We start from the raw sequence: 72,089 nt of genomic DNA, 5'->3' as shown, positions 1-72,089 counted from the left end.
AATGATCGTTTAAGGGCATATAGGATGGTTTCACCGACCCAATCTGACTCTCGGAGGATATTAGGGACCATGGTAAACATCTCGACAATTTTTATTTCCGGGCGAAAAAAGGTAAAAAAATTACAAAATTAAAGGCTATAATCCACGACTTTTTAGGAAATTTTGAGTTTTCATGGCCCGATGGCGAAAAGACTTAAAACCCTAAGGGATATATCTCCGGGTTATATAATGTTTTTTGAAACCATATATGATCATTATATGTTGTCATTAATGCTCGTGGTAAGTTTGAGTTTACGAAATAGCTATAAATTGTGAACGGGTAAAATAACCGTTTAAGGGCATATAGGATGGTTCCACTGATCTAATTTGACTCCCGGAGGATATTAGGGACCATGGAAAACATCTCGGTAATTTTTTTTGAGGGAGAAAAAAGATCAAAAAATTACAAAATTGAAGGCTATATTCCACGCTTTTTGAGGAATTTTGAGGTTTCGGGTCTTAGTGGCGAAAAGCCTTGAGACCCTAAGGTATACATCTCAGGGTCATATGATGCCGTTTGAAATCATATATGATCATTATATGTTGTCATAAACGTATACGGTAGGATAGAATTTACGAAATCACTACAAGTTATGAACAGGTAAAATGACCGTTTAAGGACATATTGTATGGTTCCACCGATCCAATTAGACTCTCGGAGGATATTAGGAACAATGGTAAACATCTTGGTTATTTTTATTTCTGGGCGAATTAATATTAAAAAATTATAAAATTGTAGGCTATAATCCACGTTTTTTTTAGGAAATTTTGAGGTTTAGGGGCCTGTGGCGAAAAGCTTTGAGACCCTAAGGGATACATCTCGTGGTCATATACTGTCGTTTGAAACCATATATGATCATTATATTTTGTCATAAACATCTGTGGTAGGCTTGAGTTTCCAAAATCACTACAAGTTGCGAACGCGTAAAATGACCGTTTAAGGGCATATTGGTTGGTTCCACCAACCCAATTGGACTCTTGGAGGGTATTTAGGACCATGGTAAACATCTCAACAATTTTTATTTCCCGGTGAAAAAAGGTCAAAAAATTACAATATTGAAGGCTATAATCCACGCCTTTTTAGGAAATTTTGAGGTTTTGAGGCCTGTGTCGCAAAGCCTTGAGACCCTAAGAGATATATTTAGGGGTCATAAATTGCCGTTTGAAACCAGATATGATCATTAAATGTTGTCATAAACATCCGTGGTCGGCTTGAGTTTAAGAAATCACTACAAGTTGTGAATGGGTAAAATGACCGTTTATACGCATATTGGATGGTTCCACCAACTAAATTTGACTCTCGGAGGATATTAGGGACTATTGTAAACACCTCGGAAATGTTTATTTCCGGGGGAAAAAGGTCTAAAAATACAAAATTGAAGGCTTTTTGAAGAATTTTAAGGTTTCGTGTCCTTGTGGCAAAAAGCCTTGAGACCCTAAGGGATACATCTTAGTGTCATATAATGCCATTTAAAATCACATATGATCATTATATGTTGTCATAAACGTCCGCGGTAGGCTTGAGTTTGAGAAATCGCTGCAAATTGTGAACGGGTAAAATGACCGTTTCAGGACATATTATATGGTTTCACCGACCCAATTAGACTCTCGGAGGATATTAGGAATAATGGTAAACATCTTGGTAATTTTTATTTCCGGGCGAAAAAATGTTAAAAAATTATAAAATTAAAGGCTATAATTCACGCTTTTTTAGGAAATTTTGAGGTTTAGGGGCCTGTAGAGAAAATCCTTGAGACCCTAAGGGATTTATTTCGGGTTCATATAATGCCGTTGGAAACACATATGATCATTATATGTTGTCATAAACGTCCGTGGTAGGCTTGAGTTTCCAAAATCACTACAAGTTGCGAACGCGTAAAATGACCGTTTAAGGGCATATTGGTTGTTTCCACCGACCAATTGGACTCTAGGAGGGTATTAGGGACCATGGTAAACATCTCAGCAATTTTTATTCCCGGGCGAAAAAAGTTAAAAAAATTACAATATTGAAGGTTATATATCCACGCTTTTTTAGGAAATTTTGAGGTTTCAAGGGCCTGTGGCGTAAAGCCTTGAGACCCTAAGGGATATATTCGGGGTCATATAATGGCGTTTGAAACTATATATGATCATTATATGTTGACATAAACGTCTATGGTAGGCTTAAGTTTACGAAATCACTACAAGTTTTGAACGAGTAAAATGACCGTTTAAGGGCATATTATTGGTTCCACCGACCAAATTTGACTCTCGGAGGATATTATGGACTATGGAAAGCATCTCGGAAATTTTTATTTTTGGGCGAAAAAAAGGTCTAAAAAATACAAAATTGAAGGTTATAATCCACGCTTTTTGAGGAATTTTGAGGTTTCGGGTCCCGGTGGCGAACAACCTTGAGACCTTAAGGCATAAAACTCAGGGTCATATAATGTCGTTTGAAACCACATATGATCTTAATATGTTGTCATAAACGTCTGCGGTAGGCTTGAGTTTACGAAATCACTGCAAGTTGTGAACGGGTAAAATGACCGTTTAAGGGCATATTGTATGGTTCCACCAACCCAATCGGACTCTCGGAGGATATTGGGAACAATGGTAAACATCTTGGTAATTTTATTTCCATTCGAAAAAATGTTAAAAAATTAAAAAATTGAAGGGTGTAATCCACGCTTTTTTTAAGAAATTTTGAGGTTTAAGGGGCCTGTGGCGAAAAGCGTTGAGACCCTAAGGGATACATCTCGGGGTCATATAATGCTGTTTGAAACCATATATGATCATTATATGTTGTCATAAACGTCCATGGTAGGCTTGAGCTTCCAAAATCACTGCAAGTTGCGAACGCGTTAAATGACTATTTAAGGGCATATTGATTGGATCTACTGACTCATTTGGACTCATAACAGGTATTATGGACCATGGTAAACATCTAAGCAATTTTTATTTCCAGGCGAAAAAAAGCAAAAAAATTACAACATTGAAGGCTATAATCCACGTTTTTTTTTAGGAAATTTTAAGGTTTAAGGGTCCGGTGACGAAAAGTGCTGAGAACCTAGGGAATATATCTCGGTGTCATATAATGCTGTCTGAAACCATATGTGGTCATTATATGTTGTCATAAACGTACGTGATACGCATGAGTTTACGAAATCACTTCAAGTTGTGAACGGATAAAATGATCGTTTAAGGGCATATTGGATGGTTCCATCGACCCAATTTGACTCCTGGAGGATATTAAGAACCATGGTAAGAATCTCGGCAATTTTTATTTCTGGGCAAAAAAATGTTAAAAAATTACAAAATTAAAGGCTATAATCCACGCTTTTTGAGGAATTTTGAGGTTTCGGGCTATCTACCCAATTTGACTCCTGGAGGATATTAAGAACCATGGTAAGAATCTCGGCAATTTTTATTTCCGGGCAAAAAATGTTAAAAAATTACAAAATTAAAGGCTATAATCCATGCTTTTTGAGGAATTTTGAGGTTTCGGGTCTTGGTGACGAAAACCCTTGAGATCCTATTTAGGAATACATCTCAGGGTCATATGATGTCATTTGAAACAACATATGATCATTATATGTTGTCATAAACGTACGCGATAGACTTAAATTTTCGAAATCACTGCAAGTTGTGAACGGGTAAAATGACCGTTTAAGGACATACTGTATGGTTCCACCGACCCAATTGGACTCTCAGAGGATATTGGGAACAACAGTAAACATCTTGGTAATTTTTATTTCCGGGCAAAAAAATGTTAAAAAATTATAAAATTGAAGGCTGTAATCCACGTTTTTTTACAAAATTTTGAGGTTTAGGGCCTGTGGCAAAAAGCCTTGAGACCCCAAAAGATACATCTCTTGGGGTCATATAATGCCTTTTGAAACCATATATGATCATTATATGTTGTCTAAAAACCCGTGGTAGGCTTGAGTTTCCAAAATCAGTGCAAGTTGCGAACGCGTAAAATAACCGTTTAAGGGTATATTGGTTGGTTCCACCGACCCAATTGGATTGTTAGAAGGTATTAGGGACCATGGTATACATATCAACAATTTTTATTTTCGACGAAAAAAGGTCAAAAAATTAAAAAATTGAAGGCTATAATCCACGCTTTTTGAGTAATTTTGAGGTTTCGCGGTCCGGTGGCGAAAAGCCTTGAGTTCCTAAGGGATACATCTCGGGGTTATATAATGCCGTTTGAAATCATATATGTTCATTATATGTTGTCATAAATGTTTGTGGTCGGCTTGAAATCACTACAAGTTGTGAATGGGTAAAATGACCGTTTAAGGGCATATTGATTGGTTCCACCGACCAAATTTGACTGTCGGAGGATATTAGGGACTATGGTAAACATCTCTGCAATTTTTATTTTCGGGCGAAAAAAGGTCTAAAAAATACAAAATTGAAGGCTATAATCCACGCTTTTTAAGGAATTTTGGGGTTTCGTGTCCCGGTGGCGAAAATCCTTGAAACCCTAACAAAAAGATGATAATGTATGTGATGAACTCTAAAAAAAGTGAATTTATAAATTTTTCTTGGATAGAGAAAGATGATAATGTATGTGATGAGGATATTGATAGAGATGAATGACATTTTAAAAAGAATAGGAAACTTTTGTTGTACATAATTTGGGGTAATAATTTTTAGTAAATATGTCAATTAACATGAAATGTAATCAATAATGCAGTAAAAAAAATAATGGATTAGTATGGCGAGGGGCAATTTCACAAAGTCGCCTGAATGAGTTGGGGGCGACCATAAAGAGTTTAGTCAAATGAAAACTCCTAGGGGTTTTTGGTTCGCAAACTAATATGAGGTTAGAATTAGGAATGAAATCATAGTGGTATGAGCTTGGAATTGATTTTTAATTAATTACTACCATATGTTTGGTTTAATATGATTGATTAGTATGGCGAGGGGCAATTTCACAAAGTCGCTCGAATGAGTTGGGGACGACCATAAAGAGTTTAGTCTAATGAAAACTCCTAGGGGTTTTTGGTTCGCAAACTAATATGAGGTTATAATTAGGAATGAAATCATAGTGGTATGAGCTTAGAATTGATTTTTAATTAATTACTACCATATGTTTGGTTTAATATGATTACGAAATGCAGTTTTTTTTAAAAATATTTTATTTTATACCTAAAAGTATTGGCCTGGTATGAGCCAAACCCACCCTCCTCTTAGATTTCTAAACCCTCTCATACCTTAGAAGTTGGAGGTATGAGTTTATTTGAAACTCTTACAATCACAAAGCAAACAAAAAACCCTAGGCAACTAGCTAGGGATGGAGATGAATGTTGATGCCATGCCGTAACAAGGATGGGGATGAAAATGTTAGGCGAGGATGAGGATTGCTTTGGAAGTCCAACATCAGCTCCACTCCGCCCCGCCACATGGACATCCCTAGGAGACAGTGTGTGTGTGTGTTTTCAACATTATTCATCATTGGACAAGTTATTATTCTAGCGCAGATTAATGATTTCCCTCATATTTCTTGCTTAGCTTTCCAAATAAAATTCATTGGACAACTGAAATTCCTTGTTCATAATGAGGATTGATAATTTTCCTCTTTGCTTTTTTGTGTTTCCAAATAAAATTCATTTGTCTCTTGCTTCTTTGTTGTTTGTTTTATTGTATTGTTTTGTTATTGTTTGTTGGATTGGATGCAATAATTTATTTCATAATTTCTTTTATTTGGTTGATATTCATTTCATGCTTTGTGCTTCTCATTTAGTCATTTGATGTGTAAATCACATTAATAGACCAATACTGTCAAATGAATACATAAAATAAACACACTACCTCACAATGAAATATATATAGCCATATAGGTACATCTTTATGAAACTAATGAATGGATTAGTAATGTAGCAACTATAATAGGACAAATATAACAGAATACCATACCATACAAATAAAAGATTACTATATCACTCCAAAAGAGTGAGATCAGGGATGTGCTGTATGAGATGATAGTCCATACCACCCGTCTTCTGACATCTTTTAAACAACATTGGACATTGTTGGATCTTAAGCTGCTTTAGAGAATGTAGGTGGGAAAAAGAATTGGGAATTTGTTTGAGAAGTGGGCAACATTGAATCTCAAGGTGTTGTAAGAAAGACGAGTCACCAAGTGATTCAGGTAGTGTAATTAAGTAAGGACAATTTCTAATGAAGAGGCGGTAAAGCTGGGTGAGTTTCCCAACCCACTCCGGGAGGGTTTTCACTTCATAAAATGAATAAAGAGAAAGTTCCTCAAGGCTTTTAAGGGCCATCAGACTGTTTTCGAGGGACTCTAGGTTGGAGATACCTATGAGATTTAAGGAATGGAGGCTTTAAGGACCTTCCCATGCTTCTCTCATGTTGTCGTCCCCCAAGTTCAACTTTTCACAAAGCTTGATTTTCAATTTTTGTAGGGCTAGCTGAAAGGTGAAGTGCGCTAGTGAAATCTGGTAGCCCATTGCAATCATGAATCACAAGTTGTTGGAGCAAATTCATGTCAAGTTTGAAGTCTAATTTTGTTGAGCCCACGAACAACCCACATGTGAGCATTCTCTTGTCCCACACTAAAAGACTAAAGAGGGAGTGTAGTGGTAATGAAATCTCACATTGAAAGAATTCAAGAGTTACCACCATTATATAAGGCTAAGTACTACTCCCCTCATTGCCATATGATTTTGGGATGAAACCTCCTTGGACTTGTGAAGTGGACTCCATCTTGATTTGCGGGTGCGGTCCAAACCCGTATTTAACATGGTATCAGAGCCAGATTCATGATCTCATGATTGGGGCCTTAATGGCTAAAGTATACAGGGCCAAAAATTATAGACAACTCACATGTGAGAGGGGATGTTTAGCACACGAACAACTCACATGTGAGCATTCTCTTGTCTCACACTAAAAAGTAAAAGAGGAGTGTAATGGTAATGAATTCCTAGTTTCCCACATTGAAAGAATTAAAGAGTTACCACCACTACATAAAGTAAGTGATGGACTTACACTCTTTCGTCACGAGTGCGGCCCAAACCTGTATTTAACAAATTTTTACAATTTAGGACATCGCTCGCATATTGTGCTTTTGATCAATATACGATTCTTACTAAAAATTTCACATCTCATTTGCAGGTACCAGTAATATTTCAATGGATCATATTTCCAATCAAAATCTTTGAAAAATAAACTCTATTGGGCCCGTATTCTGCAAGCCCACACTAGAGGGCAGCGGTATCCAGAAAACACCTAGCAGCTGATCACATGAGGAAAGAAGCAAGAAAGGCAAAATAATATATTCAAAGAATTACTTAAGGAAAGCCGAATGAAATCGTAGAAATGCAATCAAGTCAAGAATGAACCTGAATAATATGATTGATCTGAATAATATGATTATTGAATTGTACGTACAACTAGTTCATAGCCTCATTCATACACACTTGCTATCAACAATACTTTAATACGGTGCTTAATCTGTGTGGTCGGTCACACAGTGTGGATAAAGTTAAGCATTCAAGGGTTACTTATACATGGTTTTACTAACTGCAACTCCCAGGTAAGGTGTTTAGAGTTTCATCGTAATTTTAATCTTCGTTTTGTTAATGGTGTGATTGAGAATGAAGGTGAATTTGAGGATTAGTTAACTAATGGAGAAGGTAATTTTTGATGAAATTTTGTATTTATTTTTCATTGATTATGTGAGTTTAGATTTTAAATAGAATATTTTGCATTATTATCATAAAATTCATCATAGTTTATTTTCAATTTTGATATTTGATGAATATGGATTTTTAATTTGAGATCAATGTGACAAAGGTTGAAAATGATCTTTATAAAATAGTGTTATGTTCGTTATTATTAATAGTTTTAAAATCAATGTTGATTTTTAATTTAATTCACATGTTCAGTTTAAATATTAGTTATGTTATTTATGAATGTCTCTTATGTTCTTTTGTTTTTTTATCTTGTTTGGACCCCCTGTGGGCCCACGTTCATTAAATACATAAATTACCAAAATGCCCTTAGTTAAACCCTAAACAGGAAAATTCGATCATCATGCACAGCACGCATCCCGAGAAACCCTAATATAGCCTAACAGGGCCTAACACGACCCAAAACGGTCAGAAACCCTAATCCTAACCCTAATCAAGTTAGTTAATCCTCTCCTATAAATGCTAATCTTCACAGATTAGCGAGGTAATTAATTCTTTCTCCACACATTCTCTCTCTACAAATTCTCTCTCTAAACACAGTTTACTGACTTAACCGTCGGAAGGGCTTTCTCGGGAGCACCCCCCGAGGTAGTTGACTTTCATTGTTTTGCAGGACTCGGTTTGACCGGACGAGCAGGCTCCCCTTCAACTTCGATCCGAAATTCCTTTGCAGAAACAATTGGCGCCGTCTGTGGGGACTCGTCAAACAAAAAGTTATGGTTACCACTCGTCGAACCGATCCTTCCCAAAAACGCTGGTGGGCAGAATCAAACTCAAGGTCAGTCACGCCCACCTCGTCATCCGCGGAACAACCCGCAATCAAACCGTGAAGATGAAGGTGACAACATGGAGGTTGAACAACCCGTTGATCAAGGAAATCAACAACCTGTGACTAGGCAAGATCTAGAAAAGCTGACCGAGCAGTTCAACACAACTCTCCAGGACACCCTCAGACAACTGACCGAAGCTATGAAAAACAACCAAGCTGGTCCCTCCCGCCGGCCACCGCAAGACCAGGGACGCCAAGCGTCGCGGAACAGTCAAAGGGCACAGCCCCACAATGTTCCCCGACGAAGCGGTGGACAAAGCCGTAGGGCACAACCCGTCGGTACTACTAGGTCCGCCCTAAGTAGGTCTGGAAACCGTCGTCGATCTCCTCATGATCGGCCTGTCATATCACCGGTCTACATAGAATCCAGTCGGCACTCTACTGCAAGCCGGCGCCGGAGGGAGGGTGAACCGGCAAACCGGGTTAGAGACCCAGATGCTAGACGACTCATTGATGAGATGCGCTTACAACGGCACGAGATGGACGCCCGAGAACTCATTAACAGACGCAGGGTAATCGAGCAACGCCAAGCACGTGATAACGATGAGAATAGGGCACGGAGTCGTAGGCAAAGTCAGAGTCCGAGATCGCCTGATCAGCGATCACCTTCTCGTCGGGAGGATGTAGGAGAATCAGAAGATCCTCCAAGGCAGGACAGATATGAGCGAAATCCCATATCTCGTCATACAAGCCATAGACCTCGGGAAGAAGAAAGAGCTCGAAACCAAGATAAGCAGCCATCACGGTTGCCATCACATTTGTCTACGCCGCTGACTCCATTGAGCCAGGAGCTAATGAATGCCCCAAAAGTAGACAAGGTCAAGATGCCTACCATAGAGCCTTTCGCTGGAACTACTGATCCTGATGAGCACTTAGCCGCATATGCCGCGCAAATGAGTGTGTAAACAAGTTGCGAGGCCACATGGTGTAAGTATTTCCTTACTACTTTAAAGGGACAAGCCTTGTTGTGGTTCCAAAAGTGTGTGCCTAAAGGTAGTATCCATAGCTACCAAGACTTGGAACGTGTGTTCGTTAGTCGTTTTAAGCACGCAGCAAGACAGAAAAAAACAAGTGTCAATCTGATGGCTGTAACACAAGGGAAGACGGAGACCTTGCAGAACTACATACGAAGATTCAATCAAGAATCTTTGAAAATCCAAAACTTACCAGATGAAACAGCCCTAACTGCCTTTTTGGCCGGGCTGAGTTCCACAGATTTCAAATTTAAGCTGATCGAGTCAGGGGTTCAACCCTCACTGAAGCCATGGAGCGGGCACATAAGAATATACAAGCCTCAGAAGTTTGTGGCACTAGCCGTGAGAATAATCCACCAGAGAAAAAGAGGAAACATGAGGATGAACCTTCAAGGAGCCAACCATCCAAACGATCCAACCTGATCACAGATCATGGTAACGACCCTCGGTACAACCGTAATCGTCGAGAGATCTATTTGGACATTAAAGAGAAAAACATGTTGCCAAGGCCTCCTGTAGTTCGGACCCCCGAGGAGAAGAGGGACAAGAGACTCTAGTGCGAGTATCATCGCGAATGCGGGCATACCACAAAGAACTATAGGGAGTTAAAGAAAGCCCTTGATCAACTTGCTGACGAAGGAAAACTTAACAGATACCTCAAAGAATCCGACCGCTCGAACAAGGAGAAGGAAAAGGCAAGAGATACTCGCAGCGATGACACCGGTGGACATGTCGCCGTCATTGCCGGTGGCTTAGCACTCGGAGGATCGATGAACAAAGCAAAGGACAACCTAAGAACCTTGCAACATCAAGTGCTCAAGGTCACACCCGTTTCAGCGCCCTCTTCGCCTATCATGACGTTCGGTGGAAAGTTAGAACGCCCTTTACAAGTCCCTCACGATGACCCCTTGGTCATTGAGATGAAAATTGCCAACTTCAGATTTAGTTGAGTGCTCGTCGATAGCGGGTCATCAGCAGACCTCATCACCCTTGATTGCTTGAGGTGTTTGAAATACAACGAAGAAGATCTAACACCCGTAGACAGACCCGTAATCGGCTTTGGAGGACAGTCCGTCTTTCCCAAAGGGACAATCCGTTTACTAGTTCGACTTGGTCCCAAAGGGAAGGGTAGATCAGTGATTACCCACTTTTTGGTGGTGGACACACCCTTGCCCTACAATGTCATACTCGGACGACCGTTATTGAACAAGGTAAAGGTAGCCATATCAGTCTATCAGCTGCTCATGCAATTCGAGCTTGAAGATGGAACAGTTGGAAAAGTATATGGAGACCAAGGATCCGCTAGAGAATGCTACGTCAATAGCTTGAAGCGAGCATCCGAAGCACCCGCTAAACCATCGAAGAAGAACAAGGTAACCGACCTTCCGTCATTTTCACTGAAGAATCTAGGGGGGGTAGACAAACCCCAGCCCATAGAAGAAGATAAGGAAGAAGTCATTGGCAGCACTGAAGAAACGGTACGGGTCGGAACAAATATCGACGCTGCATTGCGCACTCAAATAATCAATGTGCTTAAGGCACATCGTGATGTCTTTGCCTACTCAGTAGGCGAGATGCCCGGCATAGACCCTGCCATTATGACTCATCGCTTGAACATCAAGCCATGCTACAAGCCTGTTAAACAAAAGTTGAGGCATCAAGGCCCCGAGCGCACCGCAGCAGCTGCAGCAGAAGTAAAGAAGCTACTCGAAGCAGGGTTCATTAAAGAATTTCAGTATACGGATTGGCTTGCGAATGTTGTGTTGGTCAAGAAACCTCTAGGGCATGGAGGATGTGAGTCGACTTCACTGAATTAAACAAGGCGTGCCCCAAGGATGACCATCCTCTCCCTAAGATAGACAAGCTTGTGGATTCAACGGCTGGACATGCTCTATTCAGCTTCATGGATGCAAACGCGGGATATCATCAAATCCCCATGGCAGAAGAGGACCAGCCGCACACTAGTAGAAAAAAAGCATTAGGCACCCCCCATATGGCACCGGTTCAGGCCAAACCGGAGCCAAAAATTGGCCCAAAATTGGGCGTGTTTTTAAACAAAGGCAAAAGGCACCGGTTTGCGTTGAACCGGTGCCAAAAATAAAATAGGCACCGGTTTGAACCGGTGCCAATTGAACCGGGTCTTTTTTCAAAACTAAAAAAACGCGGCCTCCTACTTCCTTTCTTCTCCTTCCTCGCTCTCTTTCTCTTTCAATTCATTCCTTTCTAACCTGACTTCTTTCATTAGAGACGAATAGAAGAACAACGAACCTCCCCCTTTTCCCTCCACCACAGCCGCCACCTTCACCGGCCACCGGCCTCCAGCCACCAGCGTTGTTTGAATTGAAACACCGCCCTTATTTCTCCCCTTCCCTTGTACGAATTGTCGAATTGAAACACCGGCCTTGTACGAATTGAGACACCACCAGCATTGTACGAATTGTCGAAAACCACCGGCCTTATTTCTCCCCTGTCGTTGTCTTTTCCCTCCCCTGCCCTTCTCTGTCTTTCACCGGCCTCCAGCCACCAGCATTGGTCGAATTGAAACAGCAGCGCACCGCCTCCACCTCAACGTTGTTCCCTCCACCAGCGCGCACCGCCTCCACCTCCGCGCTGCCTCCACTAGCGCGAGGGTCGTCCTCAATCTCTCATCCCCTTAGCTTCTTCCACCTCCAACTAATTTAGGGTAAGTGTTTATTTTTTTTGTTAAAAATTGAACAATTATTTTGAAATTGAACAACAAAGTATTGATGTGCTTCCGTCGCAGGATATAATTGAAATGTACTAGGTCCTGATCCTTGATCTGTTTCTTGGTAAATCAAGCATTAAGCCCCTACAACTTTTTCTACCTCAGGTTTGCTGCTTTTGCTGTTCTTAACTTGGTGCTTGCATTGTTTTAATGGTCAGCCTACTATTAGGATAGGAGTTTACATTTAGTTGATGTTTTGTAAAACTTTTCACATGTTAACTGCTATATAAAAGAATTTAGCACCGAGTATAAGTTTTACTTAAGACACTTGTATGAGAACCTGATTTAATATAAGTTTAGTTTTTTTCGCTTCGATAGGCAGTTTTTGATCCGTTTGACCATTAAGTTAGCAACCCCTTTATTTGTTACTTGCACATTTGATTTAGATAAAGAACCCAGCTTTTGTTTGTCCGATTAATTAATATAATTTATACTAAGTTTAAATGCAACCTAAGGGCAACAAAATTCATATTCAAATCTTTAAAGAACTGTGTATAAAAGCACAATGTTAATTATGCTACAAGTCTGAGAGTGGGATTTTTGGGATTTCCTTTCTGCATGATTCCAAATTTCAATCACTTTATATCTGCTATCAATCCTTTCAAACAATGCGTCAACTTGTGGGATTAAATTAGAGAATTGTGAATACATTAGAGATTTGTGAATATATTAGAGAATTAGTGACGTTGCTAATTTTTGTTTTGGTAATATATAGATTCATATGTGAATTGAAGCACGAGTTTAATTAGCTTGAGGACTACATATTGAGCTCAAGTGGGTAGTTGCTATATTGGTATGACTTATAAACTTTACTTAGCTATATTTCTTTCTATTCATCCATTTAATAAAAGTTGATTCATGAAATTGCAACTTGTGTATTGTTTAATTGCAAATAAATACAACAATATATAGAATACTTGAATTGCATCATCATATGCCTAGATACCCGTTTAAGGCTTTCTCATTAGGAGAAAGTCTTGAATAGTCCCCGGTTGGGACTGTTCTTGAATGTGTACTCTCACTTAGGTGGTGAATGTATGTTTTCTTTTCGATTTTAAGGAACATCTCGGCTTACCATTTCCTCACTATGTTCTCTGGGTACATATGTGGGTAATTAATTATCTACATCGTGTACTTGGAGAACTAGGGGGAAATGCTGCCGGATTTTCCTTAAAATTGGAAAGTTGACATACATTCACTAGTGAGAGTAGACATTCAAGGATGGGTTAGGTTGGAGTGATAAGGACCCTTTGGAAACATGCATTTTTTCACTATATGAATGGTATATTCACGTTTTGTACTTGAATTTGATTTACATAAAATATGTAGCACTTACACATTATAATTATATGGTGCTATATATATGTTTAGAGACAATTTACTAAATGGAGAAGGATCGTGGTTGGATGTATGGTAGACGCGATACATTGGAATTTTGGAATGGGGTTCAAGAGTTTTGCGAGAGGGCTTTAGCTTATCAACGCACACTGGGAGGCAAAGGCCTTTATTGTCCTTGTGTTGATTGTAATTGTGTGAATGTGGTAGATAGTGTTGAAATCATTAGAGATCATGTATTATGTCGTGGGTTTAGGCAATTTTACCATGTGTGGATTTGGCACGGAGAAAGTGGAGAGTACAGTGGGGATCTTGATCGGAATGATGTGCGTGTTAGAAGCAATGAGATTCATGTGGACGAGGAATACGAGAATGATGAGTATATTGTTGATAATGGTGAGGATGGAGCCGATGAAGATCAGGCGGATGAGGTCGAGGATGAACAAGTGGATGAGATGTTGCAAGGTGTTGAAGGTGAAGTGTTTGAATTATTATCGGAGGCTTCCAAAAAGCCTTTGTATCCCGGGTGCAAAAAATACTCCAAACTATCGGCCGTGCTAACACTTTTCAACATTAAGTCGAAGCATGGGTGGACGGACATCAGTTTTACTTCTTTGTTGACCGCATTAAGTGATATGTTGCCTGATGGGAATGAAATTCCTAAGTCTTATTATTACGCAAAGAAGCTCATGTGTCCCTTTGGTTTGGAGTATAAGAAGATACATGCATGTCCTAATGACTGTATTTTGTATCGAAATGAGTATGAAAAACTGCAGGAGTGTCCACGATGCAAGCGGTCGCGGTACAAGCGCATGAGTTGCAATCCTGGCACGGAGGGACCTCCTGCTAAGGTGTTGTGGTATATTCCCATTATTCCAAGGTTTAAGCGTCTGTTCTCAATACCAAAAGACGCTAAAAACTTGAGGTGGCATGCAGAGGGAAGAAAGAAAAACAGAATGCTGAAGCATCCAGCTGACTCTCCACAGTGGAAGAACATTGATTTGAAGTTTGAGGAATTTGGTAATGAAGTCAGAAATTTAAGGCTTGGGTTGTGCACGACGGGATGAATCCATTTGGCACTCTTAGTACCCAACACAGCACATGGCCGGTACTTTTAGTGATTTATAATTTGCCTCCTTGGCTGTGCATGAAACGTAAGTATGTAATGCTTTCATTGCTAATAACTGGTCCTAAGCAACCTGGAAACGACATAGATGTTTACCTTGCGCCGCTTATTGACGACTTGAGAAAGATGTGGGACGAAGGGGTTTCCGTTTTCGATGCTCATCAGAACGAGATGTTCACATTGCGTGCAGCCCTTATGTGGACCATGAATGACTTCCCTACATATGGCAACTTGTGTGGGTACAAGGTCAAAGGGAAAAAAGCATGCCCCATATGTATTGAAGACACATCAAGCGTATACCTGACTCATTCTCACAAAGATGTGTACCTACGGACTCGAAGGTTCCTTAGGCGTGATCACCCGTACCGTAGGCAGAAAAAGGCTTTCTTTGGAACCGTGGAAGAGGATACTGCGCCTAGACCATTGACTGGTGCTGAGATTAGTGCTCGGGTGAAAGGGATACAAACGGTGTTTGGAAAATCAGAAAAAACTGTGGTCTCAGCTGCTTTGTTTAAGAAAGAATCAATCTTTTGGAAGCTGCCGTACTGGAGAGAACATGACGTTAGGCATTGTCTTGATGTGATGCATATAGAGAAGAATGTGTGTGATGCTCTTTTGGGGACGCTTATGAATATCCCAGGCAAAACAAAGGACGGAAAGGGTGCACGGTTAGATTTGCAAGAGATGGGGATTCGTCCAGAATTGTGGCCTCAAGAAAAGGTCAGAAAGGGAAAGGAGCCGAGAATAGAAGATGAAAGTGTTTCGAAAAAAGGGAAGGAGAAGAGCAAGGGAAAGGGAAAGGCCAAAGATGCGTCAAAGAAGAAAGTTAAGGGTAAAGGGAAGGATGAAAAGAATTATTTACCCCCGGCTTGCTATACATTGTCAAGGGTAGAGAAGCGTATGTTTTGTGCATGTTTGTACGACATTAAGGTTCCATCAGGGTACTCATCTAACATGAAAAGATTTGTAACCTTAAATGGAGAATTGAAGCTGACAAGTATGAAATCCCATGATTGTCACATTATGATGCAAGTATTCCTACCGATTGCAATCCGTGGTATTCTACCGAAACACTTGAGGGAAACGATTACAAGCCTTTGTTCGTATTTTAATACAATTTGTAGCAAAGTTCTTGATCCTTGTACACTAGATGCTTTGCAAGTTGATGTGGTTGTGACTTTGTGCAAATTTGAGATGTATTTCCCACCCTCATTTTTTGACATAATGGTTCATCTGGTTCTTCATTTGGTGCGTGAGATTAAGTTGTGCGGTCCAGTGTTCATGAGGTGGTGCTACCCTTTTGAAAGACACATGGGTACATTACAAGATAAAGTACGGAACCGAGCCCAACCTGAAGGAAGTATAATGCAAGGGACAGTGGGTCCCATGGTCTTGGATTATGACAACAAAGGCCAACCCGGGCCCAAATGGCGTCGACAATATGCTAATCAAGTTGGCTTATGTTCGCGGAAAATCCCCATTACACTTGTAATGCGGCAAGTACCTTCGGGTTTGATTCAAGCATTTTTGGATGATACAAGGGTAAGTGTGTTTTTGGCACATTTAGACAATTTAAGATACCTTAACCTTATGATTGTTTTTAAATAGAAACTAATAATCGGTTTTAATTTGTGCTTGCAGAGGCAGTTTTCTATTCCTAATGATCCCGAGAAGAAAAGGGTGTTTGTCTCTTTATTAGGGGAAAGATTCAGAGGCTTTAAGACCAAGTTGACTAATTGGTGGATCCATAATAAGAAGAAGGTGCAAACAAAGAAGAAGAATGCCAAAGAGGATAACCGTCTCCCGTGGCAAATATGGCCGACCGTGTCAAAAGATGATTGGGAAGAGTTCGTTAGAATGAAGAGTCAAAAGAAAGCCATTGTAAGTTTGTGTAAATCTGAGGTCAATTGAATAATAGCTTGACACTTTTTGTATTAATGAGACTAACATTTTTTGTTTTGTAGGAACTTCGAGAGCAAAATCAAGCGAATGCAGAAAAGAAGGAATACGTCCATCGTATGGGTCCTAAGACTTTTGCTGAAAAGAGACCTGAGTGGGCCGCTTCGGGTTTATACCCTAAAGCGCTTCTAGTGGCATCGAAGGAACCCTCTAGTTCCACGATCACTACATTGGTGAGTCGTGCCGGTGATTTCTTTTGTTCTCTCCATTCGTTTGATAAGAAAACCGGAAAATGGTTCATCAAGGGTCCGGAAGCCAAAAAACTGGCGGATAAGCTAGTAAGTTACCTATGAATTGTTGAAATTAAGTCACTTTTGCATCTAATCACTGTACAAACCATTAACTATTTTACTGACCTCATTTTTCCTTATGCTATAGCTTGAGCACACTCAAGAGATGGTGGAGGGCAAATTTGAACCAAGTGTGGAGAATGACCCTTTCACCATGGCTTTGGGAAGGCCATACCATCCAGGACGAGTAGTAGGTTCGGGAGGGTCATTGCTTGGATGGAATAAGGTGATGGGTCCCGAATACACAAAATCGGGTAGATCTCGAGCCAGTGTTAACTCACCGGGGGAGTTGGATGCCAAGGTGGCATCAATTAAGGAACAAGTACGCAACGAGTTAGTTGGTGAATTGAATGCTTGGGCGAAGATGATGAACTTACCGACTTTTCCATTCCTCACTCGTACCCCGGTCGACTCATGTTCTGAACCAAAAGGACAAGGAGAAGGTGATAGACATGGAGGAGATGAGATACGTGGTGAAGATGTGCCACCTCAGGTAAAATCAATTGGGTTATTAAAAGTTTTAAAATACCGAGTTAATTGAGATTTTAGGTGCAATGATTGATGTACTGTTGCAGGTTCCTACTCCTACACATGCGGACTCGAGGGAGCTTGAAAATCCAACACCGCATGAATTTCCAGAGTTACAGGTGATTTGTAACCCTCTACCTTAATGAATTTTGTTATATCTATGCTGTTGTAAAAGTCCTATTTAACTATCTTCTTTTTATATATATACTTGTGTAGGAAGACACCCGGTGTGCACTTCTAGCTCCGGGGCATGCAAATAGTACCGTGTTGAGTTTGGTGGCGTATGGTAGTGCCCAACCGACGACGGGTGCTACGGCGGGGCCACATCATTACTCGGTTGGGATCGATTCAGTGGTTGCGGGGTTTGAAGACATCCCACTACCCGTACCGATAGAGGAGGTTGAGATAACAGCGCTTTGGCAAGCTGTAGGTAGCTTCGTTGATTGGCCACGTGCATGGGTGAAGTTGATTAATAAGGAGGTAAATTAGCTACTCACTTGACTATTTTCTTCATTTCTCAACTTATAAACTCCTTGCATCTCAAAACAACTCATAATCACATATTTATAAGTGTTTGTCATTTGGAATTACATAAAAATCGCCAAGTTCTAAGTTTTTGGGTCAAATTCATCAAAAATAGCCATTTTGACCCGAAATGGCTACTTACTTGCCTATTTTCTTCATGTCTCAACTTATAAACTCCTTGCATCTCAAAAAAACTCATAATCACATATTTATAAGTGTTTTTCATTTAAAATTACATAAAAACCGCCAAGTTCTAAGTTTTTGGGTCAAATTCATCAAAAATAGCCATTTTGACCCGAAATGGCTACTTACTTGCCTATTTTCTTCATTTCTCAACTTAAAAACTCCTTGCATCTCAAAACAACTCATAATCACATATTTATAAGTGTTTGTAATTTGAAATTACATAAAAATCGCCAAGTTCTAAGTTTTTGGGTCAAATTCATCAAAAATAGCCATTTTGATCCGAAAAGGCTACTCACATGACTATTTTCTTCATTTCTAAACTTATAAACTCCTTGCATCTCAAAACAACTCATAATTACATATTTATAAGTGTTTGTCATTTCAAATTACATAAAAATCGCCAAGTTCTAAGTTTTTGGGTCAAATTCATCAAAAATAGCCATTTTGACCCGAAATGGCTACTTACTTGCCTATTTTCTTCATGTCTCAACTTATAAACTCCTTGCATCTCAAAACAACTCATAATCACATATTTATAAGTGTTTGTCATTTAAAATTACATAAAAATCTCCAAGTTCTAAGTTTTTGGGTCAAATTCATCAAAAATAGCCATTTTGACCCGAAATGGCTACTTACTTGCCTATTTTCTTCATTTCTCAACTTATAAACTCCTTGCATCTCAAAACAACTCATAATCACATATTTATAAGTGTTTGTCATTTGAAATTACATAAAAATCGCCAAGTTCTAAGTTTTTGGGTCAAATTCATCAAAAATAGCCATTTTGACCCGAAATGGCTACTTACTTGCCTATTTTCTTCATTTCTCAACTTATAAACTCCTTGCATCTCAAAACAACTCATAATCACATATTTATAAGTGTTTGTAATTTGAAATTACAAAAAAACCCCCAAGTTCTTAGTTTTTGGGTCCAATTCATCAAAAATAACCATTTTGACCCGAAATGGCTACTCACTTGGCTATTATAAGTGATTGTGAGTTGAAACTTATTATTTCTCAAACTATTTCAGATTTCCAATGGAAGCAAAACTTCAAAGAGAAAGAGGGTGGAGAAGCATAAAAGAATTGATCAACCTAAGAAGAAGCTAAGTGAACAACAGTCCAAGAGTTCACAAGCGTCGAAGTTGCACTCTTCGAAAGGTTCACCCATGCCACCTACTCCACTTGTTGAAGACATTGTTCTTCAATCGCTCTCTACTGACATGACCTTTCTTCACAACCGTGCTTGTCATTTGGTCGATCCCATGGAAGTTGCACTTCCTAAGGCAATGTTCCACTATGATGAGGATGCAATTGCATGGATCAACAAAGAAGATGTGAAGGAATTTCTACGTGGTGCAAAGCTTAACATTTCCCTCATTCAAACATTCATGAGGTACTTCAATGCCCACATAATCTATACTCTTTTTTCAAGTTATTCAAATTGATGGTGATTATCCTACATCTGATAAATTAATCAATGTTCATGCACGCAGAGCACTACAGGAGCACTTAACTGACACTGATTCTCCTTGTAAAGTTGGGTGGTTATGCCCCGAGCAGTTATCCACTACTAAAATCATAGGCAACCCCCATGATGTGTTGTACTATTTTGAACAGAGTATAAGGGAATCAACGCGTGCGGGAGACAAGTTCATATTCGCCCCATGTTATAGAGAGTAAGTCTAACCATGTCAAATTCAATCGATTTGGCCTCATTATATGTTGACTCCTAAATATTAATTACCTTGTCTATTGTGAACTTATGTAGGGAGCATTGGAGCCTCATGGTGATTTGTAATTCCACTAACACAATTTATCACCTTGATTCAGCTCGATCATCGGAGAAGTGGCTCGTGAAGTCTATATTGCAAAAGTAAATATATATAGCAACCTATAGTGATGATTATTGCTAATAATAACTAATTTAGTAATCATACGACTAATCAAATTTGATTGGATTTTTTTATACTACAGTGTTATGAAGAAGCTACATTGTCGTGCTCCAAAGGGTCCAACATGGAAGACACCGTTGGTAATTTACATGATATTATTGTGATTATCTTGAAAATCTATGGTAGTAAATATTTGCTCACTTCCTTTGCATGTTTCACTGATGTGATTTGTTTGTCATATGCTAGTGCGCACAACAAGAGAATGGACTTGATTGTGCTTTGTATGTGATGAGATTCATGCTTGACATTGTGACTCATTGTACGGACACTCAACAGCTTGATGAGGTAAGTCCTAAAACTTCTTGAAATGCTATATTGATGTGATTTCTAGCCTTAAACACCTAATATTATCCAACAATGACATGTTATGAGAAACAAAAAGGCTATTTCACAAGAAAGGTAGAAAATGGGTTGAATAGAAGTCATATGGGCCATATTAGGGCCATTTTGTGTTAATATGCTCTTTTGATGTGATTTCTTTCCTTATACACCTATAACTAGATAATATTGACATGTTATGAGATAAATAAAGTTCATTTAATAAGAAATGTAGGAAATGGGCAAAGTAAGGTCATATAGGCCATATTCGGGCCATTTTGAGTAAAAAGCGTCGTAAACCTTAATAAAATGCTCTCCTATACAATTTTAGGGCTTACACACATACAACTATCCAATATTGACATGTTATGAGAAAGAAATAGTTCATTTGATACGTAATGTAGAAAATGGGCTACATAGAAGTCATATAAGCCCTATTTGGGCCATGTTGAGTAAAATGCGTTGTTAAACTTCTTAAAATGCTATATTGATGTGATTTCTAGCCTTAGACACCTAATATTATCCAACAATGACATGTTATGAGAAATAAAAAGGCTATTTCACAAGAAAGGTAGAAAATGGGTTGAATAGAAGTCATATGGGCCATATTAGGGCCATTTTGTGTTAATATGCTCTTTTGATGTGATTTCTTTCCTTATACACCTATAACTAGATAATATTGACATGTTATGAGATAAATAAAGTTCATTTAATAAGAAATGTAGGAAATGGGCAAAGTAAGGTCATATAGGCCATATTCGGGCCATTTTGAGTAAAAAGCATCATAAACCTTAACAAAATGCTCTCCTATACAATTTTAGGGCTTACACACATACGACTACCCAACATTGACATGTTATGAGAAAGAAATAGTTCATTTGATAAGTAATGTAGTAAATGGGCTATATAGAAGTCGTATAGGTAATATTTGATAAAAATACATATTTTTTGCCTAATTAATTATTTTTAAAATAATGTTTTTGTATTTCAAGTTTTGCAAGGTCCAAAAGGATGGTCCGTTGACAATCAAGGAGCTTAATGAAGTTCGTGACATGTTGGCGTCTTTCATCACCTTCAACATGTAAATGGCATGCATTGTAATTGTAAATTATTTATGTTAACTTTTGAACTATATATAACTTATTATTCATTATATATGTGTACTTACTATTATTTGTATATGTAATCAACTTTTTTTTTTGTATTGCGTTTGGGAATATTTATATCTATATATATATATAATTGAATTCTTGTATCTAATATTATTTTTGTATATAATAATTAATAATATTATTATTAGTTATTATAATAATAAAATTATTAATTATTATATTTAATATAATTGCTGGAATTACAGGTTATTATTATTGCAGGTTTTTTTAAAAAAATATTATTGCACGATGGAAAAAAAAAAACGAAAAAAAAAAAAAATTATACAAAAGGCACCGGTTAGGCAGGAACCGGTGCCTAAACTATCTACCACCCAAAAAAAAATGGCGGGAGAGCAGTATTAGGCACCGGTTAACCGGTGCCTATTCTACCCTATGGCACCGGTTAACCGGTGCCTATTAAACCCTATGGCACCGGTTTTGAACCGGTGCCAAAAAGTAGGTTTTTGGCACCCCTCAAATAGGCAGCGGTTCAAACCGGTGCCTTAGACCGGGTTTGAACCGCTGCCTAATCCGTTTTTTCTACTAGTGGCATACCGCGTTCATCACTAACCAAGGAGTATATTGTTACAAGGCCATGCCTTTTGGCCTCAAAAATGCTAGAGCCACATACCAGAGGTTCATCAACAAAATCTTCGAAGGGCAATTAGGGAGAAACGTCGAAGCCTACGTTAATGACATGATAGTAAAGAGTCGTCATGAGAAGAACCATGTCACATACTTGGTCGAAACGCTTGCGACATTGAGAAAATATGGGATGAAGTTAAATCCCAGAAAGTGTGCGTTTGGAGTCAAGGGAGGCAAATGCCTTGGCTTCCTTGTTGATGAAAGGGGCATTGAAGCTAACCCCGACAAAATCAGAGCCATCCTAGATATGCAGACCCCTAGAAGTGTAAAGGAGGTGCAGAGGCTGACCGGATGCATAGCCGCCTTGGGCAGGTTTCTTTTAAAGTCGGCAGACAAGAACTTATCCTTTTTCAACACACTCAAGAGAAAAGTATTCCAATGAGACGCGGCAGCCGAGATCGCCTTCCAACAGCTAAAAGAACACTTGGCCTCTCTTCCCAAGTTGGTTTCTCCTCTGCCAGGGGAGATATTGTTCTTATATTTGGCTATATCAGAGTACTCGTCTAGCGCAGTGTTGGTTGCCGAGAGGGATAGATCACAACACCCGGTATATTTCTTCAGCCATGCTTACAGAGGAGCAGAGTCAAAATATTCCCAAATTGAGAAGTTGGTGTTCGCCCTAGTCATGGCAAGCCGAAAGCTGAAGCCATACTTCCAGTCTCACCCCATAAAAGTTTTGACTAGCTATCCTATAAAGAAGGCAATCGAAGGGAGAAACCACTCAAATAGAATCACAGATTAGGCAGACCAGCTTGTAGATTTTGGCCTTGAGTATGAGCCTAGAAGGGCAATAAAAGCACAAGCTCTAGCAGACTTCATCGCCGAATGCACTCATCGCCCTAATGATGATGGATCCAAACCATGGCAGTTATATGTAGATGGCTCCTCCTCCAAGGCAGGAAGCGGGGCCGGCATTTTAATCATGTCACCGAACAACGAGAAGTTTGAGTATGCAGTCAAGTTCGACTTCAACGCCTCAAACAATGAGGATAAATATGAAGCCCTCATCTTAGGGCTAGAGTTGTGCCAGGTGGCGGGAGCCATGGCAGTTCATGCCTTTTCTGACTCCCAATTAATCGTGAGCCAAGTCCAAGGGGAATTCGAAGCCAAGGAAGATAGCATGCGCATGTATCTCAACAAGGTCAAAGAAACTGCTTCGCCATTGTCTGAATTTCAGATCAAGCATCTTCCAAGGGCAGATAACCAACAGGCTGATGCCCTTGCACGAATGGCTAGTTCCGCCCAGGGGATCGGCCCTCGCTCTATAATATGGGAAGTTCTCAAATAGCCAAGCATCAATGCGCCTGCAGTTCACTACTTGGACCGATCAGATACTTGGATGGATCAAATAGTGCACTACATGCGAGACAACAAACTCCCAGAAGATCCTAAAGAGGCCGACGCAATTAAGAAACGAGCAGAATGGTTTTTTTGGCACGAAGGAAACCTATACAAAAAGTCGTACACTCATCCCCTCCTCAAGTGCATCACCCCAGAAGATGGAGATTATGTGCTACGAGAAATACACCAAGGAGCTTGTGGAAGTCATCAAGGGGCTCAATGCATAGCAGGCAAAGCACTAAGGGCAGGGTTTTATTGGCCTACCCTAAGGGAGGATGCGACCAAATTAGTACAAAAATGCGACAAGTGTCAGAAGTTCGCCAATGTGCAAAGGCTCCCCTCGAGCCCGCTACAAACAATCATCGCCACCCTACCATTTGACAAGTGCGGCATGGATTTGCTTGGACCATTCCCAGCAGCTTCAGGGCAGAGAAGATTCCTCATGGTTGCCATAGACTACTTCACTAAGTGGATCGAGGCCGAACCCCTAGCCTCAATCACTAATTAGCAAATTCAAAAGTTCATATGGCGCAACATCATCACAAGGTTTGGCGTACCCAGAAGTCTCGTGTCAGACAATGGGAGACAATTCTATAGTCGACCAACTGTTGAGTATTGCGAGAGGTTTGGAATACACACAAACTTTAGTGTTGTATCTCACCCTCAAGCGAATGGCCTAGCTGAGGCTGCAAACAAAATCATACTCCACTGCCTACAAACTATGTTGGAAGGGGCCAAGGGGTCATGGGTTGATGACCTACCAGGTGTTCTATGGTCAGCTAGAACAACTCCGAAAGATGCAACGGGCCATACCCCGTTCGCCCTTGTTTATGGCAGCGAGGCTGTGCTACCAGTCAAAATAGGGATTTCATCGCCCAGGATCACATTGTACGATTATAGGAGGAATGAAGAAAACAAAAGCATGGATTTAGATCTATTGCCTGAAATAAGGGGTAACGCCCTACTCAGGGCTATCGCACAAAAACAGAAAATGACCCGTCACTTCAATAGGAGGGTCAAGGAGAAGTAGATCGGAGTAGGAGATTGGGTGCTACGCAATATAGAGGCCACAGGCCGCAAGCCCGAGCTAGGAAAGTTATCACTCAATTGGGAAGGCCCTTATAAGGTCACAGAACAAGTTGCAAAAGGGACCTTTCGCCTAGAAACTCCCGAAGGCAGAGCCTTAGAAAGGCCATGGAACGCAGAGAACCTCAGAAGGTTTTATGTTTAAATTCATGTTTTTTCAGTATTCATTTTAGTTTATTTTCAACGCTTACACGATGAAATGGGGGCATGGGTACTACAAGTAAAGGCTATGTGAACATTTCATCATTGTAAGACGTTGGGTGATAGAATAAGTGCATTTGTTGCCACAATAGTAATCAATTTCCATTAATAGCAAACTTAATATTTTCCATTCGCAATTTTCGTCTCCATTTTACCACAAAGTTACATGTTTACCATTACCGCCCATCCATAGGGCTCATTAACCCCACGGGGCACTAAACACATTGCCGCCTATCCAAGGGGCTTATAATCCCTAAGGGGCGTCAGACACATTACCGCCCATCCATGGGGCTCATTAACCCCACGGGGCACCAAACACATTGCCGCCCATCCAAGGGGCTCATAAGCCCTAAGGAGCGTCAGACACATTACTGCCCATCCATGGGGCTCATTAACCCCACGGGGCACTAAACACATTGCCGCCCATCCAAGGGGCTCATAAGCCCTAAGGGGTGTCAGACACATTACCGCCCATCCATGGGGCTCATTAACCCCACGGGGCACTAGACATATTATCGCCCATCCAAGGGGCTCATTAGCCCCAAGGGGCACCAAAAGACATCAAACGTAATAAATACAAGTAAACATAAGTGAGCCAGAACAATCTGTTATTTCATTGAAGTTGCCTTAAATACAAGTCTGCTTGAAAATAAAGGGATACAAGAACAAGGAAAAACAATAAAAAGGAAACTAGTCTTGATGAGAATGAGTGCTAGAAACATCATCCTCGGAAGCATCACCCTTGGAACCACACTTTTTTAGCACATGATATTGATGATTGCCCACGGGGCATTGATCAACGGTTGGTTGATGCTCGTAGGCTTGACTACCTTGGCCCTCACCATAGAGCGAAAAATTCTTCATCATCTCATCAAGCTCGCTCTTGAGGATTTCTTGGTACTTGCCATAGAGAGGCTCGAACTGAAGGTCAGGGTGAACAAGTTCAAAGGCAGCCTGTAGGCGACGGACTCCCGTTTCTTGCCCTAGCTTGTTAGCTTCGACGCACTCTTCTTCAACATAGGCCTTGCCGTCTTGTGTTTCGAGCCAAGCCTTCGCCACCTCTTGTTGAGTAGCACCAGCCGCCCTCAACTGCTCCTCAACACTTGCCAACTTTTCCTTTGCGGACTCCAACTCCTCTAGAGCCATCTTCAACTGTTCCTTGATCTGATTCTTTTCTTTTCTAAGCTGGAGCTTCTTCATGATAGCAGTTTTCTTAAGGCTCGTCATCTCTTCGAGCTGCGATTGTAGGTTGGCAACCTGCTCCTTAAGCGAATTCACTTCTTGTACGAGTGCATAATTCTCCTTAGCTAGGCCAGCGACCATAAGCCCTTGCTGTGCTAACGCGGCGGCCCGTACCGAATACTAAATATGACGAATAATGCATGTTAATCACGGTACAACAGTAAAAGTAACGATAAGAAGAAAGAGGGTCACAAACCTCAGCCCATGATTGCTGCATAATCCTAAACTCTTCCTCATGATCCAAGCCTTTAAAGTGGTCCGCATCAACAGTTGAGTAAAGGTGACCTAAAGCCGACTCAGCACGGACCTCTTTTCCCGAGCCATCAAGGTCCCAAAACGAGGCCCTACTAGATGAGCCACTCCCGTCATCGCGCCTACTCCTTTTAGGACTTGGCGGACGCCGAGGAGATGGCACCATTTGTCGAGGGGATGGCACTGTCAGGTCATGGCTTTCTAGCATTGTTGAGGGCAGAGTTGGGTAATCTTCAGGAGCCGTACTAGAGCTTTGCCCTGGTATCTCCACCGGAGCCAAGGTAACTTTCCCCTGGGTCCTTTACAAAATGACAGATCAGTGAGATTAAAACCATTAAAATGCATTCAAAGTCAACAAAGATAACTTACCAAGGGTGGGGGAGGCATCTCCCTGGAACCGCTCTTTAGTAGCTTCCTCACCGCAGCAGCTTGCAAGGCAAGGGCCTTCCGAGTTTTCAAAGTTTCTGAATCCATGAATCCTGCACAGAATTAGGAAGAAGTTAGAACAACACAAAGATACCTATAATCAAAATGCGTGTGGAAGACCCCCCCCTCCTCTAGCATACCCTCTGAGCGGAAGCCAAGGCCAATTGTACAAAGATTCTTTTCATCCTCTAGAAAGGCTCGGTTAGGTATCCAATTCATGGGTAATTGAACAGCGTCGCCATTGACCACGAGACCCTTAGTTTCCAACAAAAGGGAAACTACAGCTTCCTTCCTATTCATGGGTGGAACGTCGAAATTTAAACTCAAATTGGGTTCCCCTAAATTTGGGATCAATGGGATGTCCCAAGTACGACAGTAAACAAACATAAACTGGCCACGCCAGTTTTTGACATTTGATTGTTGGTCGTGCACCACTTTGTAGCCATTGCGGATGTGAAAGGCCCACCAGCCATGACCGAAATTTGAATCCTTAGAGGGTATCAATTTGAACAAGTTTCTCCAAAGCCTTAAAGTTGGAGTGTGCCCTATCATGGTACAAACCACCAAAAAAGAGTACACTTTCAGCCAAGAGTTAGGTGTCAAATTGCAAATGGCTAAGTTGTACTCCCGCAACAAAGTCCTGACAAAAGGGTGAAGGGGAAAGCGCATCCCTTGTTTTAGTAAACCCTAATATACAGCAGTACACCCTGGAGGTGGAGTCATGGGAGTGTCTCCATCTTCAGGGGCATACCCCACGTATTGGCCGGTTACACCATATTGCTCAATCATGGACCGTGAGATTTGGCCTAGGCGGATTCTTTCTTGAAACACCGCCCTCAACCCATAGGCTTGCAGGCCTCCCCCGAGTGGCTGCACGTTGCCCTGGTAATTGCGTTCTTCATTGTCCTGGCCTTCAGCATCCCCCATCACTTCAACTACACCATTCACAAGGTGCTTATTAAATAAACCATCTCCCTCCGAGAAGGCCACAGTCACCTCACCCGGACCATAGTCCTCCTCATAGGATGAGTACGGATACCCGCCAGGGAAATCCGGCAACACATCGGCATAAGGGATACTGGAGGTAGCAGAACAATCTTGTGCTACTTCCACGGCGGGTTCACCTTTTTCAACCCACCATGGTTGTCTAATGCTAGAAGAACTTGACGATGATGCCATTAAAGAAAGAAAAGCATAAAAGAACAAAGGCGTACCTTAAAGTGTAGTGTCTTACAACTAAATGAAGCTCCGGCTGATGCTAAACCACGATCACCGCCTCGACTACCTCCGAACAAGAGTGCACAAGCTCCCTTCCGCCAAAAAGTGTTGCAAACACTTTCTCTCACTAAATATTATCACTGCTTTCTCTCACTAGAAATCTTTTGAGAATGAAGTTATGAATGAGAAATATGTGTTTATGTGGATATATAAAGAGAAACATTTGCTTCGTAAAATGAGCCAAAGGACACTTGTTACTCATGCGAAGGAAGGGTGTCACAGACACTTGTTACTCATACGAAGGAAAGGTGTCACAGACACTTGTTACTCATGCAAGGGAAGGTTGTCACAGACACTTGTTACTCATGCAGAAGAGTATGTATGCTTATCATCGCCCACCCAAGGGGCTCTTAGAAAGCATCAATTATATCATCGTCCACCCAAGGGGCTCTTAGAAAGCATCAATTATATCATCGCCCACCCAAGGGGCTCTTAGAAAGCATCAATTATATCATCGCCCACCCAAGGGGCTCTTAGAAAGCATCAATTATATCATCGCCCACCCAAGGGGCTCTTAGAAAGCATCAATTATACCATCGCCCACCCAAGGGGCTCTTAGAAAGCATCAATAATATCATCGCTCGTCATAGGGGCTCGTTATGGGGTGGTCCAAGATAGGCCTAAAAGTGAGACCGTAATCAGAAAAATGGCATTTTCACCATGCTAGAGGCCTTTTTTCGCAATTCCAGTGGGCCAATTCTCCTTCGTAAATTCGGCATCACGTAGAGCTCGAAAAAATACACAAGTTGAAAAAAAAATTTCCTCGATTCGGACACCCGGGGACCAAGTTATGGCCTCCCGAAGTATTCGTCAAAATTTACTAAGTAACGGACAACATAGCTCCCCGTGGGTGACGAGATGGGTCATTTTAAGCATTCTTAAAAATAATATATGGTTCCCAAGACACTCCATCACCCACATGACACCCCGAGCGCCAAAACAATCTCTTTTATAAGTTGGAAAGACGTGTAAACGCGATCGAAAAAGTCCGAAACTATTGGCCGAGGGTTGAATCATTGCCCATAAAGATAAGGGGTTAAAATGCCCAAGAAGATCATCGCCCACCATGGGTTGACCTAAGTCAAAATGGTCGCCCCTCCAAGCTCCCAACAAGCATGTTAGGCATCAGCGCCCAACTGCTGGTGCGTGATGGTGCCCAGCAAGCTCACCAAGCATCAGCGCCTAGCAAGCCTACCAGGCAGCAGCGCCCAGCACTAGCGCTCAGCAGCAGCTAGCTGCGTGCCAGGCAGCATCAGCGCCCAGCAGCAGCAAGCTGCGTGCCAGGCAGCATCAGCGCCTAGCTGCAGCAGCTAGCTGCGTGGCAGGCAGCATTAGCGCCCAGCAGCAGCTAGCTGCGTGCCAGGAAGCATCAGCGCCCAGCAACAGCTAGCTGCATGCTAGGCAGCATCAGCACCCAGCAGCAGCTAGCTGCGTTCCAGGCAGCATCAGCGCCCAGCAGCAGTAGCTAGCTACGTGCCAGGCAGCAGCAGCAGCTAGCTGCGTGCCAGGAAGCATCAGCTAGCTACGTGCCAGGCAGCATCAGCGCCCAGCAGCAGCAGCTAGCTGCGTGCCAGGCAGCATCAGCGCCCTGCAGCAGCAGCTAGCTGCGTGCCAGGCAGCATCAGCGCCCAGCATTCGCAGGCTGCCTGCTAGGCAGCATCGACGCCCACCAGGAGCTCGACCAAAAAAAAAATGAAATGATGTCGGGTCGATTGATTTCATTTGATCAATATTTTTCTAACAAACTCACAAACCGTAGAGTGCGCTTTACGACTTTGTCGTGGGGCTAATGTTTGGACCCCCTGTGGGCCCACGCTCATTAAATACATAAATTACCAAAATGGCCTTAGTTAAACCCTAAACAGGAAAATTCGATCATCATGCACATCACGCATCCCGAGAAACCCTAATATAGCCCAACAGGGCCTAACACGGCCCAAAACGGCCAGAAACCCTAATCCTAACCCTAATCAAGTTAGTTAATCCTCTCCTATAAATGCTAATCTTCACAGATTAGCGAGGTAATTAATTCTTTCTCCACACATTCTCTCTCTACAAATTCTCTCTCTAAACACAGTTTACTGACTTAACCGTCGAAGGGGCTTTCTCGGGAGCACCCCCCGAGGTAGTTGACTTTCGTTGTTTTGCAGGACTCGGTTTGACCGGACGAGCAGGCTCCCCTTCAACTTCGATCCGAAATTCCTTTGCAGAAACATATCTCTTATAGTCTTATGTGCTTCTTCTAACCTTTTGTTTTTCACTTTTCTTAATCTTTATGTATTTTAGCGCTAATATTCTTTGAGTTTATGCCAATATTCTTTGAATTTATATCATTATTCTTGTATGTGTTTTAGCGTCAATGTTCTTTGAGGTATTGAGTGAAACATAATTTATTATTTAACATATATTTTTTTTTGGAAAATTTAGAAAAAATAATCCCAACTTTCATCAATTTTCATAGAATAATCCCAACTTTGGATTATACTAGAATAATCCGAACTTTGGGGGTAGTTCTTTTTCTTCAATCCCAAATACTGGTTACCGGTTCAATGGGTTTTTTCTTTTTTTTTTTCTTTAAATAAAATGACACATGTCGTACAGCAATTGGATAAAAAAAAAATTAAAAAAAAAACAAAAAAAAAAATACCCAGCTTGCGAAAACCCCAACCACCCTGAGAACAACTCCGGCAACCGGCCACCACCATAGCCCAGCCACCCAGTTTCCGAACCTTCGTCCCTCCCCCACCACTAGACTCGCCGCTCCGGCGCTTCCCCTTAGCCACAGTCCCCTCCCCGAATCCCCACGCAACCAACTATAAAAACCCTTGAAAACTTCCATCCAATTCGCTTTGAGGGTGTTTCGAATGGTTGGAGGGGGTTTTCGACGGTGAGGAGGTGGTTGTTGGGGGTTTTCGGGAGTGGGGGAGGGGTTTTGAGGGTGTTTCGAATGGATGGAGGGGGTTTAAAGAGATTTCCGGTTATGGAGGGCCGAAAATCAAATCGGGAAAGGAGGGGATTGGGGGTGGAGGTGGGTCACGACACCGGCACCTGGGTTTGGGGTGAAAGAGGCGCACGGTTGGGGCAGGGGAAGGGAGAGGTTGATGCGGTCGACGGTGGCAGGTGGTGGTGGTGGTGGTGGTGGTGGTTGTGGTGGTGGTTACGGGGGTCAGGAAGGGGGGATAAGGGTTTGCTGGTTTTTTAATTTTTTTTTATTTTTCTTTTTTTGGACCAATTGCATTTTGACACGTGGCATATAACCTGTAATATCAGGTCATTGACTTTGGTTGACCGGTTTAGGATTGAAGAAAAAGAACTACCCCTAAAGTTCGGATTATTCCAGTATAATCCAAAGTTGGGATTATTCTATGAAAATTGATGAAAGTTGGGATTATTTTTTCTAATTTTTCCTTTTTTTTTTTTTTGTGCAAATTAAAACAAGGGGAAGGCCCCAAGAAAAAACAACACAAATAAACTAGGAATGAACAAACCGTGGCATAGCCACTCCTACGACATCGTTATGTAAAATACGACCCAAAGCTAGGGGGTGGGGGGGGGGGACTTGAAACAAATGAAATTTGTTGTTCTGATTTACGCCTTGATTAGCAAGCCAATCTGCTGCTTGATTCCCTTCTCTATAAATGTGCTTGACTTCTACTTCCCATCTTGATTCTGCTAAAAGCTTCTGACAGTGAGCAATGTTGTGATAGCACTCCCCTGCTGTAGGCCTGTAGCATATGTGTTCTTAAGGCTTATAACCACAGCTTGATTATCAATCTGGATCTGCAACCTAGTAATACCAAGTCTTTTTGCCAGTTCAAGACCATTTATTTAACATATGTACGTTATTCTTAAATTTGTTTTATTCAACGGGTTTACAATATATTGTCTGTATGAGGAATAATAACGGGTTTACAATAACACAAATTTTATGTATGCAGATCGAGCAAAAAGTTCATGAGGTTGAGTAATTCTACCTGAACACCAGTAAAAAGCAAGCAAACAGCTCTAAAGGTGGATCAGCATCTAAGGACAACAATAAAAATAAAGTGAGGCATGTTGTTGTAGCCAAAAGGCAGCATCAGGATGCAACAAGCAAGGAAACGGCTGCCTCTTAGAGAATGCAGGAGCTGATACGTTAATTTGGCAAAATATTAAATCAAGTAAACTTTGTTATATTTCTGCTTTTTGTTTGTTCTTTTCCCAATTATTATGAACACTAGATGTATTCACTTGATTGAAGTCGAGAACTATTTGCATATTCTTTACTTGTCTTGAATATGTATTGTCATGAAACGTGAGTTATTAATTTGTATTCTTGTGGTAATTTTGTAGCATGATGACTCTAAATTAGCTGAATATGGACATGTTTAGATGAGAAATATAGGACTTCAAAGCTCTTTTTTTGAATGTTTGGGCGTTGGGGAGGGTTTCTCCTCACATTAAGTCATCTGTGAATAGGAGTGATTGTTTTGTTAGTGGTTAAGTAGGAGAGTAGGTCCTCTGGATAAGGTGAGAGAGGATTTAATTGTTCTAAAATTCGTAATTGAAATTGAAGGGAGACATTAAATTAGGGTAATGTTTGGATTCAAGTATTTAATTTCAAATCTGGAATTTGAAATCTGTAATTTCAATTACTTAATACATTTAATTCCAAATTATCTGTTTGGGAAAACTTGGAATTTCAAATAAATCATTTCAAATTTACTTGGTATGACCATCTCCACTTAATTACCAAGAGTCCAAGACTAGCTATTATCTATTTTCTCACTCCTCTCTTATATTTCCCCTTCCCATTCTCTCTCCTCTACTATTCATCCTAAATCTTCAAATTATCAACCAAAAATATGGAAAAATTAGGTCCCTAGATCTGCATGTCTTTTGATTTCTTCTTTTGTTAAACTCAATTTTTTCCTTAGTTTATCAATTTTGAGATTATGCTGCCATTGTTGGAAGGTGAAGGTGGCATCTATGAAAGTTGCCGATGCGATGGAGGTTGTTTATAGTGGATAAGAGAGAGAAAGTTAGCCATTATTAATGGTGACTAAAGATCGAGTAGTCGGCAACCGTTTTACAATAATTAGGGAAAATCATAATGAGGAAGATAAGTAGAATGGTTCAAAGAATTTGAAATGCCATCAATTGATATTATATTGAATTTCAAATTCTATAAACTGAACTTGATTATTGAAGGCTAGAATTTCAGTCAAATCCAAATGCAAATTCTCATGATTCCCAAACAGGTTATTTGGGACAAATCCATCATTTGAAATAAAATGATGGTTTCCACAAAAGCCATTAACTCATTTCATTCAATTTGGGGGGGGGGGGGGGGGGGGGGTTGGCAAAATTGAAGAGAAGAGGTGAAATTTCGGTAATCATTAGACCATTCTTTGTGTGAGCACAGCTGTTAGCTATTTGTTACATACTACCTCCTTTTTTTTATTAGCTGACACGTTTTGACTTTAGCACTATTTACACACTTTTTTTTTTTTTTTTTTAATTGTGTTTTATGATTTATATGTAATAAAATTTATAGTGATATGAGATCTTGTTAGAATCATCACGACATATATTTTCTAAATATCAACTTTTTATAATTTTTATTTTTCAAAAATAAAGATATTAACGGTTGAATTTATTCATTGACAAACGTGACTAAAAGAACGTGTCAACTAAAAAGAAATGGAGGAAGTATGAGTTTTGTCATATTTTATTTGGACTTGATATCTTCAAAGGTAATCATAGTTGTATCCAATTTATTTGTTTATTTTTCCTTTCTTTTGATCATATATGGCATTTTGACAACTTTTTCTTTAGTAATTCCACATTGCTTTTCTACAATTTGGTTCATTTTTGAATGGTTGGTTTGATTTTCTACAATGTAAACTCCTGGTTGCATCTCATAGATTTGCTTTATTACGTTTACACCAAAAAAATAGATGGACTCTTATATGCTGAGAAATGTCGAAGTATACATGATAACTTAAGGTTTTAATGAATCTATTATGTTAGCAAGCTACTTGAGGTCATGCCATTGAGAATTCAGTTAAAGCTCGGCTCTAAACTCAGCTGAAATCATGCTAGTAGACACTGTGTAGGTTCAAAGGTATTAGTCAACACAAAATCTTATATGTGGTTGGTCATACAGTATGACCAACAATAATAAGGGTTGCTTCATTAGTGTTATAGGGGTTACTTAGTCATTAGGTTTAGGGGTTACTTCGTGTGTGCTATAAGGATTACTTTACCAAAGTTTTTTTTAAATAAAAAAAGTTATTTTACCGGTATCATAAGGGTTACTTTGTCAATGCTATAAGGACTACTTTACCAAAGTTTTTTTTTAAGTAAAAAAAAAATACTTTACCAGTGTCATAGGGGTTAATTAGTCAGTGCTACAAGGATTACACGATTAATGTTTTAGGGGTTATTTTGTTCTTTTACAAGCGGCTACATGATGTGGTTAGCTGCACACAAGACACTCTAACCAGTGAAATGATAATAAAAAAAGTGATTTGTGGTCATGTGATCGAATAATAATGCAAAGTATATAGGTCAGACAGGTGGAATTTTTCTGAGTTGTATGTTTAAACTGATTATAGGTCATCAATATATCATAGGTGGAAAAAAACAATCTGAGTATGAAGTTTCAGAATTAAAAATGAATTTGACTTGGTTTGAGTTAAACAAAGTACCCAAATCTCTAGCTTAGTTTGGATCGTTATCTCTCTTATGCATGACTTGAACTGAACCATGTAGATTTTAAATTAAATCACATTAGTATTTCTTGTTGTATTTAGTTGTATTGCCGGTAATTTTGACCAACGTATGGTTTGATTGTTTTTTTTTTTTTTCTTTTGCATATTGCCTTTTTTATTCTTTTGATTTGATTCTCTTTTTTTTTTTTTTTTTTATTTGCTTTGATTGTTTTTTGCCTTTTGCTGCTTTTTACAGTAGATAAAAGTGAAACTGTGGCTGTGAGATGTTAATAAAGTGGGTAAAGAGTCTTAAGACTTACTCTCAAGTGGGGAAAGAGAAGGTGTAAGGAAAACTTTACCAAAAGAGAAATAAAGGAAAATTGGGAGGTAATTCCTTGTGTAAGTGTCATTATTAAAAGGACTATCAAAAAAAAAAAAAAAAAAAAGTAAGATTATGAGGTAATTCCTTGTGTAAGTTTCTATCATAAGACCACTTCTACGGTTAGTATAAATATTAGGGGTGTTCAAAAAAACCCGACCCGATTGTCCCGACTCGATTTTCCGATGACCCAGTAAATACTCGATGGGAAATTTGGTGAAAAAGGCTGTTTTTTTCGGGACGGATACCCGACCCGGGAAAAATGCATGTTTTCCGGGTCGGGACATGGGCCGCCCTGTATGTTAGACGGGTACCCGCTGACCCAGTAAGTTTAATTTTTTTAAAAAAAATATATAAATACAGCTTGCTAGGGTTTTTTGCATTTCACTTAGCACTATTAGCAGCCACCTTCTTCTCTCTCCTTCATCCCCCCTATCTCTCTCCTCCATCTTCTATGTCCTGTAATCCTGTGTCTATTCCTCTCTCTTCGTCCCTCTCCTTCGTCTCCCTTCATCTCTGTCCCTCTCCTTTGTGTCTCTCTTTCTCCGTTCCCATCTCTGTCTCCGTCACCCTTTCTTCGTCCAGCAGGTCGAAGCAACAACAACCCCAACAACAACAATAATTCATAGCAAATGGAAGCAACTTTGTGGCAGGTGCGATGATGTGCTTGCTTCGGTAAGGTGGCTGCTCAATGGTCATGACTTCTCATGCTCAGATCTACAAATTTTCAATATATTGATGGAGTATACTTGTTAATTAGGGATGAATATGTTTACCCAATTTAATCTGGGTTTTAGTGTTTTACAATTCAATTAGTGGTAAATTAATTTTCATTGTGTTTTGATTTGTATATTCAATTATTCATCAATATATAGATTTGATATTGTTGGGGTTTTAGTGTTTTACGTACAATTCAATTAGTAGTAATTAATTTTTGGTTTTATTCTACACATTGTATATTGAATGAATTCTTTTCATCTAAATCCCCATAATCAAATTTTTTTTTTTTCTTTTGGTACCCATCAAAGTGTAAAATTATAGGTTTTGGTACCTCCATCCATGCTTAGTTAAGTTTTCCGTTAGTGGGGCCAATTATCTAATTATTTAATAATTTAATTTATTAAAAAAAAGAAAAAAAAAACTATAAAAAATAAGAAAAACTTTAAAAAAAAAAAAAAACAACCAGCCACTGCCACCCCTCCCCATCCTCATGAGCCACTAATTTGCGACTAAATTGTAGTTGCCAGTGTTAATAATTTTGAAATCTTTTTTTTTCTAAAAATTTCACTACTATTGCAACTAACACGGTTGTCACTACTTTTTTTTAAAAAAATTTATTAAGAAAGAATTAAAGAAAACCCTTAGTATAATAAAGTTGTTGCCGCCAAAAAAACAAGAACTATAACTCCTTATTCCTTTATTGATAATACGTTCGACGGTTCAGTACATACTCTTCTCTTTACTTCTCTTCATAAAAAAATATCAAATTTATCGCTATTTCCGTGCGCTGAATATCTATTGTAGTGCAGTTTACGTTCTCCACTGATCATCAATTTAAGGTTTGTTTTCTTATTCATAAGCTTAATTTTGCTTTTGATATATTAGGTTTTTACTCATGCTTTTGGTTAGTGAAATTGTGGTGCTAGAATTCCGTTTTGTCGAGATAGGGTTCAATTATGTGTGCTTAATTAAGGCTTATTTGGATCCTTTTCTGAAATTTCAATCGAGATACTTTAGTTTTTCTTGGTAACGAATGGATGAATCAAGTGTGGCTGGTTTTTTGCGCAATTGGACTAACCTTATTTCGTGAAGTTTGGTTAATGATTATGCAAATTGTGGAATTGTGTTCCTTCTCGTGAAATAGAAACTGTTTTTCTACAATTTTCCCAATTTTATTTGGGAAATTGGGAATATATTTTGATTTTTGTCAACAATAACCAAACCCTTAACAATCTGAATATTGGCCCTGCTGCTAATTCTTTTGTAAATATGAATTTGTTGGATGAAATTTTGTAATTGGTCTGCGAATTAAGGTGGGTATTTCATTGCTAAATCTGTTGTGTGTGACTGATAAGTGATAAGTCATGCTGACAATCTTTGTATGCAAGGCTATAAATCATAGATTTGTAATTTGTGTTCATGGTCCTTTGCTTTAGTTTTCTATGTAATTGTATATGAATCTGACTTGTATTTACTCATAATTAATGGTCCTACACCATAGATTTGAGTGTGAGATTGAAAATGAAATGTCCACCTTTGATTGTAGTGCTTCACGTAGTCAAATTATATCATCAGCAAAACAAACGGGGCATCAGTTTAAATATGTGTTTCTCAGATAATAATTTATCATATCAAGTGATTTTAGCGTGCCCATGTTACCAAATTCTCCATTGGAGATTTTTTTTTTTGTTTTTTATTTTTTTTGAGAGTGAGAGAGAGAGAGAGATCAACAAAAAATGAGGTGTAAGTACGTAGTATAACAGTTATAGAAATATATATATTTCTCATGATTTTTATTTTAAAGAGTAGACCTGTATAGAAACATGTTGAAACTCAAAAATGTAATTAGAAAAGACATTGTCAACTCCTTACTAGCATACCATGTTTTTCAGATTTTCCAGCTGTACCACTTGACAAAAACTGACTTAAAACCTTATATAATATTTTTAGATTATTTTTCTAAAATTTTTCCTTAACACTAGATATCCTATTCTCATATTTATGCTGCTTCATATTTTGATGTATGTAGTTTCCGCTGTTCTGAAATTTTGCTCCCTGAGTTGGTAAAATATATTGAGTTGTACCTATCATAGTTTTGTTCTGCTTGTTTCACTATAAGCATATGCAAATCGTGGATATCATACACTGATGCATTAAGTTTCTTTTTTTTTTTTTTGTTCCTATTAAGTTTCTATTTTTGGTTTCTCTATATTTATATTGTCCCACCCAATGAATATGGAACACTTCTTTTTCCATTGTTTCAAAAATAAAGAAAAAGGATTGTGTATACACTATATGACTTAACAGCTACACCTTTTCTTGCTTATCTTTCTTTTGTCTTCTAAGTAATTGCCTAAATAACTAAGTAACATATATAAGAAGAATAAATTACATATATAAGAAGACTATATTACATATGTGTGTATGATTAACAATGTCATTTAGCAGTTAGGATCATGGAGAAATTGAATCGAAAATGGATGTATGAGAGATTAGAAGGTCGATTACTAAAAAAAGAGTTCACAATTGGCGTGCGGGGGTTTATTGAGTTTGCTAAACAACACCGTGATTTTCAAGAATATTCAAAGATCAGATGCCCTTGTTCAAAGTGTAAAAATGTTCCTTTTTTAGATGTTGAAAGTGTAAGAGAGCATTTGTATAAAAAAGGATTTCTTAATGACTACTATGAATGGGTTTGTCATGGAGAGGATTTTGATTCTTTAAAAGCATATGATGAGCCATCGGATCCGTATGTTGACATGATTATTGATGCATTTGGTCAAGTTGATGGTGATCCAATGCATGAAGATATTCGGAATGTTGAAGAAGAACCTAATCCTCAAGTTAAGAAGTTTTTTGAGATGTTAGCGGCCGCATAAAAACCATTGTATGAAGGAAGTCGATTATCTGTTTTAGAGATGGCTTCAAGGATTACGAGCTTGAAGTGTGAATACAACTTGCCCCAGAGATGTGTCGATAGTATTTCATCGCTCATTAGTGAAGTAATTCCTGATGAGAATTCAATGTCCAAGACGTACTATGACACTAAAAAGGTGGTAAAGGGCCTTGAACTTCCTCATGAGAAGATACATGCATGCATGCCCTAAAGGATGCATGTTATTTTGGAAGGATAAAGCTCACCTTGAAAAGTGTTCAAAATGCGGGGGGAGCATTATAAGAAGACTTCTCGTGGAAAATGTATGCCGGCCAAAGTGTTATTCTACTTCCTGATCGCGCCAAGGTTGCAAAGGCTCTATGCGACTAAAGACCTTGCACATGAAATGCAGTGGCATTCACAAAATCCTAGGGTAAGTGGAACACTCGCCCATCCAAATGATAGTGAAGCATGGAAACATCTTGATAACACATACATGGATTTTGCAAATGAGCCCCGTAATGTTATATTGGGTCTATGCACAGATGGTTTCTCAGCACATGGAAAATTTGGAAGGCAATATTCTTGTTGGACAGTAATTGTTACCCCATATAACTTGCCTCCATGGTTATGTATGAAGAAGTCGTTTATGTTTTTATCCTTGCTCATTCCGGGTCCTAAAAACCCAAAAAGGAACTTGGATGTGTACATGCAACCCTTGATTGACGAACTGAAATCTTTATGGGAAGTAGGTACAATGACATATGATGTATCCACAAAGCAAAATTTCAAGTTACGAGCTGCCCTTTTATGGACGGTTAGTGACTTTCCTGCGTTTGGGATGTTATCTGGTTGGACTACATCGGGAAAGATGGCTTGTCCATACTGCATGGACAAGCATAGATCTTTTTGGCTAGACAACAGCTCTAAAGTATCATGGTTTGATAGTCACCGTCAATTTCTCCCACCTACACATCCTTATAGAAAAAACCGCACTGCTTTTTTCAAAAACAAGAGCAGAAACTCGATTGCCTCCTCCAATATTGACAGGCCATCAACTATGGGAGCAGGTTAAGGAGATTCCAAAGTCCATTGATCCAAAAATCCGTTCGACAAAATCAAAAAAGGTTAAGACTGGGTGGCATAAGCAAAGCATCTTTTGGGAGCTTCCTTATTGGAAAGATTTGTTGATTCGACATAATTTAGATGTTATGCACATTGAAAAGAATTTTTTTGATCAACTCATCCACACAATAATGAATGTGAAAGATACCGCAGTTGATACAGATAAGGCTCGCCTAGATGTTCAGCGATATTGTAAGCGGAGTAGCTTAGAGCCTATTGAATCTGATGATGGGAGCTTGATCTTCCCAAAAGCACCATACACTCTTGATAAAGCACAACGTAGAGTGTTGTGTGAATGGATAAAATATCTTAAGTTTCCAGATGGATATGTTTTTGATTTTGGTAGATGTGTGGATTTACAAGCCTGTAAGATACATGGAATGAAAAGCCATGATTGTCATGTGTTCATGGAAAGGTTGTTGCCCGTTGTAATGAGAGAACTTCTTCTTGATAATGTTTGGAAAGCAGTCACTGAAATCAGCCAATTTTTTCGCGATCTATGCTCTTACACTATTTAAGTTGATGATGTGACTCATTTAGAAAAAAACATTCCAGAAATCTTATGCAAGTTGGAGAAAATATTCCCACCTGCATTTTTCAATTCAATGGACATTTACCCGTTCATTTGCCACATGAAGTAAAAGTGGGTGGTCTTGTGCAATACAGATGGATGTATCCATTTGAGAGGTAATATACATTTTCCTAAGCCACTCCATTGTTTTCAAGTTTCTTCTATATGATTTATAATTTTACATGTGAATGAGTCAATTTAACTTATTTTGTAGATTTCTTAATCATCTGAAGAAGAAAATTGGTAATAAGGCACGAGTGGAAGGCTCGATTTGCAAGGCTTATCTTGCATAAGAGATTTCTAACTTTTGTTCTTATTACTTTCAAACTCATGTTGATACGAAATCTAGAGATCTAGGACGCAAGGTTGTTGATGATGATGATCTAGATTCAACTATACCAGAATTATTCCAATTTAGCAAAGGTCGTGGCAAAGGTGTCCAAACAAGGTTTTTAGATTCGAAAGAAGTCAAGCATGCACACCACTATGTTCTTTCAAATTGTGGGGTGTTAGGAGGATATGAAAGGTACAAATTTCTATAATTGGTAGTTATTTTATGCAATTTGCTAGATAATTAACGTTTTAAGGTTTATAGGAAGTTTGAAGAGTCGATGATACAAAAATATCCTGGTATTGACCTACATGATATTTGGAGCAAGTTTTCACATGAATTTTCCAAATGGTTTCAGGATTTTGTAAGTTTTTACAATCAAGTTTTGATATATCATTCGCTAAATATGACTAAGGTTATATATTTTATTAACTAATGTCTTGAATTTGAAATTAGGTTATCGAATCTAATGAGACTAATGAAGTGATTCAAGCACTTGCCATGGGTCCGTCTAGACAAGTCAAAACATGGAGGCAATTTGACATCAATGGCTTTAAGTTTCACACTTTTGATTATGGAAAGCACAAGGCAACTATGAATTATGGTGTGGGTGTAATAAGTGAGGAGAAAATTGATTACTTCGACATTTTAGAAGAAGTCATTGAGCTGGTCTACTTGGGGACCGTAAATGTCTTCAAAACCGTCTTGTTTAAATGTAATTGGATGGATTCAGTGAATGGCATGAATATTCATGAGCAGTATAGATTAGTAGATGTGAACCACTCTAAGAAATACCCTGCATATGATCCTTTTGATCTAGCACATTAGGTTTATCAAGTGTATTTTACCTCTTATCCAAGCTTAAAGAAAGATAAGAGTCAATGGTGGGCTATTTTTAAGACTAAAGCTAGGTCAAGTGTGGATGCCCCAATCGATGAGTCAATTTTCCAAGTAGACATTGCTGAGACCCCAACCCTTTGTTCGTCGGATGATGATGATGGTGTTATGTACGAGGATATGGATGAAATGGAGGAGGACGGCTCAGGTGGTGAAGAGGAAGAACAACATGAAGAAGATGAATGGGATGATACTGGATCTTAATCTGAAGAAGAGGTTGATGGAGAGTTAGGATATACTGACAGCGATGACGAGGACATTGACGAGGATGATGATGATGATGATGTGGATGAAGAAGAATAATTTCTAAGCTTGTAGTTTTCAATGTGTTTTCTTTGTTATGGGCTTATTTGTTTGATAGACAATGTGTTTATCTTATTTGTTTGATATATGATAAATGTTTTAAAATTTGTTGATCATATTTGTGAGCTTACTTTTTTAAAAAAAAAAAATTATTATGGGTTATTATGTATAAATTAATTATTGTTCTTCTGATCTTTCTAGTTCTTTGGAAATGAAATCCTTCATGAAAAATTCAAAATTTGGTCGGGGAGGTAATCAAGGCGGTGTCCGAGCCAATAATCAATCGGTTGATCAAGAAAATCATGTGGTCACACGACCGACACCACCACCTTCTAATGAACAAGTACAAGTAAATTCTAATGCTGATGTTGCTGTTGAGAATGATGTGGCACCACAAAATTTGAATGGAGTGGAACAAGGAAAGATTGAGCTCTCACCAGATGGGCTATGGTCAGTTATATTTCCCTATGTATTATATTTGTTGTCTTAGTAGCTTATTATCATTATTTATGCTTGTGCTTAATCTTTCTTGCATCAGGTTTGATGACTATACCGTTAGTGGAAATGTCACAAAATCTTGGAAGGCACACTACAACCACCCATACATGAATTTTACTGAGGTGCCACTTATGGTTAGGGATCGTTGGTTCACTGAGTTTAAGGTATGTTTAGAATTTGAGACATTCTCTTGTATTCATTTCTCTTAAATCATATTAGCCTTAATACTGTGTTTTGTGTTTTGTATGCTGTTCCTTTTGCTCTATCTTTCAAGGACCGATAATTATCAATGTAATTATGCTCAAATTAACTAAGAATTGAGAGGAAAGCTTGATTGATCACTAATTTCTTTTTGGTGCATTGCCTTAATGAACTTCGTAATTCTATCAGTCCTAGAAGACTTAGGTTTGATCCTTCTATTACGGAACAACTGTCATCGTTAAATTTCTGTTATGGCCTTAAAAAGTACTGAATGGTAAACATGATCTCTGCTTGAACAGATGTCTCTTGCTCTTCCTCAGTCCCTCTCATAGTCTCACTTGCAATTCTGGTGCACTAATATCATCCCTAAGCACTGTAGGTCTGCTGCTTTTTTTTAAAAAAAAAAAAAGCGCTCAAGGAGCAGGATTAGTATTAAATCACAAGATTCTGGTGCACATAGAAGTCTGCATTTATCTTAATTTTCTGGTACTAACATAGAAATTGGATATACTTATGCTAGATTAGCTCTTGCTGCCTTCATCACTCTATGCTTGGCTATCTGTCATCACTCACCAGCCTTGTAGCTGTAGAAACTTCCTTAAACTACTACTATAATCTATATTCAAAAGTACTTCTGATGCTTGAGAATATTTTCTGGAACTACTTCCTTGATCTGTATCTTTATTGAAAAAAAGGGATTCTCGCGCCGTTGGAGTGCAAGGGTGTCGGTTTAGGGCCCGGTTTAGTATTTTGATCATAACTTCTTCGTTTTGGCTCGAAATTAGGATTTTAATATACCGTTGGAAAGCTCTTTGAAAGAGCTATCCATCTATATAGTCCTTGCACAGGAATTTGATGGTTGGTTTATCTTTTTGGCTCGGTTTTCAACAATGTAGGTTCCATTGGATCCAATCATTGCATTTGACGCATTTGGGTCCGTTATTAATCAAGTTTAAACATGTATGAACACGTTTTAGGCCTAATTATTAATCGGACAAGGCTCTAAGATAACTTGGTCTCAAATATAGGTTTTAACTTACTTCATAATGTTTTTCGTAGTCCATAAACATTTCAACTTTGATCTAGCATGATAACGGATTTTTGTAATATCATCGCACTTCCTTTCAGGACAAGAGGCCAAAATTATGTGTCTACAGTTAGCCCCCAGTTTGATCGAGTCTAGAATAGACGATGATCAAAGTAGTCAAGGAAATAAATCCGAGACTCATTCTGTGAAGTTCCCTAAGGATAGAGAATCTTTCAGAAATGTTAAGGATGTCAAAACGATCCTTAGTTCGCTAAGTGTTCGAAACAAGTAGCTATTAAGGCCAGAAAAATTAAAGTTATTTCTAGTCTTAATGCGCTAAAGAATCTAGATTGATCCTTTGCAATTGTAGAACACTTTTACAAGTAAAGGTGTTCTGAGTGTTGTCAAGTCATGAGAAGAGATCGATTTAAAAAGGAATAAAGGGGATGATTTCCTCTCAATCATGTCGTCATTGGTCTAAAGTCCCTCGATATGTCATTGAAACTTTAGCCTAATTTTAAAAAAGGAAAAAGATGAAAAGGGTGTTTTCGACTTTCGCGGCCTAAACGTTTCGGCTTGAGATATAGTGAGTCATCATCATCCCCCTACATTTCCTCTACAGCAGTCACACTAACTCCTTTTTAACCCCACCTATTAATTTACTTAGATTATGGTGTTGTGAATATAATTAATTAATTAAGATTATTAGACCAATAACCTTAATTAATTGAGAAAAGGCAAACAAGGCTGCACTAGAGCCACCCGGCCTAGATGGTGCTGGATCAGCCGGGCGCAAGGTTAAAACCTTGAAACTGCTTTGTCGCTCGGTTGGACAACCGCCGCCCTATTGGGCGCGAGCAGAGAAGAATATTTGCAAAGCCTGCTGTTTGGTTTTGGGTTCTTTCGCCCTGCAAGGCACGAGAACAAGATCTGGATTTTAGGAACCATCGCTCGGCCGGACGCGAGAGGTTCCTTGATTGCGCCGTCCATAATATCCCTGTCGGGGGGGTCGACAGCCGGTAGGGTGCGCCTCAGACTTGTTTGTAAAGTGATGGTTGTTTGTCAGTTTCTTGTAATGTTTATATGTTCCAAACTACATATGTTGAGATATATTCAAGGAAAAAGTCAGTTTTTTTTTTTTCTCTTGCAAACTAATTGAAAACCCAATTATCATCATCATAATTATCAAGTTTTGATTGCATTAGAGAGAACAAATACACTACACATTATAGTGGTTGTCTTTGCTGTATCTCCTAGTAATTTCGTGATACCCGGTATGTTAAATCAGGGTCGAAATATTACTTTGGAAAAGTGATATTGTTCTCGCCTCGAAGTGCAAATTTGTCCAAGTTTGCAATTTTTGTGACCTGGTAATTAATTTCCCCAACAATGTCAACCGCATAAAGGGTAAAGATGTCCAAGGAAAGCAAGGAAGCAGTTGTGGTGGCCGGAAAAACCACGTTGATTCTACCTCAAACTTCTAGCTCCCTCCGTTAATCCTAGAACATTTTGTAATTATTGTACAGCCTCATGAGGCTAATCTTTTGGCTTGTAATAGATATGACTATCATTTTGGTGCAAGCCTAACTAACAAACGTAAGACCTAATTCTTTAGATTTGTACTGCTTTGCTTTGCTCTGTCTTGTCTTGCTCTTCTTTGCCCTGCTCTACTAAAATCTACTCTGGTCTGCTATGCTAAAATCCGCTCTACTCTGCTCTGTAGTGTATGGAAGCTCTGTTCTGCTAAAATTTGCTCTGCATTTCTCTGTTGAAATCTTCTTCTCTACTCTACCCAGAAGCTCAAAAGAATAGAGCCTTAATCAACTAACAAGTAGGGGTGGAAGCCTAATCATTCAACAGCCCCCGTAGGTATGAAGAAAACGTTTGTATATTAATATAACAATGGCCATCAACTTTATTGTTGCTGCTTATTTTCAATTAATCTAAGTTCATCTTATTACAAAAAACAAAAAAACAAAAAAAAAAACAAAAAAAACAAAAAAACAAAAACAAAAACAAAAAAAAAACAAAAAAAAAAAAGGAAGAGGGAGTCATATCATAATAATTAATGGGCCCTGTTTAGTATTTTGGTAATAACTTCCTCGTTATAAATCGGAATTGGGCCTATAATATATCGTTGAAAGCTCTTTCAAGTCCCATCCAACTACACAATTATTGGATCCATATCATGGACGACCAAACTAAACTAAACTAGACATTTTTCATAAATAGGGTACGAAAAGAAACATTTTCGAAAACAGAATGAAGTGTTTTTTTTATTAAAAACAGATAGTGTCGGCGTCGTTCGAAGTGCGCCTACGTTAAGCATGTGGTGAATACGCTTGGCACTCATAGGAAGTGGGAATTAACATATACGATAAGAACAACGATTAGGGACAAGGAAAGTAGGGAACCGCCAACAAGTTTTTAAGGAACTTGTAAACCGTTCACGGATCATAAAAGGCAACCACGAACAGGGACAACAAAAGGCAACAACGATTGATGACCCGTGAAGGTTACACCCCATTCATAATCCATGAGATTACTAACTCCATATGGTTCGGAACCACGAAAGGAGGATCGGGGATGATGGTACGAAGTGAGCCATGGAGTCACATTCCCCGTATTGGCCTCTACTCTATTCTTATTGTAAAAATGATTCGTGCGATCTCAAAGGCATGCAAACAAAGATTCAATTTGCTCCAAACTATTATTAAGCTAAATTGGTTTAATATTAATGCAACATATAATTCTATAATATTGGTGATCACTTTAATTAAATAACTAGATTAAAAAGGAACCTAAACCGGTTGTCCAAATTATTTTATTAGGCGTGATTTTCAATTACATATTCCCTTTAAACATGCAATATGGTGATCATAAAAACAATAGAATAAACATTAACATTGGAAGCAATATAGCAATAATAACGTTAGTCCAAATCAAATAAAAATAACCCTAATCATGATATTAGCAATATAAAATATAATAAGTAATTAAATTAGTTACTCATATTCCGCGCGTTCCTTTAAATTGCTACATCATGAATAAATTGTTAGTAACTTCAATAAAAATATAAATAAAATGGAAATTAAATCAAATAAAAAGTAGAGTTGATTTGGTCCGAACCCTCAGTTATTTGTACCTTTCGCGCCTTGGATTAAGGACGGAACCTCGGGTTAAGTATGGACTCCTTGGAGTGCTTAGGGGGAAAATGGTGTAATTAAGAATATAGGTTTGAGGCTTAGAATAGAGAGAAAGAGAAGAGAATGATTTTTGGTGGAAAAGCGAGAAAGAGAGAAGGATTTGATGCCCCGAAATGCATAAAGGGGGGCTCCTATTTATAGGAAAAATGAGCAGAGGGAACACACGGAACCCTAAAATGCGGATAAAAACCCTAAAAATTCCACCGCGACACGGCAGAGGGCACCGTAACATTGTGCCTGGCACCGTCAGACGGGACAAGTTCCCGTGACACGATGGGCAGCTGTGTGACACGGGAATCATTTAAGGTACGGGGAATGTGGAAAAGACATGAAATTGCCCCGTGTCACAGCAGAGGCACCGTGTCACGGGGAATCCCACCGTCAGACGGGGCAAATTCCCGTGACACGGTGGAAAATGTCGTGACGCGGGATTTATTTAGGGTACGAGGAACGTAGAAAGGACACAGAATTTCCCCGTGTCACAGCAGAGGCACCGTGTCACGGGGAATCCCATCGTCAGTCGGGGCAAACTTCCGTGACACGGCGCTTTTGCACTGTGCGCGGTGATTTTAGGTTTTTACCCGTTTTTAAAATCATCATAACTTTTGATTCGTAACTTGGAATGAAGCATAAAATATATAATTGGAAATCTTATCAAGTCTACTTTCCAACCCAATTCTAATCAGGTCAAAATCATTTATAGATTTTGAGATATGATCATTTTAGTAGAAGGGTGTCAGTTTTGGGCCGAGTTTAGTGTTTGGCTCATATCTTTTTCGTTATAGCTCGGAATTGGGCTTATGATATATGGTTGGAAAGCTTATTAAAAGTCCTATTCAGCCAAATAATAACTGGATCAAAATTATATAGCCATAAAATCAGTTCAGCTCGGTTTTGCGATGTGGATACGAAAAGTGGAAAATAGGTTATGGTTTAGGGAAATAAGCTAGGAAATGGATTGGTTTATGAAATATATTGGATAGAACATAGATTTAAACACTCCAAAGATTAAACACTCAACCCGACCAATAATGGCGGTGAAAGGTGTTCATCATCAGGTTTGGTTTTGGGGAGACATTTTTAGGTGTCTACAGAGAGATTCGCGAGACACTTTCACATTTCGCTTTGTTCGATAATCAATGACGTGAAAGAAATTTATCACTGAATTTGGTTTTTGGGGAGACACATTCAGGTGTCTACAAGTATTAATTTAGGAATGAATGACAAAATAACATCCAAATCGGTGTAATTAATGTTATATTGTCATTTATTTTTTCCATTTTTAGCTCCTTATATGTAGGCCTAAAGGCTATGTATAGCATTTTTCTTTTTAATTGAAAAATAAACAATGCAATTATTATGGAATGCAATTGAGGATTCATTCAAATATATGAAGTATATGTGTCTACGTAAGTACATACGTAGTTCCCTCTAGGTTTCTCCTAGGGAGGGTGTTTTTCCTAGTTTTTTGCTAGGGTTTTTTTTTCAGTTTTTTTAGGGTTTCCTTCCATTTTCTCCCTTCTCCCTTTTTCCTCCATCCTTCTCTCTTTTTAAATCGCTTATAATGGTAATAGATCACATCCTTATGAATTACGATGGTCTTGATCGATGTAGATGATTTCTCTTTTGTCATCAGAAGTTCTAATTTTTTGGTGGTGGCATGTGCGGCGTTAAATCAGTGGTCAGACCAACGAATACAAATTAATTGAATCAGGTTTTGTTCAATTAAAAAAATGATCAAAAATCACAAGGCCCCCTTGTAGAAGATTAATTCATCAATGTCAAATCTCACTCGCGATAGTTCTACATAATTAGAATTGTTATTTGCGTCGATATGATTTTCATTGTATTTATCGTTACTGATTTCTTTTGTAGATGTCGTATGGCTTCTTATTAATGAATTAATCTTCTCTTAAAAAAAGTACATAGTTCCTTTGATCTATTGTCCATTTGTCTATGTAATTTTAATCCTGTAAAATAAAATAAAATAAATCTTTGTAATTCTGTAATTTTTGTAATTTTTGTTTTCTCATACTTGTATTATTTGTACTAGCTTTTGCCCCGTGCCATGCACAGTAATTCTATTTTTACAACTCATGTTTTAGATAAAAAAAAGTTTAAAAAAATAAAACTAATCGAATAACAATTTGGAATTCATTTGAGCATGCAAAATTATTGAGGAGATCTAAAAATTCTTTCTACTTTGTTATCTTTATTGATTTAATTTTTTTTATCTCACATTTCACGAATTTTCAGTCGTTATCAATTAATTATTTTATTTTATTAAAAAGAAAACCTTCAAAAAAACAATTAGAACTTCGTAAAATTATTATAGAAATAATTTACAGAAAACTAATTCAATTTTTTATTGTTTCATAAGATTTCAAATCAATACTATGAATATTTTTTTTTCCCAATGACCCACTATTTAATAACTGTAATGGTAATTCTATCATGAATGTTGTATGATCCCGTTATTTTATAATAAAATTCGTATTTTATATGTTACTAGAAAATGACAGTAAAAGTTTGTAAATGAATATTGAAAAGGTCCAATGTGTCATTTATTTAAAAACAAAGGGGTATTAATTTTTTGGCAAAATCTAATACTCCGTAAAAGTAAATTGTTAAAGATTTGAAACAATAATATTTTAGGTAAATATATATAAAAAGATTTGAAATAAAATTATTATAGTTGAGTTATACAAATATTCTTAAATTATTTTGGCTAAAAAGGAAAAGGGAGTTTTGGAGGGAAAAACAGCACTAGGAAGCTAAGTGACGCGGGTCACTTCTGATTTCTGTTTTGGCATTAAGTTATTGATTATTGATACCGAGTATTAATTTCTTTGTTTGGACAACTTAATATTGGTTTGAATCAGTTGTTGTATCTAAGTATCTTGTATATATTTCTTGTCACGAGAATCAATAACTATATACTAAAAGACACACCAACAATGACACATGTCATTTTTTTGGCGTGTCTCTTATATAAAACTAGCCTTCTGGCCCGTGCAATGCACAACTTGTTCATAGAAAATTACATTAAGAGATGAGTGAGGAAATACCAATAAATAATTATGAGTGTAATATATAATTGAAAACATAATTAAAGAAATAAAAATTTTGGGACTTTAATTTAAAATGAGACTTAATAGAAAGAAGATGGAGGGACTAAAATCAAAGAGAGAAAATAAAAAAGGTTGAATTAAAGAGGGGAGATGAAGATGAAGTGTTTAATGAAAGAGTTTAGAAAAATAGTATAATTAAAAATTAAAAAGGTAAAACGACATGTGGCACGTTGGGTTGAAGAAGAAGTTAGGGAAGTGTAATAGAATGATGACATATGCCTTTTTTGGTTTGCTTTTTTAAATACTAAGTATAGATTTCCATATAAAAAACATATTCTATACGTAAATAAAAGGTTTTGTGTCTCCTTATATATTGCTAACTATAAACTTAAGTATAAAACAAAATTTCTTATTAACATAAATCAAAGGTTTGATGTGTCCTTCCACAATATTGTATATAGTCAAATGCGTATTTCTAAATATTTGTTTGATAAATAGTTTTTTTTTTTTTAATAATAAATTCTTTATACTTCGTAACATTTATGTAAATATACTTATATAATGTTAATTTTAAAATAATTATTAAAAATTCCATGCATGGCACGGGATCTAACCTAGTTAATTACTAAATTAATGTACGTTTAAATGTGTTGTCTTTCACTCTTTTAACATAAGTCTCCATTTTTATATTACATAAAAAAACGAAATATATTAATGAGATATAAGATATCGGAAAATATAGGTGTGATATATTTTTTGTATCGATCTTATTACTAGAATAATATACTACGTATATAGGTTTATTTATATTAAGATAATATTTAGTGAATATATTGTTAAGATAGTTATATGGTATATCTTTTAGGAAATTTGTTTCCTATCTTATGACTTATGAGCGTAGGTATATTATGGAGTAGAAGGTAAGGAAAAAGTTTAGCGCTTGAAAATACACATACCAAAAAAAAATGGAAAGTTTAGCACTCGCCACTCAAACTTGGTATAACTAACTGTTTAAGTTGAAGAACAATTTTCCTAATCTTTTCTACTGTAAATTAAAGTATTCCTGAAGTACGTGGTAAGCTTTGAATCGAATGAAACATGAAGAAATTAAATTAACTTGCCCAAGTTATCTTTTCAAAAGAAGATACAGGTTGTCAGGAATAAAATTTAAGTGCAGCATAAAGTAAATGGAGAATTTAGATTACTTGGGAAATTTTTTTGTGTATTCCAAGCATTGAATATTGTACGTATTTCTTTTCCTTCACACTTTGTTTGGATAGAAGGAAATGGAAGGAAAAGAAGGGAAGAGAATAAAAGGGGGACAAACTCTCTTGTACGGGTAAGAAATTGAGGTAAGGAAAGAAAAGGAGAAGGAGGGATCCATTTTTCCTCTCTTTAATAAGCATAATCCCTCCAAATTGGAAAGATTTGGATGGAAAATGTTGTTCACCTCCCCCTCCCTTTCTCTCCCCTTCAATTCCTTCCTTATTTGCTATCCAAACTATAGAAATTAAAAGGGTAAGATACAATACTTACCTCTCTAGCGGAAGCTTAACAAGATCTAGTTTTCGCCTTACGAACCGCACCGGAGGGCTACTAGAGTCCTCAATAATTGTCACACTCCAAAACCCAGAGTCTAGGACGATGACTCTAATGGAAAACACTCTTAATTTTGTGGAATATTTCTCTATGAGATTGTACGTCTGTTGGCCACAACGGATATCATATTTATAATATTAGGAGTCCTTATCACTTAAGATTTTGGGTGTAACCAACTCTCAATGAGATAAATATCATCTTATTTACTTTCCTAAAATATGGATATTATCCTCTTAAGTGATAGAGTTAAGTAACAAATACTTACTTAGGATAAGATAAACTTTGGAGGCCACTTAATCTCCAACACAAACAAAGCGTTAAGCTCTTCCTTATCTTCAGTGAGAGTGATCAAGAGTCGGTGGTGGCACCCATGACTCATGGCTAAGAGATTACCATGTTATTGCAGGATAAAGGAAGCAGTGACTCGTAAAACGTTTAACTTTGTTTGGATTGAAGGAAATAAAGGGAAATAAAGGAAGGGAAATGGAGGGATTGATTATCTTTCATTTGGATAGAAAATGGAGAAGAGAAGGAATTGGAGGGGAGAGAAATGGAATGATTAAATTGTAAAAAATTAATCTCTATGGAGAAATTTGGACGGAAAACTCATCTTTCTTCCTTCCTTCCCCTTCACCTTTCTCTTCCTTCCCCTTCACCTTTCTCCCCTTCTTTTCTTTCTCATTTCTTGTACTGGCCGGATAGGAAAAATAGATCAGGTTGGACGATTGGAGTGAATTGATCGAATAGACATTTCGATAAAGAGCAATTAAATGAAACTGGTTCTCAACTCTCATTTTATAGTCGGGGTTTTCAATTATTTCATGATTAATATATACACAACGCTTTTGTAGTTTCATGTTCTTGAGCATACATATATCGTACAATAGCAAGTGTAATTAATTACTAAGTGGGATATACCAGTTGATAGATAGATCGTCGGATGTGAATGGAAAATAAATTGAATGATGGATGAGTCGGTGTCAAATAAATAGTTAGCTGAGTTAGATTTTTGCGATTAGGATATAGATATGCATAATAATATAATTCTCCGTAAACATAATACCACTACACAGTCTTATATGTGTTTGGCCACACCGTGTGATTGGGGTTAACTAAGTAATCATATACACTGATGAAACCCTTTAATACTGACCAAGTAACCTTTATAACTTAGTATTACAAGGGTTACTTTTTTTTTTGAAGCAGTATTACAAGGATTACTTGGTCAGTTTTATATAAATTACTTTATTATTTTATAAGGGTACCACTTATATTTTTTTGAAATAATATAATACCACTTATATAATTAAGGTAATAATAAGCTCAAGTATTTCAATGAATGAAGAGTCTATTTGCACATTGCACATTTGCCATTGCAATCTTACAAATTGTTGTGATCTCATTCCCATTATAACAATCAAGCATAATGCAATACAATCGAATTAAATGAATGCACAATATGACCTATAATAGAGGATATAATTGTGTAAATAAATCCTTAAAAAAAAAAAGGAATAACTTATTTAGCAATGCACCAAGAGTCCAAGATTAGGGAAATATATTATCAAGCAATAAATATAAACACACTTTAATTTGCTTCAAAACATATCTTAGCTTACTTGCTAATAATTAGTTTAACAGAGCGCAGACCTTTGTTTTCAGGGAGTGGGAGGCGAAAACCAAGATGACTCATGAAGAGCCACACCAATGTTAAGAGCTCTCCGCCTTTGCTCAAACTGGCAAAGTTGTATCTAGGCGAGGATCGTATGGCGGCGTAACACAACATTTCCACCCAAACTTTGCTTATTATCTCCCATTTCTTGTCTCCAAGCATCATCAGTTGCTTAGCTAAGCAACACGCCTCATCGAACACAGATTGGCTATCGCAGGACTTGGATACTTCAGCTGCAATTGTATCGCCTCTTTTCTCATAAACCACATATTTACAAAAATCTTTCAGTTGATCTCCTGTTTTATTACTTACTTTATCACATGCAACCATTATATCCTTTTCCGTGCTTTTAAAATGAACATCAGACTTACTCACCAATTGGGGCACCAAATCCTGGCGTCGTAGTATAATGTAAACCATGTAGTCAGAGAGTTTCTTACTTAATTCGTAATGCAGCTTATTACCATTCTGCTCCTTGTTTTCCGTCCAGTAGCAAATATCAGTAGCGAGGTGCCAAGTTAGCAAGCTTTCACTATAATCTTCAATATCAGTAGTCCAAGGACGAAAGTACTCGGAAACGAGGCAGTATTTCTCGTCCAATACCAAAGTACCTCTAGCTGAACATACTTCTTCCATGGCCTCTTTCTGTCCTCGTACTAGCATGGCTTTCTGTAGTAGCTCTCCGAAGATGAACTTGAGATGAGGTTCTTCCTCGATTGGACTTCTTTTCACATAAAGCCAGTCGATCAAGAAATCTTTGATCCTCTTTATAAAAATTAAGTCGAGGAACTTATTAAGGGCTTTCCACCTAAAGGTGCAGCTCATCAAGTTGTAGCTTGAGGTGGATTTACACCACCTATTAGCATCATGAGCTCTGTATCGAGTTGACCACTTAAACAAAACTGGCAAAATAATTGTTTGAAGTAGTCGGTTAAGTCGTGTTGATGGATTGACCGGCATAAGATTGGCCACCTTGATTATGAACCAATCGGAATGTATGAACCTAATAAAGGAGACTATGTCGAGAAATATGGCACCCCCGAGTAAGGTAATGGACACTCCAACATCAGTGGGTTCGTAATTTCTATTACTATGATGGATAGCCAAGAAGAACAATAAGGATGCCACGACTAATGAGAAGAAGCAAACAAGGTTTAACAAACCTCGTCTCTTGTTTACCAAATACACCTTTGTATGCAAGATATCATAAATCAAATTGAGCTCAGCTGCTATGATCTTGATACCTATAAGGAAATCTTGCTTGAAGAAGAGTTTGTCAACAAGCTTTTGATCATCCTTTAAGTTCAAGAAATCGTCTGCTAGAATGCCTTTAAAGTTATCATAAAGCTTATAGGCATTTTTGATAATATCCTCAACATTATTGCCATCCGAATTGGCCTCACTGTCAACTGAATCATCACGATTGATGTTAGCACGATTGACAATCTCTTCCGTAATGGCCTCATTATGATCCGAGCTGGCACAATTGACAATCTCTTCATAAGTAGTGGCCTCATTATGATCCGAGGCACGCTTGACAATCTCTTCATCAGTAGTGGCCTCATTGTGATTCGAATCATCACTGTCGCTAAAAACATAGGTAACTTCAAATCTAGACGGAATATAAGAAGTTTCTGCGGAGTGATACTCATCAGCCCATTTACTGGCAAGTATTGGCTCTCCCCCAAGATTGGCTTGAATACCTTCCCTACTCGCAAGATACAAAGCACATGTTCGCTCAGCATACTTGATAAACCCGTCTATAAACATCAACGCCATGGGAAGCCAAAGATGATTTTGTCTACCTCTAGTCATAGACAAGCCAAAGACATAAATGGTGACCGCCGTTTGAGAGACGAGCTGAAGTGCGTGGCGATGCCACAGCTCGTTGTCTTCGAGAGCCAGAGCAGTGATTGTGTCTGGGCCGCCAAGATGCAGCAGAAGAAAGGGTGCCCAAAATGCTAGGATGTCTGCTCTCGAATCGTTATCAACTTGTGGGCTACGACTGATCAGTCCAATGACTAAGAGCGCAATCGAATCAGCGCACAAATAAAGCAGCCACAGGAAGCCCAACAGATATCCATTTGCGCTGATTTTTCTTCTGGGTGCAAGAAATGCAAGTAATGCCTGGATAACCAAACTTATAAGCATCAACGTCGGAACTTCAAACTTTTCCCATGTGTTTTGCGTCATCTTCTTCCCAGCAAAAGCCACCACCTAAGGGGTATTAACAGCTTTGATCACGTATTCACGTTGTAGTATATAGTATATTATAAGTGGTGCAAAGTGAAAGATTTGTGTTTTATATTATGTTTTTGGCGTAAATGTTTGGATGCTTTGTAGAAATGAACTCCTAAAGATATTTTATGCAGAGTAATATTGTAATAGCTTAAGCTCAATCGTTTCATGAATAAAGTATTTAACTTAATTGTTTAATTCAATATTTGACACACTACTCCACTTTTATTAGCTTACCCCTTTTCTTTAAACCATTACCCAATCTCTTTTATTGTATTGTTACACCCACCCCACTTTTAATAGTAATTAGTCATGTGCGTGGCCACGTCGGCTTATAAGAGGATCTAGATGCATTTGTATGAGTAACGTCATTATGTCCATAAAAATTCACTATACATATATGAGTAATGTCAACAAACGAAAAGCAAGAAATAATTCCATTATTTCCGTTGGAGTACCCCTATTATTTAAGCTTGTTTTAAGTAATGATAAAATAACTTCACTTAATTATGATTGTAACCCCATTTTACCATTAAAGTATCGTCACATACATCAAGTTAACGTAAGAGGATACGGTTATTACACATCTTAGTTGGAAGCACAACTTGTAATTTTGAAAAATCATGGACACACCTTAAAAATTTAACAACCTCAAGGGCATAAGTTAGAAAACCCTAAAAATATTACCATAGGAAAATATAAATGGTAAAAAGGGCTACACTGGTGACTTAAGGAAAAAAAAAGTTATGATTAAAATAATACTACCTTCGATTTTATTTAGCCACATTTCTTTTATCACGCTTGCCAACACACTATTTTAATAATTAATATATCTAATTTCCGACATTGAATATTATAAAAAGTGGCTATTGATAAAATATATTGTACATCATTCCACTTGACTATATTTAATTGTAGCAATAAATCACAAAATCTAGTTAAAGTATTTCTTGTGAATAGTGTAAAATACAAATGGTGTCAAAAAAAAAAAAATGTTGAAGGAATTAGAATGTTTACAAATAGGGAAATTATAAGTACAAAAGACAAGATGGGCCTATGAGCAAGTGGGCCTAAAACAGGGTGGAGGACTAAGCTAGGCCAAGATAATATACATGGGCCTCGTCTAGATATTAGTATATTACGACACTGTAAATTAATACTTCCTCCGTTTTAATTTTATTGCATCATTAGGACTTTTACACTATTCATTTAAGATTCATTGACCATCATTTATGATTTATCCATTAGAAAAAATATAGTCATGTGTAATCTAGTTAGATTCATCTCGAAATCTTCTTTTCAAATATCAAATTTTTATAATTTTTGCAAAAGTATAATTAAAGATATTAATAGCTAAAGTAATGCATTAGCAAACGTGAAATCCCTCATGGTGCAATAAAAAAAGAACGGAGGAAGTATTTTTTTTACAAGGTAAGATGAAGGATCACACTAAGTCAGCACGTCTCATAGGTTTAGCCAACTCAACTCCGTAGGTCATCGCTTGAGAGAAGAGGGGGGAGGTAAGGGAATCCCCCTACTCCCAAACATTTTGTAGCTAGTCAAGGTCACAAGGTGAGTTCCCCTAGCAACTCCATCAAGCTTTACTTGGTTTTACAATGTGAATTAATTGGCAACTAATCATATGTATCCTAGACTGAGAGATACCCACGGTCTTGATGTCTTTGGTCTACCTATACGAATTCTAGTCTCCTAATTGCACTTTTCTTTACCTTGTAAAATAAAAAATAAAATATTCCCCATTTACTTCGTGCTAAAATAAAATTGTTCTTGACCACCTTTATTGCTTTATCTTTTATAAAACCATTTTGTGCAAAGCAAGGTAACTAGAGACTTGAGAGCAACTACATGTTTCATTCCTTACTACTTACTTCAGGAATTGATACTATAATTTGCATTACAAAAAGAAAAAAAGAAGTGGTTCGAAAGGAGTTCATATTATGTTAAACTATTTATTCACGTTGAAATTGGGGTATTTTTGTTTGTACTGTGTTCCGAGCTTTAAGTTAAACTGTTAAACTGTCAATGGAATTAAAAGCAATGACCTATTTTGCAATATGATCGAAGTTTAACTGAAAGCATTTTTGCAAATATAACTTGGGCAGGTTATTAATTACTTCACTAGTGAGTACGTAGCTCGGGCGTTGCCCCGGATTGCTAGTTTGCTACTTTAGTAATCGTGTAATTGGGGTGTTTTTGTTAAGGATTTGAAATCAACGCTATTGAACTTTTGATAAACAAATCATGTGGTTTACACTTATTTAGGGCATGTTCACATTTACTTAATTTCAGTTCAGTTCAGTTCAGTTCAGCTCTAATCAATTTAGTTCAGCTTCAATCAGTTCAGTTCAGTTCAGCTCCTAATTTCCTTCTTTCATAAAATATTCATTTTAGTTCAGTTCATTTCCTTCTCTTAGATTGTTTTATTTCATATTTTATTTAGCTAGATTTTCCAGCTCAGCAAATTTAGTTACATTCTTTAACAGAATGTTGTATATATAGCTTGTACTCTCCCTTTTTTCTTCTTTAACTTAATGAAAAATCTTCTCACAATTTTTGTCCGATATTTTTCCTCTATAATCTTCTCTCGAATTTTCTCGAACTTTCTGGAAAACTTGATCAAGAAGTTCAAGTTTTCACACTATCCAATTTAATCAGATCCAAATCAGGTTTTGATAGTTTGGATTACAATACGAAATGCGAATTTAAATAAACTACCATTTTTGGGCCAAAAGATCTGTAGTTTTCTATTAGACAATAACAAAAATTCTCCCTTTATTTTTGTAAGTGAAATGTTTTGCCTATGACCTACAACTTGAAATTCAATGTTGCCCAGTTGCCCATTACTCAAGCGTATTCCCAAGTTTATTTTTATTTTAGAGACCCATTGGCTATTTGTTGGGTTCCATACATCAAATGACTAAATGAAAAACTACCCATCTGTTAAAAAAAAGTAGCACGAAAATTAGAATTCGCAGTCCATCATACCTCTGCTTACCCTTGTACAATAATATCATTGCACGAACATATATTAAAATCTTTTCCGTTGTGGATCAAGGAACTGGCACTGCAAATGCATCTCTTTAAGCTCAAACAACTTTTTATGGGCTAAAATTGAAACTAACAGCCACCATATCAAATCCCTGCAACGAACAAAAATTATTTTGTAGTATTTGGGAAGTGTGCAGTATAATAAGCTCATGTAAGAATTGTTCATTTATTATTATGTATCTTACACACAAACAGTCAAAGATTGACTTCAATAACATTTTTGCAAGTAGTTATAACACAGTAGCACTCTGTAGGAAGACTAAAAGTAACAAGCTTGATTAAAAAAAAGTTTTTGATGTGAATTATGAGATTTAACCCCTTCCCTAACTATTTTGATAACTGGTTTTACGAGTTGCATTCACGGATCGAGAGTAGGATAAGGGGAATCCATATTAAATTAGCACAGGATTAGAAATTCCAATCAATAATTAACATATTAACAAGCTAAGTGTTACTTCCCTAACTTTTGCACTATTTTGAGACATCTTTATGTTTTAACATGTAAGATTATCATCATGAGTCATGTACGGAGTATGTTTTAACTTTTATTTTACTGTAAGATATAATCAGTGTACTATCTCTATTACTTGAGTTAAGTACAATAGTGGGGTCTAAGTTTTTAATTTTTTCACCTTTTGAGACCTATGTTTTTTTTTTTCACCGTTTGGGACCTCATGTGCAATTTCCGGTGTACATTTAACTAGGTTGAGTTAAATAACTTAGTCCCTTAGTTAAGACTTTAGTCAATTAGAAAGTTGATAGGAAAAAAAAACTTAGTCCCCTATAAAACTTAGACCCCTAAAAGCATTTTTTTGACTGATTTGATTGGTGGCCTTCCAAAAAGAGACACGTGTGTGCTTGGGGTATTGGAAGCGTATGCAAAAAGCTTCATTTTGGTATAAATTTAAACCAGCCTCATAATCGTATAATTAAACAGGTATAGCTGTTCATATATGCTACGACTCATAGGTGGCGTACTTTTAATTTACTAATAAGTCTAATCTTTTTGGAAAAATACAAAAAAAAAAAAAAAAAAAAAAAAAAAAAAAATCAATTCTATAAATAGATTAAGTTATACAGAAAATTTTAGTTTTTATCTTTATGTATATTGATAGAAGATAAAATTAACAGAGAAATATATTAAATCTTAATGGAATCCAATTTATGATTATTGTGGAGTTACTTTTATTTTATTTTTATTTACAGGTGAAAAAAGATTTCATAATAAAAGATAGTCAAATAACAAATGCAAACAATTCTTAAGAAAACAAAAATTCTAACACTATAATTTAGACTTAAACAATTTTTATCCTATTATACATACAGATAAAAGTTTGTTGTAATCCACGCCTAATCCCTCCTTAGGTAGATTTATTTTCTTGTTTTAGTTTGTTGTTTTTTGTTTTCTTTTTTTCTTTTTCTTTGTTGCCTTGGCTTGTTCCTCCATCGAAAAAAAAACATACAGATAAAAGTACTAATATTAAAAGGATATAATTTCTTTTTGATGCAAATATTAAAAGATACAATTTTGATATAGTTAGGATAATTAATTAAATGTACACTACTACACTTTTGGTAATTAATTGTTTGTTGAAAAAAATTGGATTTGAAATAATTAATAGTTTTTTTTTTTTTTTGAAGAAAAATAATTAATAGTCAAATATTGGATTTGTGTTTCCTAATTGCTTTGACAGGTGTATGTTTTTTGCTTTGACAAAATTTATGAAGGGATTATGTTTTTATCAAGGGATTGTGTTTTTTAGACAATATTTAATGCTAAGGGACTAAGTTTTTACTCAGTTGAGTTAAAGGTGAGTTAAGTTACCGGATTCTTAACTCTAGGTCCCAAAAGGTGAAAAAAAAAAAACTTAGGTCCCAAAAGGTGAAAAAATTAAAAAACTTAGACCCCAACAATGTACTTAACTCCTATTACTTCAAAAAAGCTCACAATGAACGACAAAGTGGTGGAATTATTAAAATTTTGATGTACTAGTACTACTAAACTTGCCAACTGTCTTGGTGTGTCGTGCACAAAAAATGACTAGCCCCGTCTCCATCAATCTAAAAGTGAAGGATTACTACGGGTACAACTCTGTATATGACTGAGAATGATCTCTTGGACCAGTGGCTCAGAGGTCACCTCGCATCCTTGAGGTGCCACGTCGATTCTCATTGACCACAAATCCCATCCTCTTACCCTGTCAGGCATTGTCAGCTCGGCAACCTGTGATAGGAGCTCAGTTGGGGCCCAGTTGATCTTACTGTATATAAATAAAAAATAAAAAAACTCTGTATACGACTATACGAGCACTCTGTAAATATCAAGTGATGTAAAATTAGTGACACAGAGTAATAACTACCTGTCAAATGATGTAATGTTACAATTTATATTAAGCTAAAAATTACTTGACAAGGTAAGTTAAATGGAGTTAAGTATAAGAATGGGGACTAAGTTTTTAGTTTTTTCACCTTTTGGGACCTTAGTTTTTTTATTTCACCTTTTGGGACCTCTAGTTAATAATCCGGCAAACTAACCTAAGTTTAACTCACCGGAGCAAAAACTTAAACCCTTCATTGAATTTCTGTACCTTTTATTAAATTTCTTGTAAAAAAACTTAGTCCCTTCATTTAATACTTAGTTTTTTCTCAGTGCTCGGATTTTATTTTTTCACTATAAGGTTTTGTTTCAAGGTTTAAAGTTATTTATGTTCTTGATAACTTCATTTTTTGGGACCTTAGTTTTTTTATTTCACCTTTTGGGACCTCTAGTTAATAATCCGGCAAACTAACCTAAGTTTAACTCACCGGAGCAAAAACTTAAACCCTTCATTGAATTTCTGTACCTTTTATTAAATTTCTTGTAAAAAAACTTAGTCCCTTCATTTAATACTTAGTTTTTTCTCAGTGCTCGGATTTTATTTTTTCACTATAAGGTTTTGTTTCAAGGTTTAAAGTTATTTATGTTCTTGATAACTTCATTTTTTTTTTCTTTTGATTTGATTGGTTTTATTTTCTGAATGTGTTGATTATTTATGCAATTTTTTTTTGTATGTTTTTATGCTCTTCAATTTATCATATGATACAAAGATTTGATTTGTATGTGTTCAACTTAGAAAATTGAATTTTTTTTACGGTGTATTTTATTTGCGTATATAAAAAGAGTTTATTAGAGCTCGCTTTGTGTAGTTTAAGTTTCCTTAAAATTAATAAAAAAAAATAAAAAGTTTATTTTTTGTTCCAGATTTAAAATTAACAAATTGGCATAGGTATGATTAACTTTATAATTAGTGTTATTTCATATTCTTATGAACATCATTAAATATTGAAATTGAATAATGACAATAATGAAAGTGGAAGCATTAATAAAAATATAAACTTAGTCCCTCACGTTTTATGAATTAGGGAAGTAAAAGTAGTAATAATTAAATTACAATGCTAGGATTACACTTTCTCGTATTTTCCACCTGTATGTGGGTTTGGGGTGTGGAAATGCTAATTTACCCTTTGTGATTTTATCGGATATGAAATCAGTTCATCATACAAGAGATTTCCCATATGGATGTGGCTCAAATGTCCCTAAAATAATCACTCAGATTGCTGGATAATTAATTGAGTAATTGGAGGAGTGTTGTTAGGTGTGGAAATACAAATTTACCTTTTACTTTTTAGGGGACTAAGTTTTTTAATAGGGGACTATGTTTTTTAACTAAGGGACTATGTTTTTTTAACTCACCTTAGTTTCTTTTTGGCCGGAAAGTGGACTCTAGATCCCAAACGGTGAAAAAAAAAACTTAGGTCCCAAAAGGTGAAAAAATTAAAAACTTAGACCCCAATGTTATACTTAACTCAGTTAAATGCCATGACTTAAACTGTCTAAAAATGCAGTTAAGAATTACACCAGCATCTAATATGTTCTACAATTACAATTAGTTATCATTTATGAATAATCAGTTTAGTCCATCCAAACCCCTGATTTTGAAGGAAACGTTCTCCTAAACCAAGATGAGCCATCAACAGCCACACTAATGTAATGAGTTCCCCGCCTTTACTTAATTGCGCGACATGGGACTTAGGTGAGCAACGCGTAGCAGCATAGCATAGCAGCTCTACCCATTATGGAAATTTTGTGAAAAACTACCTATTATAATCCAGAATTTGCGAGAAACTACCTATTAAAAAAAATGTTGTAATTGACTACCTAATTTTTTTAAAATGTTGTAATTTACTACCTTTATGCCGGATTATGAATGAGTTTGACCAAAATTCTCCGGCGTTGACTTGGTCACGTGACACTTGGTGAAAGAAAAGGGTCATTAAGTGTCACGTGATGGTCACGTGACCAAGTCAACATCGGAGAACTTTGGTCAAACTCCTTCATAATCCGGCGTAAGGTAGTAAATTACAACATTTTTCGAAAATTAGATAGTCAATTACAACATTTTTTTTAATAGGTAGTTTCTCGCAAATTCTGAACTATAATAGGTAGTTTTTCACAAAATTTCCTATATATATTAATGTTTATCAATTTCTGACTTTACATAATATTTGTGTCTATTATTATGTGCCCCTGTATATATGCATAATTTTATTATTATGAGCTATTGTAATGTAATGTGGGGATGAGATGAGTTAGATCTTGTAACTGACTAGTATGTTAGTTTTACTCTTGTAAAATGAGTGGTTTTGAGGAGGAAGGTCTCCGTAAAAAAAATAATAAAAAATAAATAAATAAAAAATAAAGGGCGTTTATCTGTGGCTATCTGTTTGTTGACTTGTTGTTTTGCAAGTAATTTATTTCTACTAATGTATGTTTCGTCCAATGGTAATTTATTTATGTTCATGGACTTTAATGTGTTTTGTCCTAGTAGATTAGGGATGACATGTGTTCTATCTTATGATAGTGTTTTTATCGTTATTTTTCCTAATCATGGACAACGTTTTGTTGAGCACGGAGTATGTGATAAGCTTGTAAGTGTCTCTTTTTTAGATTAAAAGGGATTTAGAATTATTGTTTCCTTTAATTCTTGTGATCTTAATCAGCTTTGTTCACGAACTTGAAATGTATGTAATTGGCTAGAGGTGTAGCAATTATTTTTCTTGTTGATGGTCTAGATGAGACTGGGTTGATTTCCGTGCTTATTAGCAGAATTAAAAGGTTTGACTTAACAAAGCTAGAATGGTCGTACAAGTTTAAAGTGTAAGTGCCCCACATGAGGTAAGGATGGGAATTAACATTCTATATGTCTTTAAAAACTATTAATATTCTGTGAATGTTAGTATTGTGGGGGTTGCAGATATGTATCAGCTATTTAATTGTTTAGTAAGTATTTCACCTAAGAATTTGGTTTATACTCCCTAATTTGTTACCTGATTCATGATTATTTTCATGTGGTATTTGTGATGTGGGGGTTTCCAATAATAAAGAATTGACTTCTAGATATGTTTCACGTAAAGCATGAAGGCTTGTGGGCCTGTGGGTGATATGTATGCTGAATACCTGCTACGTTTATCATGTACGAGCTTGATATGTTAAATCCTAGAAGTGTCTCAAGTATATGTTTTCCTATGACATGACATGTTAGTTTTGCTCGTTCATAGGATTCGCTCTTGCTTCCTAATTAAGCTTTATAATTCTGCCAGTAAAGTTGATGAGTTCATCATCTGAGGTGTATTGGATTAAAGCTTAAACTAGTGTTATATCATCTTGGTTTTACTTTCTTGATCGAAAGTTGTATGTAGATGTTTGTTATGTGGTTTATATATTCATGTAGTGGTGAATGGAAAATTCCTGAACCATATGGATAAACCTGATTGACTAGTTGTGGAAAGAAGCATGTTAACGCGAGTTGTGCACTCTCTTTGAGTCTGATATGTTTGAGAAGAGTATATCTTGCCTTGCTATTAGAAATCCATTTGTTGTAAGTATCTTTCAAGGTGAGTTGAAAGGTGGTTGATTGGAAATGGGCTAAAGGTAAGATACTATGTTGTTAGGATTTATTCTGTAAGATTGGTGCTCACCAGCTCTCATGACTCACCTGGTTTGTTCTAAGCTTGTCTGGTTTGCAGTAAGGTTGCTTAAGCTTCCTAGCATGATTGATTATAAATCAAGGGTGTGTATTTAAAACGCATGCACAGGTGACAACTTAGAAGATGAGGTATTTTTGCTCATGATGTTGTATCCTTTGTGATATGTATGGTGAGTGGGGGTTAAATTTGAGTACTCTAACTTGTTGTGTTAAGTTTTTTTTTTGGCATGTGAGTTGAACTTCTTGATGCATGTGTGATGTTACTATGGTTCGCTTTGATAGAGTTCATTTGCTAGAAAAATCATAAGTTGTTAACTTCACATGCATGTTGTTTATTGAGATAAAGATGTATATGTGTCTCTAAGCCAAGAAACAAGTACAAGATAATGAGATAAGCAGAATGATTCTAGGCAGTAAGCCAATGAACTAATAAAGGTACGCATCAATCTCATTATTGTGATGTAGAGAACGTAGTTTGGTAAATTATATTTATAATGCCTAAGCCAGAGTTATTTTTTATTATTTGGCCTTGATGTTAAATTCAAATGTGCTAATGTTTTGCAATCTAAATTATGAACAAACTATTCTTGACGTGTAGTGGTTTTGTTGTGAACTATATTGTTCATTCTGTTTGTCAAGAGATAATTACTCAATTATTTTTTCTGAGTTTCAGATAGTACAGGGATGAAGGTTAAAGTGAGAAAGTTTCTCAAGTACCTATCCAGTAAATTCTAAGAGACAATGATTGAATGAACAACGATGATTAGTTGAACCTCTTCAGTGTATGGGTTTTACATGATAAAGGGTGGTACTCTGTTTCGAGTGCGCTGCAAAACAAATTGTTGTACACTATCCATTATGAAGAAAGGTTCATTAGATTGGATGACGTGTGTCAAGAAGATGATTGTTGCAAAAATTAATCTCTGGAAGTTTGTCCATTGTGGGGGTAAGTTGATCCTCATGTTCTCTACATTATTTTTCACAAGTGTCTATGTATGTTGTCAAGAACTACAGATGTAGTGACAAAGTTAGACAGATCTTGTGGAGATGATACTCATGTTAGAGTACGTGAAAGCAAAGAAGAATCAAGCAGGTCCTTATACTAGGATGAAACACAGGTAAGTGCTTGATTGTCTAAGAGAATATATTTAAGATCCTGTGGGGTATTTTAAATTATTCTAGTGACGAAGTTTAAAAAAATTGAGTCTACGTCCTGAAGTGATCTGGCTTAATAACCCTCTAATTTATATGGTTATGAGATGCTTTGGTAGACTTGTTGCTTGATGTTTGCAGGTTGAGCTTTAAGTGCTCTTAATATGTCCATAACCCAGATTGGGTGGTCAATTGAGACAGCTTACATGGACACACCGAAGTGTTATAATTTGTTGAACTTTTGTTCTGAATGGGTCTAGAGCCTTGTTTTGGTTGACTCATTGTTGGATTTACACCATTTATGTTTATTGAATCTATAACTTTTTTCAGTGGTTTGTTGATCAGGTGGATTCAGTAAGGTTGAGCGTGGCTCTTAATGTCATTTGTCCAGTTATTCTTTGAGCAGGGATTGATAATGGTTCTTAAGTGGATTTAAGACCATTAGCCCAGTGGCTCTTAGAGTAGGATTGATAATGACACCGAAGGTGGAAGGTTGAGCATTGCTTGCTCTTAATACTACTAGCCCAGTTGCTTGAGAGTAGGGAACGATAGTGATCCTTAAATGAATTTGAATCACTAGCCCAGTTACTACTCGAGTAGGCAACGATAGTGGTACCGAATGACTGAGGTTGGGAGTATCCCTTAATGCATCTAGCCTAAGAGCTCATTGAGCAGTGGATTGATAGATGCACCGTCGAGTTGATAGGGTTGAACTTTTTGTTCTTAATGTTCTTATTCCATTGCACAGAAAATCTTGGGTTTGCAAGGTGCTTGAATGTGTTTTAAGCCTGCAAGGAAAGACTCTAGATGTTCTGGGAATGTGTATTTTATACACAGACAGAACACCTACGTGAGTACGAGGGGTGGCCTCCTTCAAGGGAAAATTGTGGTGTAGTTTTCCTGAAGTACTCATGAGAGCCCAAGGTGTAGGCCAAGATTGGCGGAGTTGCTTAAGCTCTAAAGTCAAGGTATGTGTATTCAAGGTCCCTTCCTCGCTCCTAGGAGTTCAAATCTTAGGATACTCACTAGGGAAGTGTTGAAAACCTTGTGCACTAATGTGTTGGTTCAAACCTTTGGATACTAGCATTTAAGTACTAAGACTTTCATTTACTGTTCATATTTCATGTTGAAGATCCGCTCGCATTAGTAGGGGATTGTTGAAAATAGGTAATGCAAACGGATTCTCGCGCCCGATCGGGCGGTGGTTCGCCCGACCGGGCGGAGGTGGCTAAGGAAAATAGGAGAACTCTCGCGCCCGATCTCCGCCCGATCGGGCCCGCCTTTTTTCCTTAGGTTGGTTTGTTTATTTGTTTCCTAATTTCAGGACACATATAAATATGAGCATTGCCTTTCCTGTATTCATAATTTAATATTATTGAACCCTAAACACATAAACAAAAAACCTACCCTTTGAGATCTGAACAGTTCTTGAGCAATTCCACTCTTCGGGTTCGGGTGCACGAATTACGGGGAGAGTTGCGTTAAACTTGGGGGGCGTGCGTCATCAGGAAACCTGTACCGGTGGTGGCGTATTTTGCTTCTAAGGCAGTGGATTATTGTTCCACGGCGCGACTGTGAGTTTGAGATCTTCAATCAAGTATTTTCCCTTTCATCTTCTCTATTTTTGTTATTGGAATCGACAGGTATTTTACCAACAATATACTCGCAAGTAAAATTAATAAAATCTGGCATCTTAATTAGTTGATTTAAGCTTGCATAGTGCAAATTAGTGAATCAGTGCTCTTGTATGACCATTATCTGCATTTTCAATGTGTGCTCAAGTGATTGTATACATTATACATCTATTAATTTATTAGCAGCATAACTAAAATTCGTGTATAAATGTCAATTGTTGTTGTTGTACTAAGTATCTTTTATTATTCGTACCTTATATTCATTCAATTCATATACTACATAATAACCTATTTGTAGTTAATTTTTTCTAGTCTTTTGATCAATTAGAGATTTAGAGTTACGTCCAGGAACATCTTGGTGAACTCCTAAAATATTTTGTATTAGAATAAGTATATAATGATATACTCTCTATGTCGGTACATGATGTTTCATTAAAAAAAAAAATTAAAATACAAAAAAACTCTAATCATAATTTAACATTGATATAATTGTATAAGAAATACTTGTAATTATCATAAAGTAAAGTATCCGGGGTTATTGATAAAAAAAAAAAAAAAAAAAAAAAAAAAAAAAAAAAAAAACCTTAATAAAAATTAGCAAGCAAATAAAGTGTCTTAAATAACGTGAAATGTAAACTTGTAAAGAAGGGATCCCTTTCTTTGTTAAAGCAAATCAATTCCTACCACACATATTATAAAAAGTCCTCCAAATTCCTACCATAAAGTTGCACAACACCTAGAATCTAGACTTGGAGGTTTGAGTCTATTAATAAACTACCAACCACATATATGTACACGATTTTTTAAAAACAATTTTTTTTTTTTTTTTTTTTTTTTTTTTTTTTTTTTTTTTTTCTGTTTTCTGTATAGGTGGATGATGTCTTAGAGCAAAGGTTTAACTTTTGCATTTTAGCAATTAGGTTTCAGTACACTTCATATGGGGTAAGATAACCCGTTTTGTATGTAGCTAGTCAAATCAATTGAATAATCCCTTAAACATTGATTGAGTACCCATAAAACACTAATAAAGTAATCCTTATAATACTAGCTGAGAAACCTCTATAAAATTAATAAAGTAATCTCTATATTGGATAATCATATAAAGTGGTCAGTCACATATAATAATTTGTATTTAAAAAGGTTGACATATTTTTATTAAATAAGTTGAAAGGTGTGTTCAATTTGATTCACCTGATACTTATATTAGACCTTACTCCGTATTAAATTTTGCTATAGTTATAATTTATATTTGAGTGCTGCTTATACATTCTTATTAAAATAAGGTGAACAAACAAGTCCTAAGATATTGTTAAATTACTTTTAAACCATGAAAGTTCAATTTATATTCCGTTTTAAAGTGTTTTAATAAGCACGTCTTATTTTTACGTTAATTAATTTGTGCTAACTTGATATTATCATTTTAACTATTTATTTACAATATCTACCCTTTTTCCCTCAATCTCTTTTACTCTAATTACTAGTACTTTTTTCTTTGATCCACTTACATTATTTTCATTGCATTTCAACTATTCAATCCATACATTTTGACAACCATTATCCCACTCACTTTAGGAAACAAAGAGAGTAATTAAGCTATCAATGATCAAATTTATAAAATGAGTAAGTCTTGAAAGCCAAAATGTTTCAATTAAAAGAGAAACAGAAAACAATGGCTAGCAATTTCATTAGATTTGTTTTTCTTAATAGATCATTTATATCATCATATGGACCATATGGTCCGACAACTAAGAAAATATCTTTGGCAATTTGACTTGTCAACTACCAAGTACTTACAATCTAAGCAACTTATTAGCCAACTTTACCCAAAAGAAAAGGAAAAAAAAAAAAAAGCACTTGGCCATTTTACAAATAATCAACTGTTGTTTTAACCAAACATGATCTGATCATAACGGAATAATATCTATAATCACATCAAATTGAATATATTTGACATCTTTCAAGTTAATTAACCACAACAAAACTAACAATATAATTAAATTTGTTGAACCACAAAAAATAATACTACCTCCGGTCCAATTCAATCGCAACTTTGAAATATTTTATATCTCACAAATAATACTCCAAACTTGCGAGTAATTTGGACCGGATGTAATATCATCTAACATACTAACACCTTATATGTGTATATACAATATACGCATACGTACCTTGAATATCAATTGAGACATGGGAACTACCATTGCAACAATGTTCCTCCTCCTTGAACCTCGCGTAGTCAAGTCCAGACTCAGGCTTACTAGCAAGTGATTCTCTAAAACTATTCATGCTAGCAAAGTACAAAGCCTCAGTTCTCTCAGTATACTTGATACAACCATCCACATACATAAGGACCGTCGGCATCCACAACCGATTATCGCCTCATAACGATTGTACAAACACATAGAGCGTGACAACAAGCTGGGTAGCGAGCTGCAGCGCGTGCCGGTGCCATAGCTCGTTGTCTTCCAAAGCAAGAGCAGTAATAGTGTCCGGACCACCAAGATGTAGCAAAAGAAATGGTGCCCAAAATGCTAGAAGATCTTGCCTTTGCGGCGAGTCTACGCCTTGGCTACTTGTGATCAATCCAATGGTGAATAATGAAACCGCGTCGGCTGATAAATAGAGCAGCCATAGGCAGTGTAAGAGAGTGTAATTCTCCTCGGAGGAGGCTCTCTCATTAATCCAATATAAATAGGTGAGGTTTACAACCTAAACATGAGAATACAAACAGTCGCTTAATTACACAAGAATACGAAGAGTATATATATCTAACACACCCCCGCAGTCGAAGCGGGAGAAGGACGGACGCTGAGACTGGATCGAAAATCCAGAAATAGTTGTCGCGGTAATCCCTTAGTGAAAATATCGGCGTACTGATAGGAGGAAGGGACATGGAGAACTTTGACGTGACCAAGAGCAACCTTGTCACGTACAAAGTGAATGTCCATTTCGATGTGTTTGGTACGCTGGTGCTGAACTGGGTTGCTAGATAAATACACCGCAGAAATGTTATCACAATAAACTAGGGATGCCTTACGTAAAGGACAATGTAGCTCGAGAAGTAGATTCCGGAGCCAACATATTTCGGCAACAACATTAGCGACGCCTCTATACTCTTCTTCGGCACTAGAACGAGACAATGTAGCTTGTCGCTTCGCTGACCAAGAAACCAGATTATCACCCAAGTAAACACAATACCCAGATGTAGAACGTCGTGTATCGGGGCAGCCTCCCCAATCGGCATCTGTGTAGGACACGAGTCTGGTAGGAGCGGAGCGATGCAAATGTAGGCCAAGATATAAAGTGCCTTTGAGATATCTGAGAATACGCTTAAGAGCGTTAAAATGTGGTTCTCGTGGGTCATGCATAAACAAACAGACTTGCTGAACCGCATAAGAAATGTCGGGCCTAGTAAGGGTGAGGTATTGAAGAGCACCCGCAAGACTCATGTATAGAGAAGGGTCGCTCACCGGCTGACCATCAAGAGCTCCAAGTTTGGATTTGATATCAACAGGAGTGGCAACAGGTTTACAATTTTCCATCTTAGCGCGATGTATGTATGATCTCCTCCGCGTACTTACTTTGATGTAAAAACATACTATGTGTAGTACGGCTAACTGAAATACCCAAAAAGAAGCTCAACTGACCCAGATCGGACATAGAGAACTCTGATTTGAGAAGAGCAATGATGTCAGTCTTGAGTGTCTCAGAGGAGGCAGTGAGCACAATATCATCGACATGTAACAAGAGATAGGCAACATGTGTACCCTGTCGAAAAATAAATAAGGAGTTGTCACTGGCGCTACATACGAAACCAATCTACAGAAGATAATTGGCAAAGCGCTGGTACCACGCCCTAGGAGCCTGTTTGAGACCATACAAAGATTTGCGGAGTCGACAAACATAGGAAGGGGCACGAGGATTCACAAAACCCGGAGGTTGATGCATATATACAGTCTCCTTCAAATCCCCATGAAGAAAAGCATTTTTAACATCAAGTTGATGAATGGGCCAATCTCTCCCCATAGCAATGCTCAAAACTGTACGAATTATCGCAGGTTTGACAACAGGACTGAATATCTCATCACAATCAACCCCAACCTGTTGTGACTTGCCATTAACAACAAGTCTAGCCTTGTGCCTCTCCAAATCACCATTTTCCCTGTATTTGTGTTTAAACAACCACATACATCTAATAATATTCACCCCATCCGGTTTGGGAACAAGATCCCAAGTATGTTGTTTAGTAAGAGCATTATATTCCTCATGCATGGCGGCATTCCAATTCGGGTCAAGTAAGGCTAATTTGGGATTTTTAAGGAAGAGAAGAGATAGTTTGAGCCGAGCAGTTATACTTGGGGTTTGGCTTGAAAATCCCAAATTTAGCACGGGTATGCATAGAATGAGAAGGAGTAGGAGAAGGCCGTGTTTGAGGAGTTTGAATTGGGGTTGGAGGTAAGGAGCCGAACTGGATGGAGGGTGAAATCGGTGTGGTTGGGCTGCTGGAAATAGGAGTCCGCAGGTGGGTAGTGGCATTTGATGTCAGCCCGCAGCCCACCTGCGAATTAGGTTGGTCCGTGGCAGAAAGGGGAATGCGGGTAGGAGATTGAGGGGAGTGAGGAGAGGAAGGCGGGTCGGCCTGCTGAGTTTGTTGGAGTGGGC

At 37.4% G+C, this 72,089-nt stretch overlaps 1 protein-coding gene and 1 long non-coding RNA gene across 2 annotated transcripts; one reads left to right on the top strand and one right to left on the bottom strand.

Annotated features, from left to right (window-relative positions):
• The first annotated feature begins 31,713 nt into the window (after positions 1 to 31,713).
• On the top strand, positions 31,714 to 32,472 carry LOC145559960 (uncharacterized). Its single transcript, XR_014093044.1, has 2 exons — positions 31,714 to 31,975; positions 32,077 to 32,472. It is a non-coding gene; the product is annotated as an uncharacterized LOC145559960 (long non-coding RNA).
• Positions 32,473 to 53,251: 20,779 nt separating this feature from the next.
• Positions 53,252 to 55,501, bottom strand: LOC145557794 (uncharacterized). The gene has a single exon (XM_081618973.1). It carries the CDS (start codon positions 55,499 to 55,501, stop codon positions 53,252 to 53,254), a length of 2,250 nt encoding a protein of 749 aa, XP_081475099.1.
• Positions 55,502 to 72,089: the final 16,588 nt, after the last annotated feature.

This window comes from Chenopodium album, chromosome 9, assembly GCF_948465745.1.
Source record: "Chenopodium album chromosome 9, dcCheAlbu1.1, whole genome shotgun sequence".
NCBI classification, from domain to species: domain Eukaryota; kingdom Viridiplantae; phylum Streptophyta; class Magnoliopsida; order Caryophyllales; family Amaranthaceae; genus Chenopodium; species Chenopodium album.
The sequence above is the reverse complement of the archived record's forward strand: the minus strand, read 5'-3'. Positions and strand labels throughout refer to the sequence as shown.

What these genes read in the sequence shown, in the direction of transcription:
- LOC145557794 (XM_081618973.1), bottom strand. Translation starts at nt 55,501, where the DNA reads ATGACGCAAAACACATGGGAAAAGTTTGAAGTTCCGACGTTGATGCTT.